Source organism: Argopecten irradians, unplaced genomic scaffold (assembly GCF_041381155.1).
Source record: "Argopecten irradians isolate NY unplaced genomic scaffold, Ai_NY scaffold_0054, whole genome shotgun sequence".
Taxonomy (NCBI): Eukaryota; Metazoa; Mollusca; class Bivalvia; order Pectinida; family Pectinidae; genus Argopecten; species Argopecten irradians.
In genome coordinates this window covers 31,879-93,306 of record NW_027187521.1, presented here as the reverse complement: position 1 = coordinate 93,306, position 61,428 = coordinate 31,879, and the positions used below count along the sequence as shown (strand labels likewise).

The following is a 61,428-nucleotide window of genomic DNA, read 5'->3' as shown; positions in this document are numbered from 1 at the left end:
CTGATCTTTACTTCTGCCCAGGCTTAGAAAGTACGCTAAATTTATCAACCAATCGGACACTTGTCTATAGTCTAATTTTTGTCGACACCACCGGCTTTAGTCGCAATTTTGTTGTACGACATTAAAGACAAAAGATAACATAGAACCAATTGCAAGACAAATGTTAGTTATTACCATGAATAAGATATTTATATAATAACAAGGTAACCAGAAAAATTATTACATATATATTGATGCCTAAAGATAACTACGCTTCATATCCTGACACTGGTAAATATCTCAGGATTTAAAACAGCAATCTGATCAATTTGACAACTCTCGAATTTTAAAGTTACTCATCTACGGTTTAATTGTAACAAGCAAATGTCTCAAAAATTGAAAAAAACTAGACCATCATGAATAGTAAACCGATTATGAGTCCTGGACAATAGTAACTTGTTCACTACCTATATGCCTACTACATGGGATCTTTGTACAAAAAACCACTGCTCAAAAATTCTCATTTATTCTTTTTAAATTATAACAACTTCTGTAACCATTCCGCTTTCGATGAAGAAGGTTTTTGCACAATAACAATAGGATCAAACTTTCTGTTACAAAGGGTATTTGAACAAAAGAAAAAAAAATGCACAAAAACTGACATACAATGTTATGGTAAGGGTTTTCCATACCTTAACTAACTATCCACATTTTCTGATATTAGAGTTTTTGTCCAGTTAACATAAGGTCTCTTTAACATAACACTTCCTTTAACATGACAGTTTTATCTTTTTTGAGATCAATAAACTGAGAGTAATTGCATCTATTTACCATATTAAAAAAAGAATAATTATCAACCTGCCATTTTATTGATTATTTATTTTTTTCTCATAGAACAAGTTCCTTGTTTTTCATACTAGTATATGGTATCCACACACATAAAATCCAGTAAATAATATGGTGTGACACAAAACTGATTCACCAATGATGACCAAACCACTATGAAAATTACAGCTTGCTCAGCCATCCCTATAAACAATGCAGTTTAAATCAATTAAGTAAACCCCGGTATAAATAACAAAGTCTTACATTCACCGCATTATTTTCATATAGTAATACCTTCTGACTACTCTATATAGATACATTAATTATCATCCTAGCATGAATAACTACCACAACAACCACCCTTAAAGCCAGGATAGTAACTTCAAACCCCCCAGAACATGCCATTAGAACTGCATCTTATCCAAAGAGTGGCACAGTCAGTCCTTTAACAATATTCATTAAACCCAAAAATCAAACTATCATATCTCAACAATTGAAAAGGAGAGTGTGACCGGTACAATCACAGGAGGTATCAAAACCTTTGGAATGATGATTTGAAACACCCCACATACCATTAACAGTAATAACATAGTCAATGTCCGCCTTATAGTAATAGCGAATTCCAGAGCATCTCAGAACTTAACTGGATTATTAGTGATTTATAGATAAACAAAACCCAGAAAAATCGAGTAACCATGGCTATATGACCCAGCCATAATTAAGTGCTGTGTTTGACGACAATGACCATCAGATTAAGTACAAGTAACACAGAATTATCGGCGTTAGAAATAAATCTAGGATAAGCTGCGAAGGATTCAATACCGTTGTATAACGAAAACAACCCCAAACAAAACTTGTTCACCTTTATGCAAATTTTGTCCCAACTTATAGGCCCACTACCTTTCAAAAAAGGCTTTTAATATATATAAAATAGTTCCCAAGGGGATCATGGCGCCCACCAAAGAATGATTTGATTTCTGACAATGGAAAAGGGTGAATCCTTGTCTATCATGTTTATTCAAACTATTTCAAATAACATACTAAAAAATAAATATAAGAGACAAATCACTTCCAGTACCTTTCTGAGAAATAGCATTGTAGTAGCTTATGGTTTCAAGGAAGACACCAATGCTGTTTGTCGGGTTCACTTCATTTATTCATTAAAATAATACCCTGTAACATGAATTACAATCATATTGACCAATTTAATATACAGTTATTCTATAGAACATACAATTATACGGCTATACTGCATAAAGTATCAATATTACTTTTAGCATGTTCTAACGGGATAGTTAACCAGCTTCGTTATCAGAACATATATAATAGCAATTAACAACATCTATATGTATAGATGGCAACTATATACATAAACTATAGCATATATAAAAATACCCACCTTCTTCAGGTGTGAAGAGGGTTTCACCGGACCGTCGTCCGACGAGCTCAACCACTCGTTTTATACTTGTTGAAATAATAAAACAATACAATTAATTAAACACTATAGCGAATACCATCGAAAATCCACTCTTCGTCGTGAATAAATAATGGCCCGATATTAAAATATTATCGAAATTCCCAAAAAAAGATAAGTTACATTTAAAATAAACGATTACCAAAATCAAATATATTAAATAGAGATATTATATTATATTATGATAAAAATATTTAAACTACATACAGGTACTTACAATTATGTATTGGGCTAATTTACCTATGAGTCTGCAATCAGATTCATCTACTAGAGATCGATGTTGCCCGTCATGGTCATCCAAACCACCAAGTCACCAAAACCCCAGATAAAACTACCCAACATTCACTCGACGTAGACAATAGACTAATACCAAATAAGGACCACAAAATAAGAGATTGACATACACATTACTGTCACATTCACATAACTCATCGCCTCACTTACAACGTGCCTTTTTCCTCGCGCGCGCGCCAAACGATCTTTGTCGCATTGCGTATCCGCGACCCGCGACTATCCCCCGGCTACACTCAACACGGACCATACGCGAACGCGCACTAAAATATAACGGTATAACAAAATATAAAAGTAGTAAAATAACACTACTACATTCTCCCCCTCCTTCGATGGAAGACTGTCCCCATCTATATAGTCAAAGGACAAACTAAAACAAAATAAATGAAATTAACAATACGATAAAAAAAAGATACAACAAAAATCCTTAATTTCAGTCCACAAAATTTCAGCCTCCTTAGATGTGGTATTTAATTTTCAAAATTTAAAAACATCATCCCGTACTTTTTTATATTTTGTACCCCTCGCTCGTAAAGAAGATGCCCCTCATCTTCCGCAAGGGGTATCCAAAATAAACATTACAACATGGTTACAAGTAATCCAATGACCAAAAGCTAAAAAAAAACTAAAGATGCTTAAAATTTTTAGCATATGCCTGTTTGAAGCAGTGCTCCGAAGGCATAATCCCGAAAGGACGCTGAAGATACCATGACCACCAGAAATAAGCCTTCATTTTCCAGTCCGGCACCGTATCAACAGGATTTCTGTGAAACATACAAACTCGCCAGAAGGTCATCCAATTAGGCGGTTCGTCCGTGTATTCCTTGACGAATCTTTCCCCCCCCCTTGGCACTAGAATCTCCGTGTCAGGCAAATTAACATTTCCCCCCCTGTACTGCAATCATTCGCAGCTGCATTCATCCGGTTCAGATTCCGAAGCGTTTCCAACATCAACGAAACCCATTAGCGGAGGGTGTCCAGTGAATATGTACCGGTGTCATTGCTCGACCGGATACTATCGCTGCGTGGTGGCGCCGGCTGAACATCGAATTAATATCCATAGCCCACAACATCCTCAACGGAACTGTCGCTACTATCGTTCCCGGGACAGTGGTTCGACGAGTTCCGCCACAGATTCCTTTCGAAGTGGTTCACGTTCCAGGCCTCGACCTCCTTATACGTGGAACTGGTCGAGGTGAAGTTCAGGAAGTGGTTCCTTATCTATTTCTCACAGGTATCGCTCCAATGGGGAAGTAGATGGTTTCCGAGTTGAGGGTTTTTTGATTTCCCTTCCCGTCTTCCTCTGTATTGATTATACAGGAATGTCTCCGATTGGGCTTGACTCTTTACGATGGTAACACAGTCAGGTTCCTTCCCATCGATCCGCTAGCTTATGTCGTCTCCCTCAAAGGCCAGTACTTTTGACAAGAACTCGAGGTCTCCCGGTTCCAAAACGGCTTCCCTACTACGAAGATCGAAGTCTGCCTTCTGTCGACTCTGCGATTCCGCGAGCCTTCTTACTTGCCAAGCTAAACGAATGAGACATCGTCTGTTCCTTTAAATTTCTTAATATAATCCGGTAAGAACGTGAAGTAGGTTCCTCAACAAATCCACACAAAAGAGTCAACTGGTAAACGCGTTGTCGTCCGCACATTAGATGGAATGGCGAATATCCAGTACTGCTTGTGCCTTGTGCAGTTATAATCTAACGTCTAGAGATCCCTACGTAGCTTTTTCCAAATCCTTTTTTGATGAGGCTCCAGTGTTCCCAACAGTGTCAATAAGGGTCCGATTAAATCGCTCACGCTCCACATCCATTCCGCGACTATTGGAGGTTTATGGCGTCGTCCTTGAGTTTGGTCGATTGTGTAGTGGTGTCCACATAAGGGCTCTCGATTACCTTTTCCCCTCAAAGTTAGCGCCTTGGGTCCGAATGGTAAACTCTCCCGTGGAATTTCCGTAATGCTCAGATAAATCCTTGAAGCGCACTCAGCAGTCGCTTTAGCAGACTGCTACAGCGGTAGGTATCGCTTTAGCGTACCGCGTGAAGTGATCAGTAATTACCCAACACATCCTGGAACCCGCCTTATATGGAAACTTCAAATTTCAAGAAATCCATACACACCAAGTCCATGGGCTGGGTGGTGACAATGCTTACCAACGGTGGTAAAATTTTGTGACAATTTTAATTGCTTACCAACGTGCCTTGACATCAACTCTTTAGACTTCCTGAAGAGACATCTTTGACATTCCCTTTAGCCACTTCTCCACGTCTTTGGTCATGCCAGGGCCAAAAAAATCTATCCCGCAGCAATGATAACGTTCTATCGCGTACCAGGGTGGTGGCCCGTATCATTATGTAACGACGTCAACACTTGCTCGCGCATGGACAGCCGGCAGTAACAAGGTTGTCTACTTCCGCCCTCAACGTCCTTGGAGGACCCTTCATGCAGACATGTGTCTATACACAGCACACCACCCGTTTCAATTTCCAGCTATCCCAGCATCTCTTAAGGTGGCGCTCTCTGGAATAGCGGATAACCTCTTTCTGACGGCTTCATGGTTCTGCCTATATGACTGGGCAACCATTCCCCCAATGACATCATCATCTGCCTGTAACTTCTTTCTCCATTCACGTGCTGTCAACGTGCTGGAAACCTGATGTTCGTCTTCAACTTCAAATGTATCCAATGCCTTCTGCTGACAAACTCAAACATTCTACCCAAGGGTCCACTACAGGTAACCTGCTCCCTTACACACTGCATTGCACAGACTCTGCCGAAATGCTAACATCCCGGAAGTCGTGACAAAGCATCCGCATCGGCATTGTTCCTTCTCTGGTCGATAACTTTATCTCGAAGTTAGTATGCTGATAAAGCGGACAGCCATCTATGCCCCGTCGCGATCAAGCCTTAGCCTTAGATAAGACGTAGGTCAAAGGGTTGTTGTCCGTTAAAACTGTAAATTTCTGTCCATATAAATGATCATGAAACTTCTCCGTAATAGCCCATTTCAACACCAATGAACACCAATTTTAATGAGCTGGGTAATTCCTTTCCGATTTACCTAATCCACGGCTGGCGTAGCAATAGGTCTCAAATGTCCATCCTGCTCTTGATAAAGACAGCTCCTAGTCCCTGGTACTCGCATCCGTGTGCAGCTCAAACGCCGGCTGTAATTAGCATAACCAAAGGACAGGTGGGTTGCACAGTGCATCCTTCAGACTCTGAAATGCAGTAGCCTGTTCAGAACGTCCACATCCATTTAAACGGTACCCACATCGGACTTCACTCTACCCCTTTTTCTTCTTATCTCTTGTTGGTGGCAATAAAGTTGGTTAAAGGCCGCGCAAATCTTTTGCAAAATCCTTTACGCAACTTTCTGTAATATCCCGCGAACCCTAAAACTGACGTAATTCCTCAGGATTAGTTGGTGTCGGCCAATCTCGTACCTTCTCAATCTTCTTTGGGTCAGCCTCAATTCCATCAGGTGTAACAAATATGTCCCACGTAGGCAACTCTGTTCATGAAGTAACTGACATTTCTTAGATGCAAGTTTCAAATCCGTTGTCTCGTAATCTCTGAAAAACCTTTCCTAACCTCTCCAAATGCTCATCATAGGTCCTTGAGAAGATAATTAAATCATCAAGATATATCAAACAAATGGCAAGGTGTAGGTCTCCCCATACATCGTATTCCATTAAGCGCTGAAACGTCGCAGGAGCATTTGTAAGTCCAAATGGCATCCTTGATAAAACTCGTAAAATCCTAATGGGACCAACAAAAACGCAGTACGCTCCTTGTGTTCATCCTCAAGCTCGATCTGATGATAACCCGATTTAAATCCAACACGGTAAAGTAATGCGATCCCTAGCTAAACAATTCCAGAATAAACCTCCACTCGTGGTAAAGCATATGAATCGCCGTATGGTTCTCTGATTCAAACTGACGGAAATCTACACACATTCTCAATGATCCGTCTTTCTTTCTTACCAAAACAACGTTCGAAGACCAAGGACTGTGTGATGGCTTAATGACTCCTGCAGATAGCAATTGTTGAAGATGAGTCTTGACTTCATCGTACAAAGAAGGCGGTATCCTCCTGTGACGTTGTTTAAAAAGCAACTGCATCCGTCAAATCGATTCGATGTTTCACGAGACCAGTACATCCAAGATCAGTGTCCCCATGTGAGAATATATCCTCGTAGTCCTTAATGAGTTTCTTTCCAATACGCAATTCATCTTCGGTAACAGCTGAATTTGAAAAGTCTATCTTGTCCATAAACGACTGAAGTAGTTTCCCATCTCGTCATCAGATTTAGGCAACTCTTGTACAACCACCGGCTGTATTTCACACAAAACGGCCCATTAGGAGGAAATTACAAATGTCCTTGTGGTTAAATTGGAAAGCTGGATATCTAGCGGTTGTGTGTTATCACAATCGTAGGAGAATACAGTAGGCGTAACGTCTATATCCTTCGACAGTTTAGAACGTTCCGTAGGCTGAATGATAGCGCAAGTAGTCGGATAAGCACTTCGCTGATCTATGTATCCCTTTAGAGTAACCGTAGAATTGGGCTTCAAAATACAATCCATGTTTCCTGCATTCTTAACAAGACCAATGCTGTTACGATTCCTCGCTAAATCCCGGTCCCTCAACGTCATACAATGAAACGCTAAAAACCATGGCGTATCCAACCCCTTCTGTAGATACTTCGGTCCTTTCTTCCTTCGACAATCTCCTAATAATACATCCAAAACATTTGTCCCGAACAAAACTGGTTACCTTCGAGTTATAATTGCTGTTAGGAATCAACCAACAATAAACAGCTCTGCTCAGCTGATCCAGGTAATCCTTCAAACTTGACATTCGTCTCAATCAATCCCGAATACGGCAACTGTTGTCCATCTGCACACTCAATAGCAAGTAGTTCACCAACAGACTGTAATTCCAGATGACTCAAATGGCTTTCATAAAATCGTTGACTCACCGTAGAGACACCGTCGCGCCTGTATCCAGTAAAGCTCTGGTTCCAGTGCCATCTACTGTGACATCTACCTCATTAGCATTGCCAATCATCCGTGCACCAGTAGTCCTCTTCCGTCCGTCCGGACCTTGTATTCGGAAATCTATGAGCGGTCCGTCTTCATAGACTCCTTCCCTTTTACCGAACTCCGCGAGTGATCCAATATTACTCGGCATCGCGCTCTAATATGTCCCGGCTGCCTGCATCTCCAGCAGATAACATCAGGTTTCTTTCCTAATGACTCATCATCATCCCCATCAGACTTATCCTGAGATGGCCTAGAATGGTAAACAGATCCTTTTCCATAATTGTTTGAATTCCCTCTATTCCGGTTACGATGATCTCGGCTGTTCTTCCAAGATACCGCGCCTCCGTCAGACATCTGTTTCTCTAACCTCTGAATAGCGGCAGACAACTGGTTTACCATAGATTTCAAGTCATCCTTCTCATCCTTCGTCTCTCCTTCAACCACAGAATGAACATAGCTGTCGCCATCGCAGATTTACCACCATCTCTTGACCTCTCCATAGACCTGACTGCAATGCACAATTCCTCAAAGTCAGAAATAGAATCATGTTTGTGGCCGGTTATGTCTCTCAACTCCTGTCTCAATCCTGACCAGAACTTGTTGTGTAACCTCTTATTACGCTCTGCGGGTCCTATAGCAGCATCAGCCCTCAGCAACAAGTCCTCAAGCCTACAAGCCCACTCTGTCACGGTCTCTTTAGGTTGTTGATGCGCTGCATAGAAGTTCTCCAGCAAAGTCTCCTGATCATCAACAATACCATACAAGCTTCTCAATTTGGCGATCAGCTGGGCTGGCGTCGCATGAGCTCCAAGTCTCATAGCTACCCTTAGCTGCAGTTCCCTTCAATGACCTCTCCCCTGAATCGACTGTCCAATGATATCCTGAGACTTACCCGTATCGATGAGACATTGTACCTCATACTTCCATAAATCAAACGAAGCCTCGCCTTTCCCATCATCTCCGGAGAATATAGGTATCTTATAGAACCTCGTGTCCAAAGTAGAAGAGCTAGTACTTTGAGTATTACTTACCCCCACCATGACCACGTAACGATGGGTCCGCAGTATCCACTCCTCCAGTATTGCTGAAGAAAATCCATCATCTGACTCCTCAAAAGTAAGTAAACTTTCACCCTTGGGCCTAGCACCAAGCTGAGAAAATAACTTCGTCGCCTCCGCAACAGGATCGCTATCCTCGGGTGGAGGTATCGCTTCCGCCTGAGCGAGTTTCTCTTTTGAATCCGACATAACAAAGCAAGGGTTACAACATAAACAAAATAATAAAAAATGCTAAAGCAAACAAACACCAAGTAATCATCTACGTGTCCTTACCAACACGGAACAAGTATTCTACTCTTGTCCTCATAGATGTAAACACTTACTGAATATATCCAGCCAAGTCAGCAACATCCAAAGCAACTAAAAAAAAACATATATACACGATCGCGCGCAGTCAATATATATGCAACACGCGTACGAGACCGAAGCGTCAATCCAAAATAGCAAAAAATAGCACCTAACGCACACTCATATACTCAACATAAAAGCAGAAAGATTCACTCCGTACATATAACATAGAACACACCAACATTGACCCAGTAAGTTCCCACAAAAGAAAAAAAAAAATTATAATATTCACTGAAAAAAAAAACAACAACAAACTATCCTACATGCTAACTCCTAAGTGTAAAAAACAAGAGATCCCAGAGGGATCTTGGCGCCCACCAAAGATTGATCTATGTCTGACAAATGAAAGAGGGATCTTTTCTCTGCTTTTCAAACTTTAAACTATCAAAATCCAAGATGGTGGTCGCAAAATGCAATAGGCAGAACTAGGGTCCTAGAGGAACCTACATATGATATTTGAGAACAATCCCTTCAATACTTTCTGAGAAATAGCGGTAACAAACTTTAACTATCAAAAATCCAAGATGGCCGACCGGTCGGCCATCTTGTTGACCGATCAGTCCCAAAATGCAATATGCACAACTGGGGTCCTAGGGGAACCTACATATGAAATTTGAGAAAGATCCCTTTAGTGCTTTTTGAGAAATAGCGGTAACAAACTTTAACTATCAAAATCCAAGATGGCTACCTGGCGGCCATCTTGTTGACTGATCAGTCCCAAAATGCAATATGCACTACTAGGGTCCTAGGGGAACCTACATATGAAATTTGAGAACAATCCCTTCAATACTTTCTGAGAAATAGCCGTAACAAACTTTAACTATCAAAATCCAAGATGGCTGCTTGTCGGCCATCTTGTTGACCGATCAGTCCCAAAATGTAATATGCAGAACTAGGGTCCAAGAGGAATCTACATATGAAATTTGAGAACAATCCCTTCAATACTTTCTGAGAAATAGCCGTAACAAACTTTAACTATCAAAATCCAAGATGGCCACCGGTCGGCCATCTTGTTGACCGATCAGTCCAAAAATGCAATATGCACAACTGGGGTCCTAGGGGAAACCTACATATGAAATTTGAGAAAGATCCCTTCAGTACTTTCTGAGAATTAGCCGTAACAAACTTTAACTATCAAAATCCAAGATGGCGGCTGGTCGGCCATCTTGTTGACCGATCAGTCCCAAAATGCAATATGCACAACTAGGGTCCTACGGGAACCTACATATGAAATTTGAGAAAGATCCCTTCAATACTTTATGAGAAATAGCGGTAACAAACTTTAACTATCAAAATCCAAGATGGCTGCCTGGTGGCCATCTTGTTGACCGATCAGTCCCAAAATGAAATATGCACAACTAGGGTCCTAGGGGAACCTACATATGAAATTTGAGAAAGATCCCTTCAGTGGTTTTCTGAGAAATAGCGGTAACAAACTTTAACTATCAAAATCAAAGATGGCTACCTGGCGGCCATCTTGTTGACCGATCAGTCCCAAAATGCAATATGCACTACTAGGGTCCTAGGGGAACCTACATATGAAATTTGAGAAAGATCCCTTCAGTACTTTCTGAGAATTAGCCGTAACAAACTTTAACTATCAAAATCCAAGATGGCGGCTGGTCGGCCATCTTGTTAACCGATCACTCCCAAAATGCAATATGCACAACTAGGGTCCTACGGGAACCTACATATGAAATTTGAGAAAGATCCCTTCAGTGCTTTCTGAGAAATAGCGGTAACAAACTTTAACTATCAAAATCCAAGATGGCTACCTGGCGGCCATCTTCTTGACCGATCAGTCCCAAAAATGCAATATGCACTACTAGGGTCCTAGGGGAACCTACATATGAAATTTGAGAAAGATCCCTTCAGTACTTTCTGAGAATTAGCCGTAACAAACTTTAACTATCAAAATCCAAGATGGCTGCTTGTCGGCCATCTTGTTGACCGATCAGTCCCAAAATGCAATATGCACAACTAGGGTCCTAGGGGAACCTACATATGAAATTTGAGAAAGATCCCTTCAGTACTTTCTGAGAAATAGCGGTAACAAACTTTAACTATCAAAATCCAAGATGGCTGCCTGGTGGCCATCTTGTTGACCGATCAGTCCCAAAATACATTATGCACAACTAGGGTCCTAGGGGAACCTACATATGAAATTTGAGAAAGATCCCTTCAGTACTTTTAGAGAAATAGCGGTAACAAGAATTGTTAACGGACGGACGGACGGACGGACGGAAGGACGGACGGACGGACGGACGGAAGGACGGACGGACGACGGACCACGGACGAAAGGCGATTTGAATAGCCCACCATCTGATGATGGTGGGCTAAAAATAAACTAGCGAAAAGCGGCAGAGAAAAAAAACAAGTACACCTATGGCACAAATGGTCCGAAAAGATTAAAATAAAAAAAACTAAGTTTAGAAGCAAACAATCCTAACAAATGTTAAAGTAAAAAAATGCGGCAAAAGAAAAAAAAAAACAAATATCAGAGACGAGTGATTTTTTAGCAAAGTACACAGCGACAACCAAAATATAAATGTACCAACAAAACAAAAGTATCCAAACTTCAATGCAAAAAAAAATAATTAATTCGCTCGCAAACAAAACCAAGTAATTGTAGCAAACAAAAATCTAAATTAAATAAGTATCCAATAAACTCGTGTAACAGCAAAAAAAAATAATCAATTACTCCATACTAATATACTATCGTGAAAATAAACAAGATTCTGAAAGCAAGTATTTTTTATATCTAAAAAAAATGTCAAAAAGTTACCGGAACTAATATGCCACAAGTACAGAATAACCGGAAGTACATAAACAGGAAGTTCACAACCGGAAATACAAATTTAGAAAATACGCATCTTATGATAACGAACGAAAATAATAAAAATACTGAATCGGTAGTTGAAATCAAGTAAATATTCACAAATTTTAGAACAACGTTATCAAGAGAAAAAAAAAAAACTTTTGTGAAATACAGAATGTCAATTTACACTTTTTAACTGAAGATCACAGAAGAAGCACAAGATTTATAGCAAGATATATGAAAAGTCAGTGGTACACAAATGTCATTTACCGTGTACGGTCTCCTCCGGATATTCCTCGTCCAGTTCTTATCCATTCACTTTCAGCTTAGAATTCACTATAGATACGCACATATAGGAAACGTGCCGTACACGCGCACTCGCTGGTCAAGGTCATCTGTAGGTCGTTCAAACGTAGACGCGTGTCTTTCCGATACACAAACATACACAATGGAAATCCATTCATTCATTCACCAGGTGAATCGTCGATAGGTATACACAGGTGACTTTACCTGTCGGGCCTTCAAGGTCGCTATTCTACTTGGTAGGAATCACAACGTATCCCGTCATGCGTGTCGACTGGCAGTACACAAAGGTCATCAATCCAACGATACATGGGCGCCAATGTTGTAGCTCATGGTTAAGGAAGAAACCTACAAATGCTGTTGTCGGGTTCATTACATTAATATCATTAAATAAATAATATTACCATGCATATTATGATTAATCAGTGTGAAGAGGGTTTCACCGGACCGTACGTCCGACGAGCTCAAACCACTAGTTTTATAAATTATGTATTGGGCTAATTTCCTATGAGTCTGCAATCAGTTCATCTACTAGAGATCGATGTTGCCTCTTGGTCATCCAAACCCCAAGTGACCAATACCCCAGATAAACTACCCAACATTCACTCGACGTAGACAATAGACTAATACCATATAAGGACACAAATATGATTGACATACACATTACGTCACATTCACATAACTCATCGCTCTCACTTACACGTGCCTTTTCCGCGCGCGCGCCAACGATCTTGTCGCATTGCGTATCCGCGACCCGCGACTATCGCTACACGGACCATACGCGAACGCGCACTAAAATATAACGTATACAAAATAAAAGTAGTAAAATAAGTGGTATGTATCTGGTACAGAACAAGGACAGTCTTTTTAGTACTAGATGATCTATCAGCTATAACAAACTTGTACAGTCAGTACAGTAGTGGTATGTATCTGGTACAGTACAAGGACAGTCTTTAGTACTAGATGATCTATCAGCTATAACAAACTTGTACAGTAGTACAGTAGTGGTATGTATCTGGTACAGTACAAGCACAGTCTTTAGTACAAGATGATCTATCAACTATAACAAACTTCTTTGAACCAACAGAATTAATTGATAATACAAATGGCTAATACAGTAGGAACCCTGATGGAGATGGACATTAATACAAATGACTAATACAGTGAATAGGAACCCTAATGGAGAAGGACATTAATACAAATGACTAATACAGTAGGAACCCTGATGGAGAAGGTCATTAATACAAATGACTAATACAGTAGGTAACATTTATGGTAAAATACAGTAACAAATGATAGGTAATGTGGTTTAATACAAATAGACTAGGTACAGTAGGTCTACAGAATAAATACATAAATGTACAGTCATTTGATACATTAATCAAATGACTAATACAGTAGGAACAAAGAAGGTCATTAGATACAAATGACTAGTACAGTGCGGCATTATACAAATTTGGTGACTAATACCAGGTGTGACAGTAATACAGTATCTGTGGACGAAAAACCAAAATACAGTGACGATGTTTTGGCATAATACAAATGGACTATTACAGTAGGAACCCGTGATTCACATGTGAAGTCGTAAGTTTTATAAATGTTATACATCGAACAAACACTGTTAAAGTGTTTACAAAGACTAATAAACCCTATGCAATGAAATTATCATTAAACGATGAAAATGATTACATAATGTACAGTAATCAGATGCATATTCGTAAAATTGTTTAATTCATGAGAAAATCCCCCCTGTACTGTAATACAGTGAAACGTAGAAAGGACATTTACAAATGTTTATAGCGCAACACAATACGGTTAATAGTAGTTAAAGTTATACATACGAAAATATCACTGTAAAAGTGTTGTAGAAGTTTTAAAGACGAAATATATATGAAAACATAATACAAAATATACATAAAGATAAAAATAATAACGTACAGATACATGTCATTTCAATCTAAATTTTTTAAGTATGGAACGGCCGACTGAAGCGTGGTTGTTTACAGTCACAACACAAATGGGCGGACTATTACGCTAGTCGATTTGCTGCAAATGGATACGTTACAAAAAATAACTAGTGGTAACGTCAAAAACAAAATCAAATGATCAAACAATACAAAGTTAAAATATATTATTTACAAATGATATTATTTGAGTGACTTTAATACAAAGAAATGCCCGCAGACAGGACATTAAACAAAAAAAAACATCAGACCTAAACTTTTACAGTAGGAACCCATTAATAAAATGACCATACAGTGTTACACGTGTGTATGTAGAACGGTCAACATGTTAAACGTCAAATGGACCCCATTTGGTACAGTAGGAACCCTTTGGAAGGTACAAAAAGGGTTTAATACAAATGACCCTCTAAAACCTAGTTACTGTGTTATTTCAAATGGACTAATGTCAAATACCTGTCGCTATGACTTCAATGACAATAATCGGACAGTCAAGTTTATAGTGATGAATTACATGTAATATAGAACATGATATAGTGATGTTAAAAGCACCATTAAACAGTACGTATAAAACATCATTTAATCGATCTCTGCAGCGGCAAACACCACGAAATCATATCCGAGAAGTTTACAAAAATAAGGCTTCGGTGAATTGCATCATGGGATGGCAAGATGAGAGAGAAACACATCTAATACAAATTTTAGGTTAATGATAGTACTTGATAATAAAGTAATCCTATACACATCAATATAATTAATGCGAAGTATATCAAACATAGATATAAAAGAAAATCAGTATGCATATTGAGGAAAGACAAATTTTAACCGGCATGTTGAAATATGAGAGATAGTAAGCGTGAATACGTACGGAACCCCATGTTTGTTTACACACAAGAAGTCTTACGTAATGGCAGAGTAAACAAAACGAACAGAAACATGACCAAATCAATTTTTCTAAAGATATTTACATCATGTGAGTTTTATTTGTTATATACATTTACAGAACAAGTTTACAGACAGACATTTTTCGACTAATACAGTAGGAACCCTGATCGATAAGCATTAATACCGTGACTTCATTAGAGATAGTATACACATGGAGAGGGACATTTATGCGTGGGTGCATGGGCCTAAGTGGTTGGAAGAAGGACATTATACAAATGTAATACAGTAGGAACCCTACATATGATGTACAAAACCTGAAAGGACAAATTAATACAAAGGACTAATACAGGTAGGACTGATGGAGAAGGACATTAATACAAATGGAAAATACGGTAATACAGTAGGAACACTCATGGAGAAGGACATTAATACAAATGACTAATACAGTAGGAACCCTGATGGAGAAGGACATTAATACAAATGACTAATACAGTAGGAACCCTGATGGAGAAGGACATTAATACAAATGACTAATACAGTAGGAACCCTGATGGAGAAGGACATTAATACAAATGACTAATACAGTAGGAACCCTGATGGAGAAGGACATTAATACAAATGACTAATACAGTAGGAACCCTGATGGAGAAGGACATTAATACAAATGACTAATACAGTAGGAACCCTGATGGAGAAGGACATTAATACAAATGGCTAATACAGTAGGAACCCTGATGGAGAAGGACATTAATACAAATGACGTAATACAGTAGGAACCCTCATGTGAGGATGGACATTAATACCTAATGAAGTATATACAGTAGGGGAACCCTGATGTAGAAGGACATTAATACAAGATGACTAATACAGTAGGAAACCCTTGATGGTGATGGACATTAATTACCAAATCGACTAATACAGTAGGAAACCCTCATGGAGATGGACATTATTTAAAATGACTATATACAGTAGGAACTCCTGATGTAGAAGGACATTTAATACAAATGACTAATACAGTTAGGAACCCTGATGTAGAAGGTCATTAATACAAATGACTAATACAGTAGGAACCCTGATGGTGATGGACATTAATACAATTGGTAATAACGTAGGAACCTGATGTAGAAGGTCTATTTATACAAATGACTAATACAGTAGGAACCGCTGATGAGAGAAGAGGACAATTATACACAATTGACTAATACAGTAGGAACCCTGAATGTAGAAGGTTACATTAATACAAAATGACTAATACAGTAGGAACCCTGATGTCAGAATGGTTATTAATACAAATGGACTACATACAGTAGGAAACCCTGATGGAGAGAATGGACATTAATACAAATGGTGAATACAGAGTAGGAACCCTGATGGAGAAGGACATTAATACAAACTGACTAATACAGTAGGAACCCTGATGCGGAGAAGGTCCATTAATATAACAAATGGCTTATTACAGTAGGATCACTGATGGAGAAGGTTCATTAATACAAATGACTAATACAGTAGGAACCCTGATGGAGAAGGACATTAATACAAATGACTAATACAGTAGGAACCCTGATGGAGATAGGACATACAGAATACAATGACTACATATAATACAGTAGGAACCTGATGGAGAAGGACATTAATAACAAATGACTAATACAGTAGGAACCCTGATGGAGATGGACATTAATACAAATGACTAATTACAGTAGGTAACCATGATGGAGAGATGGACATTAATACAAATGACTAATACAGTAGGAACCCTGATGGAGATGGACATTAATACAAATGACTAATACAGTGAGGAACCCTGATGGAGAAGGACATTAATACAAATGACTAATACAGTAGGAACCCTGATGGAGAAGGACATTAATACAAATGACTAATACAGTAGGAACCCTGATGGAGAAGGACATTAATACAAATGACTAATACAGTAGGAACCCTGATGGAGAAGGACATTAATACAAATGACTAATACAGTAGGAACCCTGATGGAGAAGGACATTAATACAAATGACTAATACAGTAGGAACCCTGATGGAGAAGGACATTAATACAAATGAACTAATACAGTAGGGAACCCTGATGGTCGAAGGTCATTATTACAAATGACTAATACAGTAGGAACCGCTCATGGAGATGGACATTAATACAAATGGCTAATACAAGTAGGAACCCTGATGGAGAAGGACATTAATACAAATGACTAATACAGTAGGAACCCTGATGTAGAAGGTTATTAATACAAATGGCTAATACAGTAGGAACCCTCATGGAGAAGGTCATTAATACAAATGACTAATACAGTAGGAACCCTCATGGAGATGGGACATTTAATACAGTAGAGGAACACTCATGGAGATGCACATTAATTACAAATGACATAATTCAGTAGGAACATCCGATGAGATGGACATTAATACAAATGGACTAATACAGTAGGAACCCTGATGGAGAAGGACATTTAAATACAATTGACTAAATACAGTAGGAACCCTGATGGAGAAGGTCATTAATACAAATGACTAAATACAGTAGGAACCCTGATGGAGAAGGACATTAATACAAATGACTAATACAGGTAGGAACCCCTGATGGAGAAGGACATTAATACAAAATGACTAATACAGTAGGAACCCTGATTGTAGAAGGTTATTAATACAAATGAACTAATACAAGTGTGAACCCTGATGGAGAAGGACATTAATACAAATGGCTAATACAGTAGGAACCCTGATTGGAGAAGGACATTAATACAAATGACTAATACAGTAGGAAACCTGATGGAGATGGACATTTATACAAATGGCTAGTAGGAACTCTTATGGAGAAGGACATTAATACAAATGGACTTAATACAGTAGGAACCCTGATGGAGAAGGACATTAATACAAATGACTAATACAGTAGGAACAACTGATGGAGAAGGACATTAATACAAATGTTAATACAGTAGGAACTACTCATGGAGATGGACATTAAAATACGAGTAATACAGGGAACCATGATGGAGATGGACATTAATACAAATGACTTAGAAGGTTATTAATACAAATACAGACTAGGAAACCACTGATGGAGAAGGTTATTAATACAAACGGATGACTAATACAGTAGGAACCCTGATGTAGAAGGTCATTAATACAAATGACTAATACAGTAGGAACCCTGATGTAGAAGGACATTAATACAAATGAACTAATACAGTAGGAACCCTGATGGAGATGGACATTTAATACAAATGACTATACTACAGTAGGAACCCTGATGGAGATGGACATTAATACTAATGACTAATACAGTAGGAACCCTGGATGGAGATGGACATTAATACAAATGACTAATACAGTAGGAACCCTGATAGGAGAAGGACATTAATACAAATGGCTAATACAGTAGGAACCCTGATGGAGAAGGACATTAAATACAAATGACTAATACTTGTAGTAGGAACCCTGAATGGAGGAAGGACATTTATACAAATGACTAATACAGTAGGAACCCTCATGGAGAAGGTCATAAGTACAGCATGGACTTAATTCAGTTAGGAACCAAGATGGATAATTAGAAGCTGAAACCATTTATTGTATTAAATCGAAGGTGGTTACGCAATTTCTAAAGTATATTTAGTATGTAATCATAAGGAGAGCTGTTTAATTGCGTCTGCCAAGTAATAAATTGTTCAGCATTATTTTATTAATTTTTCGATAAGGTTCGCATATAAAGTTACAATTTTGTGAGAGAGTAATTTGACTTAGTTTGTCTCCTGCATAATATTTTAAAAATTTTGTGGAGAAGATATGATATAGCGTATATTTTAATGTATCATTTGCCTTAGTTTTTACTCAGAATCAGAAACATGAGACTTTGAAAGTAACATAAAATTCTGGGGGGGGATCCAGCCTATAGATTTTCGAGAGGTATTGGTAGGTGTGGGTTATGCATGACATCAGATTTTCCGTTTTTTGTAGTTTGGGGAGCATGACATCCTTACTGAAGTTTGTCCCTCAGCTACTCATCCCAAATCATCACAAACCTTAGTCTGGACAACCTCCAATCAAGGAAACCACTTGTAATACAGACGGTAAGTTCAGTCTTCTATACATTATAACATTCTTCTTCCAATTACAGAAGTGACGTCGTGTGTACACCCAGACGTCACATCAAACCTCCATTTCCTGTACATTATTCAACATCACTTCCTCCTATACAGAAGTGACGTCGTGTGTACACCCCAGACGTCACATCAAACCTCCACTTCCTGTACATTATAACATCCTTCCTTCCTATACAGAAGTGAACGTATTCGTGTGTACACCTAGATGTCACATTCAAACCTCCAAGACTACCTCCATTCCTGTACATTATAACATCCTTCCTCTCCTATACAGAAGTGACGTCGTGTGTACACCCAGACCGTCACATCAAACCTCACTTCCTGTACATTATAACATCCTTCCTCCTATACAGAAGTGACGTCGTGTGTACACCCAGACGTCACATCAAACCTCCACACTTCCTGTACATTATAACATCCTTCCTCCTATACAGAAGTGACGTTGTGTGTACACCCAGACGTCACATCAAACCTCCACTTCCTGTACATTATAACATCCTTCCTCCTATACAGAAGTGATACGTCGTGTGTACACCAGACGTCACATCAAACCCTCCACTTCCTGTACATTATAACATCCTTCCTCCTATACAGAAGTGACGTCGTGTGTACACCCAGACGTCACATCAAACCTCCACTTCCTGTACATTATAACATCCTTCCTCCTATACAGAAGTGACGTCGTGTGTACACCCAGACGTCACATCAAACCTCCACTTCCTGTACATTATAACATCCTTCCTCCTATACAGAAGTGACGTCGTGTGTACACCCAGACGTCACATCAAACCTCCACTTCCTGTACATTATAACATCCTTCCTCCTATACAGAAGTGACGTCGTGTGTACACCCAGACGTCACATCAAACCTCCACTTCCTGTACATTATAACATCCTTCCTCCTATACAGAAGTGACGTTGTGTGTACACCCAGACGTCACATCAAACCTCCACTTCCTGTACATTATAACATCCTTCCTCCTATACAGAAGTGACGTTGTGTGTGAACACCCAGACGTCACATCAAACCTCCACTTCCTGAACATTATAACATCCTTCCTCCTATACAGAAGTGACGTTGTGTGTACACCCAGACGTCACATCAAACCTCCACTTCCTGTACATTATAACATCCTTCCTCCTATACAGAAGTGACGTCGTGTGTACACCCCAGACGTCACATCAAACCTCCACTTCCTGTACATTATAACATCCTTCCTCCTATACAGAAGTGACGTCGTGTGTGTACACCCAGACGTCACATCAAACCTCCACTTCCTGTACATTATAACATCCTTCCTCCTATACAGAAGTGACGTCGTGTGTACACCCAGACGTCACATCAAACCTCCACTTCCTGTACATTATAACATCCTTCCTCCTATACAGAAGTGACGTCGTGTGTACACCCAGACGTCACATCAAACCTCCATTTCCTGTACATTATAACATCCTTCCTCCTATACAGAAGTGACGTCGTGTGTGTACACCCAGACGTCACATCAAACCTCCACTTTCCTGTACATTATAACATCCTTCCTCCTATACAGAAGTGACGTCGTGTGTACACCCAGACGTCACATCAAACCTCCACTTCCTGTACATTATAACATCCTTCCCTCCTATACAGAAGTGACGTCGTGTGTACACCCAGACGTCACATCAAACCTCCACTTCCTGTACATTATAACATCCTTCCTCCTATACAGAAGTGACGTCGTGTGTACACCCAGACGTCACATCAAACCTCCACTTCCTGTACATTATAACATCCTTCCTCCTATACAGAAGTGACGTCGTGTGTACACCCAGACGTCACATCAAACCTCCACTTCCTGTACATTATAACATCCTTCCTCCTATACAGAAGTGACGTCGTGTGTACACCCAGACGTCACATCAAACCTCCACTTCCTGTACATTATAACATCCTTCCTCCTATACAGAAGTGACGTCGTGTGTACACCCAGACGTCACATCAAACCTCCACTTCCTGTACATTATAACATCCTTCCTCCTATACAGAAGTGACGTCGTGTGTGTACACCCAGACGTCACATCAAACCTCCACTTCCTGTACATTATAACATCCTTCCTCCTATACAGAAGTGACGTTGTGTGTACACCCAGACGTCACATCAAACCTCCACTTCCTGTACATTATAACATCCTTCCTCCTATACAGAAGTGACGTCGTGTGTACACCCAGACGTCACATCAAACCTCCACTTCCTGTACATTATAAACATCCTTCCTCCTATACAGAAGTGACGTCGTGTGTACACCCAGACATCACATCAAACCTCCACTTCCTGTACATTATAACATCCTTCCTCCTATACAGAAGTGACGTCGTGTGTACACCCAGACGTCACATCAAACCTCCACTTCCTGTACATTATAACATCCTTCCTCCTATACAGAAGTGACGTCGTGTGTACACCCAGACGTCACATCAAACCTCCACTTCCTGTACATTATAACATCCTTCCTCCTATACAGAAGTGACGTCGTGTGTACACCCAGACGTCACATCAAACCTCCACTTCCTGTACATTATAACATCCTTCCTCCTATACAGAAGTGACGTCGTGTGTACACCCAGACGTCACATCAAACCTCCACTTCCTGTACATTATAACATCCTTCCTCCTATACAGAAGTGACGTCGTGTGTACACCCAGACGTCACACTCAAACCTCCACTTCCTGTACATTATAACATCCTTCCTCCTATACAGAAGTGACGTCGTGTGTACACCCAGACGTCACATCAAACCTCCACTTCCTGTACATTATAACATCCTTCCTCCTATACAGAAGTGACGTTGTGTGTACACCCAGACGTCACATCAAACCTCCACTTCCTGTACATTATAACATCCTTCCTCCTATACAGAAGTGACGTCGTGTGTACACCCAGACGTCACATCAAACCTCCACTTCCTGTACATTATAACATCCTTCCTCCTATACAGAAGTGACGTAGTGTGTACACCCAGACGTCACATCAAACCTCCACTTCCTGTACATTATAACATCCTTCCTCCTATACAGAAGTGACGTCGTGTGTACACCCAGACGTCACATCAAACCTCCACTTCCTGTACATTATAACATCCTTCCTCCTATACAGAAGTGACGTCGTGTGTACACCCAGACGTCACATCAAACCTCCACTTCCTGTACATTATAACATCCTTCCTCCTATACAGAAGTGACGTTGTGTGTACACCCAGACGTCACATCAAACCTCCACTTCCTGTACATTATAACATCCTTCCTCCTATACAGAAGTGACGTCGTGTGTACTCCCAGACGTCACACATCAAACCTCCACTTCCTGTACATTATAACATCCTTCCTCCTATACAGAAGTGACGTCGTGTGTACACCCAGACGTCACATCAAACCTCCACTTCCTGTACATTATAACATCCTTCCTCCTATACAGAAGTGACGTTGTGTGTACACCCAGACGTCACATCAAACCTCCACTTCCTGTACATTATAACATCCTTCCTCCTATACAGAAGTGACGTAGTGTGTACACCCAGACGTCACATCAAACCTCCACTTCCTGTACATTATAACATCCTTCCTCCTATACAGAAGTGACGTAGTGTGTACACCCAGACGTCACATCAAACCTCCACTTCCTGTACATTATAACATCCTTCCTCCTATACAGAAGTGACGTTGTGTGTACACCCAGACGTCACATCAAACCTCCACTTCCTGTACATTATAACATCCTTCCTCCTATACAGAAGTGACGTCGTGTGTACACCCAGACGTCACATCAAACCTCCACTTCCTGTACATTATAACATCCTTCCTCCTATACAGAAGTGACGTAGTTTGTACACCCAGACAACACATCAAACCTCCACTTCCTGTACATTATAACATCCTTCCTCCTATACAGAAGTGACGTAGTGTGTACACCCAGACGTCACATCAAACCTCCACTTCCTGTACATTATAACATCCTTCCTCCTATACAGAAGTGACGTAGTGTGTACACCCAGACGTCACATCAAACCTCCACTTCCTGTACATTATAACATCCTTCCTCCTATACAGAAGTGACGTCGTGTGTACACCCAGACGTCACATCAAACCTCCACTTCCTGTACATTATAACATCCTTCCTCCTATACAGAAGTGACGTAGGTGTGTACACCCAGACGTCACATCAAACCTCCACTTCCTGTACATTATAACATCCTTCCTCCTATACAGAAGTGATGTCGTGTGTACACCCAGACGTCACATCAAACCTCCACTTCCTGTACATTATAACATCCTTCCTCCTATACAGAAGTGACGTCATGTGTACACCCAGACGTCACATCAAACCTCCATTTCCTGTACATTATAACATCCTTCCTCCTATACAGAAGTGACGTCGTGTGTACACCCAGACGTCACATCAAACCTCCATTTCCTGTACATTATAACATCCTTCCTCCTATACAGAAGTGACGTCGTGTGTACACCCAGACGTCACATCAAACCTCCACTTCCTGTACATTATAACATCCTTCCTCCTATACAGAAGTGACGTGTGTGTACACCCAGACGTCACATCAAACCTCCACTTCCTGTACATTATAACATCCTTCCTCCTATACAGAAGTGACGTCGTGTGTACACCCAGAGGACACATCAAACCTCCATTTCCTGTACATTATAACATCTTTCTCCTATATAGAAGTGACAGCGTGTGTACACCCAGGCCACACATCAAACCTCCATTTCCTGTACATTATAACATCCTTCCTCCTATACAGAAGTGACGTAGTGTGTACACCCAGACGTCACATCAAACCTCCATTTCCTGTACATTATAACATCCTTCCTCCTATACAGAAGTGACGTAGTGTGTACACCCAGACGTCACATCAAACCTCCACTTCCTGTACATTATAACATCCTTCCTCCTATACAGAAGTGACGTGTGTGTACACCCAGACGTCACATCAAACCTCCACTTCCTGTACATTATAACATCCTTCCTCCTATACAGAAGTGACGTTGTGTGTACACCCAGACGTCACATCAAACCTCCACTTCCTGTACATTATAACATCCTTCCTCCTATACAGAAGTGACGTCGTGTGTACACCCAGACGTCACATCAAACCTCCACTTCCTGTACATTATAACATCCTTCCTCCTATACAGAAGTGACGTCGTGTGTACACCCAGACAACACATCAAACCTCCACTTCCTGTACATTATAACATCCTTCCTCCTTTACAGAAGTGACGTCGTGTGTCTGCCCAGGCCACACATCAAACCTCCACTTCCTGTACATTATAACATCCTTCCTCCTATACAGAAGTGACGTCGTGTGTACACCCAGACGTCACATCAAACCTCCACTTCCTGTACATTATAACATCCTTCCTCCTATACAGAAGTGACGTCGTGTGTACACCCAGACGTCACATCAAACCTCCACTTCCTGTACATTATAACATCCTTCCTCCTATACAGAAGTGACGTTGTGTGTACACCCAGACGTCACATCAAAACCTCCACTTCCTGTACATTATAACATCCTTCCTCCTATACAGAAGTGACGTCGTGTGTACACCCAGACGTCACATCAAACCTCCACTTCCTGTACATTATAACATCCTTCCTCCTATACAGAAGTGACGTCGTGTGTACACCCAGACGTCACATCAAACCTCCACTTCCTGTACATTATAACATCCTTCCTCCTATACAGAAGTGACGTCGTGTGTACACCCAGACACACATCAAACCTCCACTTCCTGTACATTATAACATCCTTCCTCCTATACAGAAGTGACGTCGTGTGTACACCCAGACGTCACATCAAACCTCCACTTCCTGTACATTATAACATCCTTCCTCCTATACAGAAGTGACGTCGTGTGTACACCCAGACGTCACATCAAACCTCCACTTCCTGTACATTATAACATCCTTCCTCCTATACAGAAGTGACGTTGTGTGTACACCCAGACGTCACATCAAACCTCCACTTCCTGTACATTATAACATCCTTCCTCCTTTACAGAAGTGACGTCGTGTGTCTGCCCAGGCCACACATCAAACCTCCACTTCCTGTACATTATAACATCCTTCCTCCTATACAGAAGTGACGTCGTGTGTACACCCAGACGTCACATCAAACCTCCACTTCCTGTACATTATAACATCCTTCCTCCTATACAGAAGTGACGTCGTGTGTACACCCAGACGTCACATCAAACCTCCACTTCCTGTACATTATAACATCCTTCCTCCTATACAGAAGTGACGTCGTGTGTACACCCAGACGTCACATCAAACCTCCACTTCCTGTACATTATAACATCCTTCCTCCTATACAGAAGTGACGTTGTGTGTACACCCAGACGTCACATCAAACCTCCACTTCCTGTACATTATAACATCCTTCCTCCTATACAGAAGTGACGTCGTGTGTGTACACCCAGACGTCACATCAAACCTCCACTTCCTGTACATTATAACATCCTTCCTCCTATACAGAAGTGACGTCGTGTGTACACCCAGACGTCACATCAAACCTCCACTTCCTGTACATTATAACATCCTTCCTCCTATACAGAAGTGACGTCGTGTGTCTGCCCAGGCCACACATCAAACCTCCACTTCCTGTACATTATAACATCCTTCCTCCTATACAGAAGTGACGTCGTGTGTACACCCAGACGTCACATCAAACCTCCACTTCCTGTACATTATAACATCCTTCCTCCTATACAGAAGTGACGTCGTGTGTACACCCAGACCACACATCAAACCTCCACTTACTGTACATTATAACATCCTTCCTCCTATACAGAAGTGACGTCGTGTGTACACCCAGACGTCACATCAAACCTCCACTTCCTGTACATTATAACATCCTTCCTCCTATACAGAAGTGACGTCGTGTGTACACCCAGACGTCACATCAAACCTCCACTTCCTGTACATTATAACATCCTTCCTCCTATACAGAAGTGACGTAGTGTGTACACCCAGACGTCACATCAAACCTCCACTTCCTGTACATTATAACATCCTTCCTCCTATACAGAAGTGACGTCGTGTGTACACCCAGACGTCACATCAAACCTCCACTTCCTGTACATTATAACATCCTTCCTCCTATACAGAAGTGACGTCGTGTGTACACCCAGACGTCACATCAAACCTCCACTTCCTGTACATTATAACATCCTTCCTCCTATACAGAAGTGACGTCGTGTGTACACCCAGACGTCACATCAAACCTCCACTTCCTGTACATTATAACATCCTTCCTCCTATACAGAAGTGACGTCGTGTGTACACCCAGACGTCACATCAAACCTCCACTTCCTGTACATTATAACATCCTTCCTCCTATACAGAAGTGACGTCGTGTGTACACCCAGACGTCACATCAAACCTCCACTTCCTGTACATTATAACATCCTTCCTCCTATACAGAAGTGACGTCGTGTGTACACCCAGACGTCACATCAAACCTCCACTTCCTGTACATTATAACATCCTTCCTCCTATACAGAAGTGACGTCGTGTGTGTACACCTAGACGTCACATCAAACCTCCACTTCCTGTACATTATAACATCCTTTCTCCTATACAGAAGTGACGTCGTGTGTACACCCAGACGTCACATCAAACCTCCACTTCCTGTACATTATAACATCCTTCCTCCTATACAGAAGTGACGTAGTGTGTACACCCAGACGTCACATCAAACCTCCACTTCCTGTACATTATAACATCCTTCCTCCTATACAGAAGTGACGTCGTGTGTACACCCAGACGTCACATCAAACCTCCACTTCCTGTACATTATAACATCCTTCCTCCTATACAGAAGTGACGTTGTGTGTACACCCAGACGTCACATCAAACCTCCACTTCCTGTACATTATAACATCCTTCCTCCTATACAGAAGTGACGTAGTGTGTACACCCAGATTCACATCAAACCTCCACTTCCTGTACATTATAACATCCTTCCTCCTATACAGAAGTGACGTAGTGTGTACACCCAGACAACACATCAAACCTCCACTTCCTGTACATTATAACATCCTTCCTCCTATACAGAAGTGACGTAGTGTGTACACCCAGACGTCACATCAAACCTCCACTTCCTGTACATTATAACATCCTTCCTCCTATACAGAAGTGACGTCGTGTGTACACCCAGACGTCACATCAAACCTCCACTTCCTGTACATTATAACATCCTTCCTCCTATACAGAAGTGACGTAGTGTGTACACCCAGACGTCACATCAAACCTCCACTTCCTGTACATTATAACATCCTTCCTCCTATACAGAAGTGACGTAGTGTGTACACCCAGACGTCACATCAAACCTCCACTTCCTGTACATTATAAAATCCTTCCTCCTATACAGAAGTGACGTTGTGTGTACACCCAGACGTCACATCAAACCTCCACTTCCTGTACATTATAACATCCTTCCTCCTATACAGAAGTGACGTCGTGTGTACACCCAGACGTCACATCAAACCTCCACTTCCTGTACATTATAACATCCTTCCTCCTATACAGAAGTGACGTCGTGTGTACACCCAGACGTCACATCAAACCTCCACTTCCTGTACATTATAACATCCTTCCTCCTATACAGAAGTGACGTGTGTACACACCCAGACGTCACATCAAACCTCCATTTCCTGTACATTATAACATCCTTCCTCCTATACAGAAGTGACGTCGTGTGTACACCCAGAGGACACATCAAACCTCCATTTCCTGTACATTATAACATCTTTCTCCTATATAGAAGTGACAGCGTGTGTACACCCAGACCACACATCAAACCTCCATTTCCTGTACATTATAACATCCTTCCTCCTATACAGAAGTGACGTAGTGTGTACACCCAGACGTCACATCAAACCTCCATTTCCTGTACATTATAACATCCTTCCTCCTATACAGAAGTGACGTAGTGTGTACACCCAGACGTCACATCAAACCTCCACTTCCTGTACATTTTAACATCCTTCCTCCTATACATAAGTATGTGTTTACACCCAGACGTCACATCAAACCTCCTCTTCAATTCCTGTACATTATAATTTCCTTCCTCCTATACAGAAGTGACGTTGTGTGTACACCCAGACGTCACATCAAACCTCCACTTCCTGTACATTATAACATCCTTCCTCCTATATAGAAGTGACGTCGTGTGTACACCCAGACGTCACATCAAACCTCCACTTCCTGTACATTATAACATCCTTCCTCTTATACAGAAGTGACGTCGTGTGTACACCCAGACAACACATCAAACCTCCACTTCCTGTACATTATAACATCCTTCCTCCTATACAGAAGTAACGTCGTGTGTACACCCAGACAACACATCAAACCTCCACTTCCTGTACATTATAACATCCTTCCTCTTATACAGAAGTGACGTCGTGTGTACACTCAAATGTCACATCAAACCTCCACTTCCTGTACATTATAACATCCTTCCTCCTATACACAAGTGACGTAGTGTGTACACCCAGACGTCACATCAAACCTCCACTTCCTGTACATTATAACATCCTTCCTCCTATACAGAAGTGACGTTGTGTGTACACCCAGACGTCACATCAAACCTCCATTTCCTGTACATTATAACATCCTTCCTCCTATACAGAAGTGACGTCGTGTGTACACCCAGACGTCACATCAAACCTCCACTTCCTGTACATTATAACATCCTTCCTCCTATACAGAAGTGACGTCGTGTGTACACCCAGACGTCACATCAAACCTCCACTTCCTGTACATTATAACATCCTTCCTCCTATACAGAAGTGACGTCGTGTGTACACCCAGACCACACATCAAACCTCCACTTCCTGTACATTATAACATCCTTCCTCCTATACAGAAGTGACGTCGTGTGTACACCCAGACGTCACATCAAACCTCCACTTCCTGTACATTATAACATCCTTCCTCCTATACAGAAGTGACGTCGTGTGTACACCCAGACGTCACATCAAACCTCCACTTCCTGTACATTATAACATCCTTCCTCCTATACAGAAGTGACGTAGTGTGTACACCCAGACCACACATCAAACCTCCACTTCCTGTACATTATAACATCCTTCCTCCTATACAGAAGTGACGTCGTGTGTACACCCAGACGTCACATCAAACCTCCACTTCCTGTACATTATAACATCCTTCCTCCTATACAGAAGTGACGTCGTGTGTACACCCAGACGTCACATCAAACCTCCACTTCCTGTACATTATAACATCCTTCCTCCTATACAGAAGTGACGTCGTGTGTACACCCAGACGTCACATCAAACCTCCACTTCCTGTACATTATAACATCCTTCCTCCTATACAGAAGTGACGTCGTGTGTACACCCAGACGTCACATCAAACCTCCACTTCCTGTACATTATAACATCCTTCCTCCTATACAGAAGTGACGTTGTGTGTACACCCAGACGTCACATCAAACCTCCACTTCCTGTACATTATAACATCCTTCCTCCTATACAGAAGTGACGTCGTGTGTACACCCAGGCCACACATCAAACCTCCACTTCCTGTACATTATAACATCCTTCCTCCTATACAGAAGTGACGTCGTGTGTACACCCAGACATCACATCAAACCTCCACTTCCTGTACATTATAACATCCTTCCTCCTATACAGAAGTGACGTGGTGTGTACACCCAGACGTCACATCAAACCTCCACTTCCTGTACATTATAACATCCTTCCTCCTATACAGAAGTGACGTTGTGTGTACACCCAGACGTCACATCAAACCTCCACTTCCTGTACATTATAACATCCTTCCTCCTATACAGAAGTGACGTTGTGTGTACACCCAGACGTCACATCAAACCTCCACTTCCTGTACATTATAACATCCTTCCTCCTATACAGAAGTGACGTCGTGTGTCTGCCCAGGCCACACATCAAACCTCCACTTCCTGTACATTATAACATCCTTCCTCCTATACAGAAGTGACGTCGTGTGTACACCCAGACGTCACATCAAACCTCCACTTCCTGTACATTATAACATCCTTCCTCCTATACAGAAGTGACGTTGTGTGTACACCCAGACGTCACATCAAACCTCCACTTCCTGTACATTATAACATCCTTCCTCCTATACAGAAGTGACGTCGTGTGTACACCCAGACGTCACATCAAACCTCCACTTCCTGTACATTATAACATCCTTCCTCCTATACAGAAGTGACGTCGTGTGTGTACACCCAGACGTCACATCAAACCTCCACTTCCTGTACATTATAACATCCTTCCTCCTATACAGAAGTGACGTCGTGTGTACACCCAGACGACACATCAAACCTCCACTTCCTGTACATTATAACATCCTTCCTCCTATACAGAAGTGACGTCGTGTGTACACCCAGACGTCACATCAAACCTCCACTTCCTGTACATTATAACATCCTTCCTCCTATACAGAAGTGACGTCGTGTGTACACCCAGACGTCACATCAAACCTCCACTTCCTGTACATTATAACATCCTTCCTCCTATACAGAAGTGACGTAGTGTGTACACCCAGACGTCACATCAAACCTCCACTTCCTGTACATTATAACATCCTTCCTCCTATACAGAAGTGACGTAGTGTGTACACCCAGACGTCACATCAAACCTCCACTTCCTGTACATTATAACATCCTTCCTCCTATACAGAAGTGACGTTGTGTGTACACCCAGACGTCACATCAAACCTCTACTTCCTGTACATTATAACATCCTTCCTCCTATACAGAAGTGACGTAGTGTGTACACCCAGACGTCACATCAAACCTCCACTTCCTGTACATTATAACATCCTTCCTTCTATACAGAAGTGACGTCGTGTGTACACCCAGACGTCACATCAAACCTCCACTTCCTGTACATTATAACATCCTTCCTCCTATACAGAAGTGACGTCGTGTGTCTGCCCAGGCCACACATCAAACCTCCACTTCCTGTACATTATAACATCCTTCCTCCTATACAGAAGTGACGTCGTGTGTACACCCAGACGTCACATCAAACCTCCACTTCCTGTACATTATAACATCCTTCCTCCTATACAGAAGTGACGTCGTGTGTACACCCAGACGTCACATCAAACCTCCACTTCCTGTACATTATAACATCCTTCCTCCTATACAGAAGTGACGTCGTGTGTCTGCCCAGGCCACACATCAAACCTCCACTTCCTGTACATTATAACATCCTTCCTCCTATACAGAAGTGACGTCGTGTGTACACCCAGACGTCACATCAAACCTCCACTTCCTGTACATTATAACATCCTTCCTCCTATACAGAAGTGACGTCGTGTGTACACCCAGACGTCACATCAAACCTCCACTTCCTGTACATTATAACATCCTTCCTCCTATACAGAAGTGACGTCGTGTGTACACCCAGACGTCACATCAAACCTCCACTTCCTGTACATTATAACATCCTTCCTCCTATACAGAAGTGACGTCGTGTGTACACCCAGACGTCACATCAAACCTCCATTTCCTGTACATTATAACATCCTTCCTCCTATACAGAAGTGACGTCGTGTGTACACCCAGACGTCACATCAAACCTCCACTTCCTGTACATTATAACATCCTTCCTCCTATACAGAAGTGACGTGTGTGTACACCCAGACGTCACATCAAACCTCCATTTCCTGTACATTATAACATCCTTCCTCCTATACAGAAGTGACGTCGTGTGTACACCCAGACCACACATCAAACCTCCACTTCCTGTACATTATAACATCCTTCCTCCTATACAGAAGTGACGTAGTGTGTACACCCAGACGTCACATCAAACCTCCACTTCCTGTACATTATAACATCCTTCCTCCTATACAGAAGTGACGTCGTGTGTACACCCAGACGTCACATCAAACCTCCACTTCCTGTACATTATAACATCCTTCCTCCTATACAGAAGTGACGTTGTGTGTACACCCAGACGTCACATCAAACCTCCACTTCCTGTACATTATAACATCCTTCCTCCTATACAGAAGTGACGTCGTGTGTACACCCAGATGTCACATCAAACCTCCACTTCCTGTACATTATAACATCCTTCCTCCTATACAGAAGTGACGTAGTGTGTACACCCAGACAACACATCAAACCTCCACTTCCTGTACATTATAACATCCTTCCTCCTATACAGAAGTGACGTAGTGTGTACACCCAGACAACACATCAAACCTCCACTTCCTGTACATTATAACATCCTTCCTCCTATACAGAAGTGACGTCGTGTGTACACCCAGACGTCACATCAAACCTCCACTTCCTGTACATTATAACATCCTTCCTCCTATACAGAAGTGACGTGTGTGTACACCCAGACGTCACATCAAACCTCCATTTCCTGTACATTATAACATCCTTCCTCCTATACAGAAGTGACGTCGTGTGTCTGCCCAGGCCACACATCAAACCTCCACTTTCTGTACATTTTAACATCCTTCCTCCTATACAGAAGTATGTGTTTACACCCAGACGTCACATCAAACCTCCACTTCCTGTACATTATAACATCCTTCCTCCTATACAGAAGTGACGTAGTGTGTACACCCAGACGTCACATCAAACCTCCATTTCCTGTACATTATAACATCCTTCCTCCTATACAGAAGTGACGTCGTGTGTACACCCAGACGTCACATCAAACCTCCACTTCCTGTACATTATAACATCCTTCCTCCTATACAGAAGTGACGTCGTGTGTACACCCAGACGTCACATCAAACCTCCATTTCCTGTACATTATAACATCCTTCCTCCTATACAGAAGTGACGTCGTGTGTACACCCAGACGTCACATCAAACCTCCATTTCCTGTACATTATAACATCCTTCCTCCTATACAGAAGTGACGTGTGTGTACACCCAGACGTCACATCAAACCTCCATTTCCTGTACATTATAACATCCTTCCTCCTATACAGAAGTGACGTCGTGTGTACACCCAGAGGACACATCAAACCTCCATTTCCTGTACATTATAACATCCTTCCTCCTATACAGAAGTGACGTAGTGTGTACACCCAGACGTCACATCAAACCTCCACTTTCTGTACATTTTAACATCCTTCCTCCTATACAGAAGTATGTGTTTACACCCAGACGTCACATCAAACCTGCTCTTCAATTCCTGTACATTATAATTTCCTTCCTCCTATACAGAAGTGACGTTGTGTGTACACCCAGACGTCACATCAAACCTCCACTTCCTGTACATTATAACATCCTTCCTCCTATATAGAAGTGACGTCGTGTGTACACCCAGATGTCACATCAAACCTCCACTTCCTGTACATTATAACATCCTTCCTCTTATACAGAAGTGACGTCGTGTGTACACCCAGACAACACATCAAACCTCCACTTCCTGTACATTATAACATCCTTCCTCCTATACAGAAGTAACGTCGTGTGTACACCCAGACAACACATCAAACCTCCACTTCCTGTACATTATAACATCCTTCCTCCTATACAGAAGTGACGTAGTGTGTACACCCAGACGTCACATCAAACCTCCACTTCCTGTACATTATAACATCCTTCCTCCTATACAGAAGTGACGTTGTGTGTACACCCAGACGTCACATCAAACCTCCACTTCCTGTACATTATAACATCCTTCCTCCTTTACAGAAGTGACGTCGTGTGTCTGCCCAGGCCACACATCAAACCTTCAGTTCCTCAGTCTGAGTAGTTCCAAAATCACTGACAACTTCCTCTCATCACTGGCTGAAGCCGTCAAGGGCAGACAACTACCGGTGATTGACCTTGACCTAGGAGGAAATGATGATCTGAGTTCAGTATGTCTGACATCGGTAGCGGAAATGACCTCCCGTAAGTGATGTAGTGTTGACCATAGTCTGAATAATTCTTCAATATGTGTGTCATCTTGTGCAGGTTATTTAAGGATTGATTTTTTTATTTTTTGTTGTTTACTGGTGTGTAGACTGCATCTGTTGGACATTTACTTTAATTGGCGCCATGTTGAAATATCTAATCAACAAATGCAGTTTACACACCAGTAAACAACAAAAAATAAAAATCAATATTTATATTTACTTTTCAAATGACTGTTTCTTTTAAATTTACTGTTAGGATAAAATAAAACTTCGTATTTTAAACATTATATGATTGATGTAACAGCCAGTCAATTGATGGAATCCCGGAAGAGCTGCCTCCAATTTGGTGGGAAAAGTTGTTAAGTTCAGAAAATACACAAAATATAGTTCCACAATAACATTATCTTTTTTCATTCCATTGATGCTATATTTTTTTTTCTAAATATATATCTGAAGATTTTCAATGCATTAAATTTATTTATATTGATGAATTAAAAAATACAGAAACAATTGATAGGCCATAGAATACACAGTACAGAAAGAGTTAAAGAGATAATTTAGTATGAAAATGCATTTAAATGTGTGTTTATATTAGTGAATAATAAAAGACGTGACGTATATTTTTATATTAGTTAAAAATAAAGAAGTTATAATTAAGTTTTTATATTAGTTAAAAATAAAGAAGTTATAATTAAGTTTTTATATTAGTTAAAAATAAAGAAGTTATAATTAAGTTTTTATATTAGTTAAAAATAAAGAAGTTATAATTAAGTTTTTATATTAGTTAAAAATAAAGAAGTTATAATTAAGTTTTTATATTAGTTAAAAATAAAGAAGTTATAATTAAGTGTTCATATTAGTTAAAAATAAAGAAGTTATAATTAAGTTTTTATATTAGTTAAAAATAAAGAAGTTATAATTAAGTTTTTATATTAGTTAAAAATAAAGAAGTTATAATTAAGTTTTTATATTAGTTAAAAATAAAGAAGTTATAATTAAGTGTTCATATTAGTTAAAAATAAAGAAGTTATAATTAAGTGTTCATATAAGTTAATAATAAAAGAAGCTATAATTAAAGATGCTCCACCGCCGACAGAGCATAAATGATAGTCATCATTTGAACAATAATTGGTGTTAAATCGTGTATATATACGTATAATTAACACAAAAAATAATATGAAATAATTTACTTTGCCTTTGGTGCATGTGCAATCAGTACTTCATTCCATATAGGATATAGTGACACGGAATTTTTTCGGGATGCAATTAATTATTTTTTTTATAATTTTAATTTGAAGTAAAATTAGAAGTTCAAACTTTTCAATGGTGGTAATGGTCTAAAGTACGTAACTTAAGTAACTGAAGAAAAATTCTAAATCGTCTGCTCCTGTTTTTAAAAGTGAAAAAAATACCTTTTGTCAGCTGTGGAGCATCTTAAAGTGTTTATATATGTTAATGATAAAAGTAGTTATAATTAAGTTTTTATATTTGTTAATAACAAAAGAAGTTATAATTAAGTTTTTATATTGGTTAATAATAAAAGAAGTTATAATTAAGTGTTTATATTAGTTTATAACAGAAGAAGTTATAATTAAGTTTTTACATTGGTTGATAATAAAAGAAGCTATAATTAAGTGTTTATATTACTTTATAATAAAAGAAGCTATAATTAAGTGTTTATATTAGTTAATAATAAAAGAAGCTATAATTAAGTGTTTATATTAGTTAATAATAAAAGAAGTTATAATTAAGTTTTTATATAAGTTAATAATAAAAGAAGCTATAATTAAGTGTTTATATTATTTAATAACAGAAGAAGTTATAATTAAGTTTTTATATTGGTTGATAATAAAAGAAGTTATAATTAAGTTTTTATATTGGTTGATAATAAAAGAAGCTATAATTAAGTGTTTATATTATTTAATAACAAAAGAAGCTATAATTAAGTGTTTATATTAGTTTATAATAAAAGAAGTTATAATTAAGTTTTTATATTGGTTGATAATAAAAGAAGTTATAATTAAGTTTTTATATTGGTTGATAATAAAAGAAGCTATAATTAAGTGTTTATATTATTTAATAACAAAAGAAGCTATAATTAAGTGTGTATATTAGTTTATAATAAAATAAGTTATAATTAAGTGTTTATATAAGTTTATAATAAAAGAAGTTATAATTAAGTGTTTATATTATTTAATAACAAAAGAAGCTATAATTAAGTGTTTATATTATTTAATAACAAAAGAAGCTATAATTAAGTGTTTATATTATTTAATAACAAAAGAAGCTATAATTAAGTGTTTATATAAGTTTATAATAAAATAAGTTATAATTAAGTGTGTATATTAGTTAATAATAAAAGAAGTTATAATTAAGTGTGTATATTAGTTAATAATAAAAGAAGTTATAATTAAGTGTGTATATTAGTTAATAATAAAAGAAGTTATAATTAAGTGTGTATATTAGTTAATAATAAAAGAAGTTATAATTAAGTGTTTATATTAGTTTATAATAAAATAAGTTATAATTAAGTGTTTATATTAGTTTATAATAAAATAAGTTATAATTAAGTGTTTATATAAGTTAATAATAAAAGAAGTTATAATTAAGTGTTTATATTACTTTATAATAAAAGAAGCTATAATTAAGTGTTTATATTACTTTATAATAAAAGAAGCTATAATTAAGTGTTTATATTACTTTATAATAAAAGAAGCTATAATTAAGTGTTTATATTACTTTATAATAAAAGAAGTTATAATTAAGTGTTTATATTATTTAATAACAAAAGAAGCTATAATTAAGTGTTTATATAAGTTTATAATAAAAGAAGTTATAATTAAGTGTGTATATTAGTTAATAATAAAATAAGTTATAATTAAGTGTTTATATTATTTAATAACAGAAGAAGTTATAATTAAGTGTTTATATAAGTTTATAATAAAAGAAGTTATAATTAAGTGTTTATATTAGTTAATAACAAAAGAAGTTATAATTAAGTGTTTATATTACTTTATGATAAAAGACGCTATAATTAAGTGTTTATATAAGTTAATAATAAAAGAAGTTATAATTAAGTGTTTATATTAGTTAATAACAAAAGAAGTTATAATTAAGTGTAACTGAAGAAAAATACTAAATCGTCTGCTCCTGTTTTTGATACTGAAAAATTACCATTTCTCAGCGGTGGAGCACCATTGATTATGTTTTAAGTGTTTATATTGGTTGATAATAAAAGAAGTTATAATTAAGTGTTTATATTAGTTTATAATAAAAGAAGCTATAATTTAATTAAGTGTTTATATAAGTTAATAATAAAAAAAGCTGTAATTAAGTATTATTGTGATCTGTATGCCAATTTTATGATAATAGTTTTGAGTGTGCGCATAATTTAAATGTTCTTACATCAATACTTATAAATTACCAAATACTTACCTATTTGTACATGTCCCGAAGCAGTAATAGGTTTGAGTGTGAACAGTATGAAGAATAGCTTGATCACTGCAATGACAAATCGATGGTAGTTTCATCAGGTATGTTGAATCTATACTTAACTACCTTGTGTTAGTAAATTACAATTTGTCTGAAGATGACACGCAGTGTCAGATGTAGACTTATTCCTTTTTTGTTATATTCAATACACTGTTTTGGTAGAGACTGTTTTCTCTGTTCTACCTTAGGTGATGGAACATCCAGTGTACTCCGCAAACTCAAGTACAGCTTGATGAGGGACACGACTGGCCTGGCAGAGCAACTGACCAGTGGTCAGTTTGAGAGTCTACATTATCTCAATGTTAGGAAGTCCAAACTTTCTGACGTCCATCTCCTACCATCTTTGTATACAGGGTCAGGTGGACTTGAGACTCTGATCCTAGACGGTCAGAAGATTGCCAACACGGATGTCCTACAGAAACTCATGGGTATAAATAACTACAGAGTGTCCTACAGAAACTCATGGGTATAAATAACTACCAGTGTCCTACAGAAACTCATGGGTATAAATAACTACAAGTGTCCTACAGAAACTCGTGGGTATAAATAACTACCAGTGTCCTACAGAAACTCATGGGTATAAATAACTACCAATGTCCTACACAAACTCATGGGTATAAATAACTACCAGTGTCCTACACAAACTCATGGGTATAAATAACTACCAGTGTCCTACAGAAACTCATGGGTATAAAATAACTACCAGCGTCCTACACAAACTCATGGTAGAAAGAACTACCAGTGTCCCTACACAACACAACTCATGGGTATAAATAACTACCAATGTCCTACACAAACTCATGGGTATAAATAACTACCAGTGTCCTACACAAACTCATGGGTATAAATAACTACCAGTGTCCTACAGAAACTCATGGGTATAAATAACTACCAGTGTCCTACAGAAACTCATGGGTATAAATAACTACCAGCGTCCTACACAAACTCATGGTAGAAAGAACTACCAGTGTCCTACACAAACTCATGGTATAAATAACTACCAGTGTCCTACACAAACTCATGGGTATAAATAACTACCAGTGTCCTACACAAACTCATGGGTATAAATAACTACCAGCGTCCTACACAAACTCATGGGTATAAATAACTACCAGTGTCCTACACAAACTCATGGGTATAAATAACTACAAGTGTCCTACAGAAACTCATGGGTATAAATAACTACCAGTGTCCTACACAAACTCATGGGTATAAATAACTACAAGTGTCCTACAGAAACTCATGGGTATAAATAACTACCAGTGTCCTACACAAACTCATGGGTATAAATAACTACCAGTGTCCTACACAAACTCATGGGTATAAATAACTACCAATGTCCTACAGAAACTCATGGGTATAAATAACTACCAGTGTCCTACAGAAACTCATGGGTATAAATAACTACCAGTGTCCTACAGAAACTCATGGGTATAAATAACTACCAGTGTCCTACAGAAACTCATGGGTATAAATAACTACCAGTGTCCTACAGAAACTCATGGGTATAAATAACTACCAGCGTCCTACACAAACTCATGGGTATAAATAACTACCAGTGTCCTACAGAAACTCATGGGTATAAATAACTACAAGTGTCCTACACAAACTCATGGGTATAAATAACTACAAGTGTCCTACAGAAACTCATGGGTATAAATAACTACCAGTGTCCTACACAAACTCATGGGTATAAATAACTACCAGTGTCCTACACAAACTCATGGGTATAAATAACTACCAGTGTCCTACACAAACTCATGGGTATAAATAACTACAAGTGTCCTACACAAACTCATGGGTATAAATAACTACCAGCGTCCTACACAAACTCATGGGTATAAATAACTACCAGTGTCCTACACAAACTCATGGGTATAAATAACTACCAGTGTCCTACACAAACTCATGGGTATAAATAACTACCAGTGTCCTACACAAACTCATGGGTATAAATAACTACCAGTGTCCTACAGAAACTCATGGGTATAAATAACTACCAGTGTCCTACAGAAACTCATGGGTATAAATAACTACCAGTGTCCTACAGAAACTCATGGGTATAAATAACTACCAGTGTCCTACACAAACTCATGGGTATAAATAACTACCAGTGTCCTACACAAACTCATGGGTATAAATAACTACCAGTGTCCTACACAAACTCATGGGTATAAATAACTACAGAGTGTCCTACACAAACTCATGGGTATAAATAACTACCAGTGTCCTACACAAACTCATGGGTATAAATAACTACCAGTGTCCTACACAAACTCATGGGTATAAATAACTACCAGCGTCCTACACAAACTCATGGGTATAAATAACTACCAGTGTCCTACACAAACTCATGGTAGAAAGAACTACCAGTGTCCTACACAAACTCATGGGTATAAATAACTACCAGCGTCCTACACAAACTCATGGGTATAAATAACTACAAGTGTCCTACACAAACTCATGGGTATAAATAACTACAAGTGTCCTACACAAACTCATGGGTATAAATAACTACCAGCGTCCTACACAAACTCATGGGTATAAATAACTACAAGTGTCCTACACAAACTCATGGGTATAAATAACTACAAGTGTCCTACACAAACTCATGGGTATAAATAACTACCAGCGTCCTACACAAACTCATGGGTATAAATAACTACCAGCGTCCTACACAAACTCATGGGTATAAATAACTACAAGTGTCCTACACAAACTCATGGGTATAAATAACTACCAGTGTCCTACACAAACTCATGGGTATAAATAACTACCAGTGTCCTACAGAAACTCATGGGTATAAATAACTACAAGTGTCCTACAGAAACTCATGGGTGTAAATAACTACCAGTGTCCTACACAAACTCATGGGTGTAAATAACTACCAGTGTCCTACACAAACTCATGGGTATAAATAACTACCAGTGTCCTACAGAAACTCATGGGTATAAATAACTACCAGTGTCCTACAGAAACTCATGGGTATAAATAACTACCAGTGTCCTACAGAAACTCATGGGTATAAATAACTACCAGTGTCCTACACAAACTCATGGGTATAAATAACTACCAGTGTCCTACAGAAACTCATGGGTATAAATAACTACCAGTGTCCTACACAAACTCATGGGTATAAATAACTACCAGTGTCCTACACAAACTCATGGGTATAAAAATATCTACCAGTGTTAACAAGTCACAAACTCATGGGTATAAATAACTAGTTATATAACAGTGTCCTAACAAACCAACAAGTTTGGGTATAAATAACTACAAGTCCAGTGTCCAACACAAAAGTTCATGGGGTATAAATAACTACCAGTCACAATACAACCACAACTTATAATAAGGCAGTTATATAACAAGTCACAATACAACCACAAGTTTATTTATAATAAGGCAGTTATATAACAAGTCACAATACAACCACAAGTTTATTTATAATAAGGCAGTTATATAACAAGTCACAATACAACCAAAAGTTTATTTATAATAAGGCAGTTATATAACAAGTCACAATACAACCACAAGTTTATTTATAATAAGGCAGTTATATAACAAGTCACAATACAACCAAAAGTTTATTTATAATAAGGCAGTTATATAACAAGTCACAATACAACCACAAGTTTATTTATAATAAGGCAGTTATATAACAAGTCACAATACAACCACAAGTTTATTTATAATAAGGCAGTTATATAACAAGTCACAATACAACCACAAGTTTATTTATAATAAGGCAGTTATATAACAAGTCACAATACAACCACAAGTTTATTTATAATAAGGCAGTTATATAACAAGTCACAATACAACCACAAGTTAATTTATAATAAGGCAGTTATATAACAAGTCACAATACAACCACAAGTTTATTTATAATAAGGCAGTTATATAACAAGTCACAATACAACCACAAGTTTATTTATAATAAGGCAGTTATATAACAAGTCACAATACAACCACAAGTTTATTTATAATAAGGCAGTTATATAACAAGTCACAATACAACCACAAGTTTATTTATAATAAGGCAGTTATATAACAAGTCACAATACAACCACAAGTTTATTTATAATAAGGCAGTTATATAACAAGTCACAATACAACCAAAAGTTTATTTATAATAAGGCAGTTATATAACAAGTCACAATACAACCACAAGTTAATTTATAATAAGGAGGCATCATTTACAATAAGGCAGTATTATTTATAATAAGGCAGTATTATTTATAATAATGTGGTATCATTTATAATAAAGTGGTGCTATTTCTAGTTAAGTGGTGTCATTTATAATAAGGTGGCATAATTTCTCATAAGGTTGTATCATTTATGATAAGGTGGCATAATTATTAAGATGGTATAATTTATGATAAATTGGTTCTATTTCTAATAAGGTTGTACCATTTATAATAAAGGGGTATAATTTATAATAAAATGGTATTATTTATAATAAAGTGGTATCATTTATTATAAAGTGGTATCATTTATAATAAAGTGGCATCATTTATAATAAAGTGGTATCATTTATAATAAAGTGGCATCATTTATAATAAAGTGGCATCATTTATAATAAAGTGGCATCATTTATAATAATGTGGTATCATTTATAATAAAGTGGCATCATTTATAATAAAGTGGCATCATTTATAATAAAGTGGCATCATTTATAATAAAATGGTATTATTTATAATAAAGTGGTATCATTTATAATAAAGTGGCATCATTTATAATAAAGTGGCATCATTTATAATAAAGTGGCATCATTTATAATAAAGTGGTATCATTTATAATAAAGTGGCATCATTTATAATAAAGTGGTATCATTTATAATAAAGTGGCATCATTTATAATAAAGTGGCATCATTTATAATAAAGTGGCATCATTTATAATAAAGTGGTATCATTTATAATAAAGTGGCATCATTTATAATAAAGTGGCATCATTTATAATAAAGTGGCATCATTTATAATAAAATGGTATTATTTATAATAAAGTGGTATCATTAGGGCCCCGCATCGAGATGCGGGTGCCCTATAGTAATCAGGTTGTCCGTCCGTCTGTCTGTCCGTCCGTCCGTCTGTCTGTCCGTCCGTCCGTCTGTCCGTTTTTTTTCCTTTTGCACATTAATGATGGAAGGGAGTGGAGTATTTTCCCCATATTTTACATGATGATTCCCCATCCATCCTAGATCTGCTTGGTAATTTTTCAGGCTGAAATTAAATTAAAAAATCGGCCATCTTGGATTTTAACATTTAAAAAAATCACAATGTTGTTGCTCTTAACTGATAAACATTTTGTTATAACATTATGATGCAAAGTTGTTCAGAATTAAACAAGGAGTTGACTGTCCAAAGGTAAGGTCATGGGCCAAGTTACTAAGTCAAAGGTCAAGGTCAAATTTATTTGAGTTAATTGTATGCTCTTAATGTAATGTTAGCTTGGAATCAGGATTCAAGTTAAATACTTGGAAGACTTTTTCCAAAGAATTATAATAATGTACCATCGTCGGTTTCCCAATTAATGTTGACATTAATTATTTATTAGCAACATATAGCTAACACGGAAGAATTCATTGTCAAAATACTACTTTTCCACTTAAGCACGTCAGACACATAGCGGGGCCCTTTCTGACGTGTCAGTGTTCTAGTTTGTAATAAAGTGGCATCATTTATAATAAAGTGGCATCATTTAAAATAAAGTGGCATCATTTATAATAAAGTGGTATCATTTATAATAAAGTGGCATCATTTATAATAAAGTGGTATCATTTATAATAAAGTGGCATCATTTATAATAAAGTGGCATCATTTATAATAAAGTGGTATCATTTATTATAAAATGGTATCATTTATAATAAAGTGATATCATTTATAATAAAGTGGCATCATTTATAATAAAGTGGCATCATTTATAATAAAGTGGCATCATTTATAATAAAGTGGTATCATTTATTATAAAGTGGTATCATTTATAATAAGACAGTATCATTTATGATAATAAGCCAGTATAATTTAACATGTTCAAATGTGGCTGTTCAATTTTAAAACTTATATACATATTATTCTTTGATATGATAATTATATACAGGGAAATGAAATACTAACTATTATTATCAAAATAAATCATTTAGTTTGCTTAATGCATAATATATTATTTAATGATATTTTGAGATAATACTGTTAACTCTAAATTTATTTCATTTATTTGTTAAATTGTCATTTTAATGAAAACAGAAGTTATGATTATCCTTGTCGGTATCATCTCACCTTGATAAACACTGTTTTTGCTTAATTATTACAGAATCATTTGGTGGAAAGATATCAATTGTGATGTCATTAGGTTGTGTACAAATTAAAATACATTGTTTTCTCTGAAAAAAATAGATACGCTATGATCAATATCACATAATGTCACAATCAATATACATACCGGTGTGAACAGATAACATTTAAAGAGTGTATTAAGAAGCAGAGGTATTTAAGTTAATTTTGCAGGCATTTTCTGGTTTAATAATTTGTCCATGTTTTGATTTTGTAAATCAGAGAATTCTGCAAGAGGATCTCTGACAGCACTAAGTCTTGGAGCGTGCTCTCTGTCCGCCGCAGACATCGCCCCTCTCTGTCAGGCTGTGAGGAAGGCCCTGAAACTGCACATGCTGAAATTATCGTCAAATCGCCTAGAGGATAAGGGTGTGGTTGATTTGGTGGAGGCGCTTCTCAGTAACAAGACACACCCCTTAGCTGTACTGGATGTTTCTGATAATACAGTAAGAGGTCATAGTATCTTGTCTTTCAGTGTCCGTCAGCTTATTTGTCCTGTACATGTATCTGTCTGTCTGTCTGTTTATTTGTCCTGTACAGGTATCTGTCTGTCTGTCTGTTTATTTGTCCTGTACAGGTATCTGTCTGTCTGTCTGTTTATTTGTCCCGTACATGTATCTGTCTGTCTGTCAGTTTATTTGTTCTGTACATATATCTGTCTGTCTGTCAGTTTATTTGTCCTGTACAGGTATCTGTCTGTCTATCTGTTTATTTGTCCTGTACAGGTATCTGTCTGTCTGTTTATTTGTCCTGTACAGGTATCTGTCTGTTTGTCTATTTATTTGTCCTGTACAGGTATCTGTCTGGCTGTCTGTTTATTTGTCCTGTACATGTATATGTCTGTCTGACTGTTTATTTGTCCTGTACAGGTATTTGTCTGTCTGTCTGTTTATTTGTCCTGTACAGGTATCTGTCTGTCTGTCTGTTTATTTGTCCTGTACAGGTATTTGTCTGTCTGTCTGTTTATTTGTCATGTACAGGTATCTGTCTGTCTGTCTGTTTATTTGTCCTGTACAGGTATCTGTCTGTCTGACTGTTTATTTGTCCTGTACATGTATATGTCTGTCTGTTTATTTGTCCTGTACATGTATCTATTTGTCTGTCTGTTTATTTGTTCTGTACATATATCTGTCTGTCTGTCAGTTTATTTGTCCTGTACAGGTATCTGTCTGTCTGTCTGTTTATTTGTTCTGTACATGTATCTGTCTGTCTGTCTGTTTATTTGTTCTGTACATGTATCTGTCTGTCTATCTGTTTATTTGTCCTGTACAGGTATCTGTCTGGCTGTCTGTTTATTTGTCCTGTACATGTATATGTCTGTCTGACTGTTTATTTGTCCTGTACAGGTATTTGTCTGTCTGTCTGTTTATTTGTTCTGTACATATATCTGTCTGTCTGTCAGTTTATTTGTTCCGTACATGTATCTGTCTGTCTATCTGTTTATTTGTCCTGTACATGTATCTATCTGTCAGTTTATTTGTCCTGTACAGGTATCTGTCTGTCTGTCTGTTTATTTGTTCTGTACAGGTATCTGTCTGTCTGTCTATCTGTTTATTTGTCCTGTACAGGTATCTGTCTGTCTGTCTGTCAATTTGTCCCGTACATGTATCTGTCTGTCTGTCAGTTTATTTGTCCTGTACAGGTATCTGTCTGTCTGTCTGTTTATTTGTTCTGTACAGGTATCTGTCTGTCTATCTGTTTATTTGTCCTGTACATGTATCTGTCTGGTTGTCTGTTTATTTGTCCTGTACATGTATCTGTCTGTTTGTCTGTTTATTTGTCCTGTACAGGTATCTGTCTGTTTGTCTGTTTATTTGTCCTGTACATGTATCTGTCTGTCTGTCTGTTTATTTGTCCTGTACATGTATCTGTCTGGCTGTCTGTTCATTTGTCCTGTACATGTATCTGTCTGTCTGTTCACAAACATCCTTGGGTGAAGAGGAACAGAACTTTCATAAATTTTGGCTCTACCCCTTGGGGGCAGGTGGGGCAGGACTCAAGAGGGGAATTAGAGGTAAATCCTATAAATCGCTACTTGCCCTAAAGTTCTGCATGGATTGTAACCAAATTTAGCTACAAACATCCTTAGGGGAAGGGGAACGGAACTTGTATACATTTTGCTCTGACCCTCTGTGTACAGGAGGGGAAGGGCCCAATAAGGGAATCAGAGGTAAATCCTATAAAAACCTACTTGTCCTAGAGTTCTGCATGGATTGTAACCAAATTTGGCCACAAACATCCTTGGGTGAAGGGGAACAGAACTTGTATAAATTTTGGCTCTGACCCCCCGGGGACAGGAGGGGCGAGCCCAATAGGGGAATTGTAGGTAAATCCTATAAATCGCAACTTGTCCTAGAGTTCTGCATGGATTGTGACCAAATTTGGCCACAAACATCCTTGGGGGAAGGGGAACAGAACTTGTATAGATTTTGGCTCTGACGCCCTGGGGGTAGGAGGGATGGGGCCCAATAGGGGAATTAGAGGTAAATATTCAAATTCTTTCAGAAAAGAAACAATGATCCTGTATTCAGAACATTACTTTGCATTATTAAGCAGGTGAGTGATACAGGCCCTCTGGGCCTCTTGTTTGTTGTGGTAAATTGTTGTAACATATAGACTATAATTGTCACTAATTTGAATTTGACACATCGTACATGTAACTGATACCGTTGAACCACACCAGAGGAGCAACTGGTTGTCATGTCCTTGTATAAGGGATTAATTTTAATTTGTTAGTGTACAAATTTTAATCTGGATTCTTTTATCTATTTTGGTTGTGTGTGTGAATTATGTCAGTCAATTCACATCCGTTAACTGGAATTATTTTGTCAATCATTTCATATCCCTTAACTGGAATTATTTTGTCAATCAATTCACATCCGTTAACTGTAATTATTTTGTCAATCAATTCACATCCGTTAACTGGAATTATTTTGTCAATCAAATCACATCCCTTTAACTGGAATTATTTTTTCAGTCAATTTACATCCTTTAACTTGAATTATTTTGTCAGTCAATTCACATCCCTTAACTGGAATTATTTTGTCAGTCAATTTACATCCTTTAACTTGAATTATTTTGTCAGTCAATTCACATCCCTTGACATGAGTTATTTTGTCAATCAATTCACATTCCTTTACATGAGTTATTTTGTCAATCAATTCACATTCCTTTACGGGAATTCTTTTGTCAGTCAATTCACATCCCTTTACAGGAATTATTTTGTCAGTCAATTCACATCCTTTAACTTGAATTATTTTGTCAGTCAATTCACATCCCTTGACATGAGTTATTTTGTCAATCAATTCACATTCTTTTACATGAGTTATTTTGTCAATCAATTCACATTCCTTTACATGAGTTATTTTGTCAATCAATTCACATCCCTTTACAGGAATTATTTTGTCAGTCAATTCACATTCCTTTACATGAGTTATTTTGTCAGTCAATTCACACTCATTCACAGGAATTATTTTGTTATAATTGATTCTCTTTATCTCAAAATTGTGTGTCTTCAACAGCGTTTATTAGGAAATGCGAGTGTGCAGATTATTTGAAGATATTATATATATTGCTATAGATGACAGATGAAGGTGCTGTTACTCTGGCCAAACTTTTCAACACAAAGAGCCATACATCAAAATTACACAGCCTAAATGTTAGCTCTAATGACCTAGGTAAGTGATATACATACTTAGCAACCCTTGTTAGCTCCCCTTGCCCTGTCATAGTGACCTAGTTAGCTCCCCTTGCCCTGCCATGGTGACCTAGTTAGCCCCCTTACCCTGTCATGGTGACCTAGTTAGCTCCCCTTGCCCTGTCATAGTGACCTAGTTAGCTCCCCTTGCCCTGCCATGGTGACCTAGTTAGCCCCCTTACCCTGTCATGGTGACCTAGTTAGCTCCCCTGGCCCTGCAATTGTGACCTAGTTATTTCTCCTTGCCCTGTCATGGTGACCTAGTTAGCTCCCCTTACCCTGTCATGGTGACCTAGTTAGCCCCCTTACCCTGTCATGGTGACCTAGTTAGCCCCCTTACCCTGTCATGGTGACCTAGTTAGCCCCCTTACCCTGTCATGGTGACCTAGTTAGCCCCCTTACCCTGTCATAGTGACCTAGTTAGCTCCCCTTGCCCTGCCATGGTGACCTAGTTAGCTCCCCTTGCCCTGTCATGGTGACCTAGTTAGCTCCCCTTGCCCTGCAATTGTGACCTAGTTATTTCCCCTTGCCCTGTCATGGTAAAGCATCAGCCGTCTGTCGTCAACATTTTCTATCAATCACTACTAGTCAAAGTGTTCTTCATGTAATGTAACCAATTTTGGCAAGAAATTCCTTTGAGGGAAGTAGAACAGAGTTTGAAGAAATCTTGGCTCAGAACTCCTGGGACAGGAGGGGTGGGGCCCAACAGGAAATTGTAAGTGAATCTGAGGAAATAATCCCGAAATTGGCTCAACAAACCAGGAGAGCAATACAGGCCCTCTGGGTCTCATGTTTTAGCAAAATGGTTGGATTTGGGAGGAAAAAAGATCAACTGTACATTCATTTTAGTATGAATGTGATTCTGATGTGTAAGAATGCACTAGATTTGAGTAAATCAAAAACAGATATTCAAATGTTTTTTTTGAAGAAATGAAAAGATCAGGGCCAAAATAAAATTGCAAAAGTTTATCTAAAAAAAGGAAAACATGAAGACTTTTTGATGATGCCTTTAACATCCATTATATTATTTATAATAAGTTATTATGAGGATTTTGTATTGAAGGTAAGGCGGGTTTGGTGAGTCTGGTAGCAGTGATTGGAGGGAAGTCAGCACTAAGGACGTTATATCTACACAACCAAAAACGAGGCGTGGATGAAGGACATATGGACGAGGTTTTCAAAACACTTGCAAAATCTTTGGGTAGGTTTATTTGGCTCCATTCATAGGCTACTTGTCTATGTTATCAATAGCAAAATCTTTGGGTAGGTTTATTTGGCTCCATTCATAGGCTACTTGTCTATGTTATCAATAGCAAAATCTTTGGGTAGGTTTATTTGGCTCCATTCATAGGCTACTTGTCTATGTTATCATAGCAAAATCTTTGGTAGGTTTATTGGCTCCATCATGGCTACTTGTCTATGTTATCAATAGCAAAATCTTTGGGTAGGTTTATTTGGCTCCATTCATCGGCTACTTGTCTATGTTATCAATAGCAAAATCTTTGGGTAGGTTTATTTGGCTCCATTCATAGGCTACTTGTCTATGTTATCAATAGCAAAATCTTTGGGTAGGTTTATTTGGCTCCATTCATAGGCTACTTGTCTATGTTATCAATAGCAAAATCTTTGGGTAGGTTTTAATTGGCTCCATTCATAGGCTACTTGTCTATGTTATCAATAGCAAAATCTTTGGGTAGGTTTTAATTGGCTCCATTCATAGGCTACTTGTCTATGTTATCAATAGCAAAATCTTTGGGTAGGTTTTAATTGGCTCCATTCATAGGCTACTTGTCTATGTTATCAATAGCAAAATCTTTGGGTAGGTTATATTTGTATTGCTCCATTCATCATAGCTAAATCTTTGGGTAGTTTGTCCATTCATGTTTGTCTAATCATAGCAAAATCTTTGGGTAGGTTTATTTGGCTCCATTCATAGGCTACTTGTCTATGTTATCAATAGCAAAATCTTTGGGTAGGTTTATTTGGCTCCATTCATCGGCTACTTGTCTATGTTATCAATAGCAAAATCTTTGGGTAGGTTTATTTGGCTCCATTCATAGGCTACTTGTCTATGTTATCAATAGCAAAATCTTTGGGTAGGTTTATTTGGCTCCATTCATAGGCTACTTGTCTATGTTATAATAGCAAAATCTTTGGGTAGGTTATTTGGCTCCATTCATAGGCTACTTGTCTATGTTATCAATAGCAAAATCTTTGGGTAGGTTTATTTGGCTCCATTCATAGGCTACTTGTCTATGTTATCAATAGCAAAATCTTTGGGTAGGTTTTATTTGGCTCCATTCATAGGCTACTTGTCTATGTTATCAATAGCAAAATCTTTGGGTAGGTTTATTTGGCTCCATTCATAGGCTACTTGTCTATGTTATCAATAGCAAAATCTTTGGGTAGGTTTATTTGGCTCCATTCATCGGCTACTTGTCTATGTTATCAATAGCAAAATCTTTGGGTAGGTTTATTTGGCTCCATTCATCGGCTACTTGTCTATGTTATAATCATAGCAAAATCTTTGGGTAGGTTTATTTGGCTCCATTCATAGGCTACTTGTCTATGTTATCATTGCAAAATCTTTGGGTCTCCATTCATGGCTTTGTCTATGTTATCAATAGCAAAATCTTTGGGTAGGTTTTATTTGGCTCCATTCATCGGCTACTTGTCTATGTTATCAATAGCAAAATCTTTGGGTAGGTTTATTTGGCTCCATTCATAGGCTACTTGTCTATGTTATCAATAGCAAAATCTTTGGGTAGGTTTATTTGGCTCCATTCATAGGCTACTTGTCTATGTTATCAATAGCAAAATCTTTGGGTAGGTTTATTTGGCTCCATTCATAGGCTACTTGTCTATGTTATCAATAGCAAAATCTTTGGGTAGGTTTTATTTGGCTCCATTCATAGGCTACTTGTCTATGTTATCAATAGCAAAATCTTTGGGTAGGTTTTATTTGGCTCCATTCATAGGCTACTTGTCTATGTTATCAATAGCAAAATCTTTGGGTAGGTTTATTTGGCTCCATTCATAGGCTACTTGTCTATGTTATCAATAGCAAAATCTTTGGGTAGGTTTAATTTGGCTCCATTCATAGGCTACTTGTCTATGTTATCAATAGCAAAATCTTTGGGTAGGTTTATTTGGCTCCATTCATAGGCTACTTGTCTATGTTATAAATAGCAAAATCTTTGGGTAGGTTTATTTGGCTCCATTCATAGGCTACTTGTCTATGTTATCAATAGCAAAATCTTTGGGTAGGTTTATTTTGGCTCCATTCATAGGCTACTTGTCTATGTTATCAATAGCAAAATCTTTGGGTAGGTTTTATTTGGCTCCATTCATAGGCTACTTGTCTATGTTATCAATAGCAAAATCTTTGGGTAGGTTTTAATTGGCTCCATTCATAGGCTACTTGTCTATGTTATCAATAGCAAAATCTTTGGGTAGGTTTTAATTGGCTCCATTCATAGGCTACTTGTCTATGTTATCAATAGCAAAATCTTTGGGTAGGTTTATTTGGCTCCATTCATCGGCTACTTGTCTATGTTATCAATAGCAAAATCTTTGGGTAGGTTTATTTGGCTCCATTCATAGGCTACTTGTCTATGTTATCAATAGCAAAATCTTTGGGTAGGTTTATTTGGCTCCATTCATAGGCTACTTGTCTATGTTATCAATAGCAAAATCTTTGGGTAGGTTTATTTGGCTCCATTCATAGGCTACTTGTCTATGTTATCAATAGCAAAATCTTTGGGTAGGTTTTAATTGGCTCCATTCATAGGCTACTTGTCTATGTTATAAATAGCAAAATCTTTGGGTAGGTTTATTTGGCTCCATTCATCGGCTACTTGTCTATGTTATCAATAGCAAAATCTTTGGGTAGGTTTATTTGGCTCCATTCATCGGCTACTTGTCTATGTTATAAATAGCAAAATCTTTGGGTAGGTTTTAATTGGCTCCATTCATAGGCTACTTGTCTATGTTATCAATAGCAAAATCTTTGGGTAGGTTTATTGGCTCCATGGCTCCATTCATAGCAAATTCTTTGGGTTAAGGTTTTTCAGGGAAATTAATCAAGGCTTCTTGTCTAGACCGTCCCCGATTCAAACTCAAAGTATACTGTCAGCTAAACTACCCTGTCCTGGACCCCTTTCCCAGATATCAGACTGATTTGTTGTTTATATGAAAGGTAAAACTTGACCCAGTCTAAACAATACCAGATAGGATTATTCTACAGTTTATCTCCCTTTGAAAATAACCCAGGTAAGACTGTTCCCCAGACATGTACTGAGTTCTGTTGTAAGCTGACAGGTGAACTAGTTCTCAGGTACTTGACAATCCCCCAGATACACGACCTGATTCTGTTGTTTATACTGGACATTCCTCCTAGAACTCCATACTAGACAGTCCCCTAGATACAGACTGATTCTGTTTGTTTATACTGTCAGGTTAAACATAACTCCAGTTTCTAGAGCATTCCCCAGATACAGACTGATTATGTTGATTTATTACTGGTCAGGTTAAACAAGAACTCACAGTCTAGACCATAATCCCCTGATATAGTCATGATCTGTTCTGACTAGTTGTTTATACTGACAGTTGTTTAGGTAAACTAGACTCCAGACTAGACATTCCCCAGATACAAACTGATTATGTTGTTTATACTGACAGGTTTAAACTATGACTCCAGTCTAGAGACAGTCCACAGATACAGACTGATTCTGTTGTTTATATGACTGACAGGTAAACTAGATACAGACTCCAGTCTAGACAGTCCCCCCAGATACAAGACTGATTCTGTTGTTATTTATACTGACAGTTAGTAACTAGACCCCAGTCTAGGAGACAGTCCAAGATACAGACTGATTCTGTTTGTTTATACTGACAGGTAAACTAAACTCCTGACTAGACATTCCACCATATACAGACTGATTCTGTTGTTTATATACTGACAGGTAAACAAAGACTCCAGTCTAGAACAGACCCCAGATACATACTGATTCTGTTGTTTATACTGACAGGTAAAAAACTAGACCCCAGTCCTAGACATTCCCAGATTACAGACTATTGTGTTGTTTATACTGACTAGGTAAACTAGACCCAGGTCTAGACAAGGTACCCAATACATACTGATTCTGTTGTTTAATACTGAACAGGTAAACTAGACTCCCAGACTAGACGACATATCCCCAGATACAGACTGATTCTGTTGTTTATACTGACAGTGTAAACTAGACACTCCAGTCTAAGAACATTTCCCCCAGATACAAACTGATTCTGTTGTTTATACTGACAGGTAAAATCTAGACCCCCAGTCCTAGACAATCCCCCCAGATACAGACTGATTCAGTGTTTGTTTATACTGACAGGTAAATAACTAGACGCCCAGTCTAGACAGGTCCCCCAGATACAGACTGATTCTGTGTTGTTTATACTGACAGGTAAACATAGACTCCAGTCTAGACCAAATCCCGCCCAGATACAGTACTGATTCTGTTGTTTATACTGACAGGTAAACTAGGACACCTAGTCTAGACAGTTCCCCAGATACAGACTATTCTTTTGTTTATACTCAGGTAAACTATACCCCAGTCAATACAGTCCCCAGGGAGATACAGACTGATTCTGTTGTTTATACTGACAGGACCCCAAAGTCTAGACAGTCCCCAGATACAGACTGATTCTGATGTTTATAACTAGACAGGTAAACTAGACTCCAGACTAGACATTACCCAGATACAAACTGATTTCCTGTTGTTTATATACCAATACTAAACGCCCAGACTAGACATTCCCCCATATTCCAGACTGATTCTGTTGTTTATACTGACAGGTAAACAAGACCCCAGGACTAGACAGTCCCCCAATACAGACTGATTCTGTTGTTTATACTCCTGACAGGTAAACTAGACTCCAGTCTAGACAGTCCCCAGATACAGACTGATTCTGTTGTTTATACTGACAGGTAAACTAGACTCCAGTCTAGACATTCCCCAGATACAGACTGATTCTGTTGTTTATACTGACAGGTAAACTAGACCCCAGTCTAGACAGTCCCCAGATACAGACTGATTTTCTGTTGTTTATACTGACAGGTAAACTAGACTCCAGTCTAGACAGTCCCCCAGATACAAACTGATTCTGATACTGACAGGGTAAAGTAGACCCAGGATACAGACTGATTACTGTTTTTATACTTGACAGGTAAACAAGACTCCAGACCTGAGACATATAGACAGTCCCCAGATACAAACTGATTCTGTTGTTTATATACTGACACAGTAAACTAGACCCCCAGTCTAGACAGTCCCCTAGATACAGGACTGATTTCTGTTGTTTATACTGACAGGTAAACTAGACTCCAGTCTAGACAGTCCCCAGATACTAGACTGATTCTGTTGTTTATACTGACAGGTAAACTAGACCCCAGACTATACTGACCATTACCCCAGATACAGACTGATTCTGTTGTTTATACTGACAGGGTAAAACTAGACTTTTGTCAGTCAAGACAGTCCCCAGATTCAGACTGATTATGTTGTTTATACTGACAGGTAAACTAGACGCTCCAGTCTAGACAGTCCCCAGATACAACTTGATTCTGTTGTTTATACTGACAGGTAAACTAGACTCCAGTCTAGACATTCCCAGATACAGACTGATTCTGTTGGTTTTTTATACTGACAGGTAAACTAGACCCCAGTCTAGACATTCCCCAGATACAGACTGATTCTGTTGTTTATACTGACAGGTAAACTAGACCCCAGTCTAGACAGTCCCCAGATACAGACTGATTCTGTTGTTTATACTGACAGGTAAACTAGACCCCAGTCTAGACATTCCCCAGATACAGACTGATTCTGTTGTTTATACTGACAGGTAAACTAGACCCCAGTCTAGACAGTCCCCAGATACAGACTGATTCTGTTGTTTATACTGACAGGTAAACTAGACTCCAGTCTAGACAGTCCCCACGATACAGACTGATTCTGTTGTTTATACTGACAGGTAAACTAGACCTCCAGTCTAGACATTCCCCAGATACAGACTGATTCTGTTGTTTATACATGACAGGTAAACTAGACATCCAGTCTAGACAGTCCCTCAGATACAGACTGATTTCTGTTCTGTTTATACTGACAGAAACTAGACCCCAGTCCTAGACAGTCCTCCCAGATACAGACTGATTCTGTTGTTTATACTGACAGGTAAACTAGACCCCAGTCTAGACAGTCCCCAGATACAGACTGATTCTGTTGTTTATACTGACAGGTAAACTAGACTCCAAGTCTAGACAGTCCCCAGATACAGAAGACTGATTCTGTTGTTTATACTGACAGGGTAAACTAGACTCAAGTCTAGTCTAGACAGTCCCCAGATACAGACTGATTCTGTTGTTTTATACTGACAGGTAAACTAGACTCACAGTCTATACATCCCCAGATACAGACTGATTCTGTTGTTTATACTGACAGGTAAACTAGACTCCAGTCTAGACATTCCCCAGATACAGACTGATTCTGTTGTTTATACTGACAGGTAAACTAGACCCCAGTCTAGACAGTCCCCAGATACAGACTGATTCTGTTGTTTATACTGACAGGTAAACTAGACTCCAGTCTAGACAGTCCCCAGATACAGACTGATTCTGTTGTTTATACTGACAGGTAAACTAGACCCCAGTCTAGACATTCCCCAGATACAGACTGATTCTGTTGTTTATACTGACAGGTAAACTAGACCCCAGTCTAGACAGTCCCCAGATACAGACTGATTCTGTTGTTTATACTGACAGGTAAACTAGACTCCAGTCTAGACAGTCCCCAGATACAGACTGATTCTGTTGTTTATACTGACAGGTAAACTAGACTCCAGTCTAGACAGTCCCCAGATACAGACTGATTCTGTTGTTTATACTGACAGGTAAACTAGACCCCAGTCTAGACAGTCCCCAGATACAGACTGATTCTGTTGTTTATACTGACAGGTAAACAAGACTCCAGTCTAGACATCCCCAGATACAGACTGATTCTGTTGTTTATACTGACAGGTAAACTAGACACCCAGGTCTGTTCCGACATTCCCCAGATACAAACTGATTTCTGTTGTTTATACAACAGGTAAACTAGACCCCAGTCTAGATGTCCCCAGATACAGTACTGATTCTGATTGTTTTTTAATACTGACAGGTAAACTAGACCGAATCAGTCTATACTAGAGTCCCCCAGGAGATGTAAGTACATACTGATGACTGAAGGTAAACTAGACCCCTGTCTGACAGTGACAGTACTGATTTTGTTGTTTATACTGACAGGTAAACACTAGAAGTCCCCTGATAATGAATGATTTTTGTTGTTTATACTGAGTAGTCTCCAGTTCTAAGACAGTCCCCAGATACAGACTGATTCTGTTGTTTATATGACAGGACAAACAGGTAGCTGAGTCTAAGACAGTCCCCAGATACAACTAGATTCTGTTGTTTTATCAACTGACAGGTAGACAGACCCAGTCAGATACAGCGACTGATTCTGTTGACTGATTCTGAATGATTTAGTATAACAAGAGACTCCAGTTCTGAGACATCCCCCAGATACAGACTGACAGTCTATTGTTTGTTTTGTACTAACGACAGGTAAACTAGACCCAGTCTAGACATTCCCCAGATACAGACTGATTCTGTTGTTGTTTATACTGACAGGTAAACTAGACTCCAGTCTAGACAGTCCCCCAGATACAGACTGATCTGTTGTTTATACTGACAGGTAAACTAGGACTCCCAGTCCTAGACAGTCCCCAGATACAGACTGATTCTGTTGTTTATACTGACAGGTAAACTAGACCCCAGTCTAGACATCCCCAGATACAGACTGATTCTGTTGTTTATACTGACAGGTAAAACTAGAAACCCCAGTCTAGACAAGTCCCCAGATACAAGACTGATTCTGTTGTTTTATACTGACAGGTAAACTAGGACTAGTCCAGGACAGTCCCCAGATACAGACTGATTTCTGTTGTTTATACTGACAGGGTAAACTAGACCCCAGTCTAGACAGTCCCCAGATACAGAAACTGATTCTGTTGTTTATACTGACAGGTAAACTAGACTCCAGTCTAGACAGTCCCCAGATACAGACTGATTCTGTTGTTTATACTGACAGGTAAACTAGACCCCAGTCTAGACATTCCCCAGATACAGACTGATTCTGTTGTTTATACTGACAGGTAAACTAGACTCCAGTCTAGACATTCCCCAGATACAGACTGATTCTGTTGTTTATACTGACAGGTAAACTAGACCCCAGTCTAGAGACAGTCCCCAGATACTACAGACTGATTCTGTTGTTTTTATACTGACAGGTAAACTAGACTCCAGTCTAGACTCGTACAGACTGATTCTGTTTGTTTATACTGACAGGTAAACTAGACTCCAGTCTAGACATTCCCCAGATACAAACTGATTCTGTTGTTTATATACAGGTTACTAGACCCCTGTCTACAGGTCCCAGAGAACCAGTAAGATAGACTGGAGAGGCTTAAACAGTTAGACACAGATACAGACAGGTAATCTGACTGATTCCAGTTGTTTATACTGACAGGTAAACTAGACCCCAGTCTAGACATTCCCCAGATAGAAACTGATTCTGTTGTTTATACTGACAGGTAAACTAGAACCCCAGTCTAGACCAGTTCCCCAGATACAGAACTGATTCTGTTGTTTATACTGACAGGTAAACTAGACCCCAGTCCAGTCCCCAGATACAGACTGATTCCTGTTGTTTATACCAGGTAAAACTAGACCACGTCTAGACAGTCCCCAGATACAGACTGATTCTGTTGTTTATACTGACAGGTAAACTAGACCCCAGTCTAGACAGTCCCCAGATACAGACTGATTCTGTTGTTTATACTGACAGGTAAACTAGACTCCAGTCTAGACAGTCCCCAGATACAGACTGATTCTGTTGTTTATACTGACAGGTAAACTAGACTCCAGTCTAGACAGTCCCCAGATACAAACTGATTCCATTGTTTATACTGACAGGTAAACTAGTCTCCAGTCTAGACAGTCCCCAGATACAGACTGATTCTGTTGTTTATACTGACAGGTAAACTAGACTCCAGTCTAGACAGTCCCCAGATACAGACTGATTCTGTTGTTTATACTGACAGGTAAACTAGACCCCAGTCTAGACAGTCCCCAGATACAGACTGATTCTGTTGTTTATACTGACAGGTAAACAAGACTCCAGTCTAGACAGTCCCCAGATACAGACTGATTCTGTTGTTTATACTGACAGGTAAACTAGACTCCCAGTCTAGAGACAGTTCCCCAGATACAAACTGATTCCATTGTTTATACTGACAGGTAAACTAGACCCTCCAGTTCTAGACAGTCCCCAGATACAGACTGATTCTGTTGTTTATACTGACAGGTAAACTAGACCCCAGTCTAGACATTCCCCAGATACAGACTGATTCTGTTGTTTATACTGACAGGTAAACTAGACTCCAGTCTAGACAGTCCCCAGATACAGACTGATTCTGTTGTTTATACTGACAGGTAAACTAGACTCCAGTCTAGACATTCCCCAGATACAAACTGATTCTGTTGTTTATACTGACAGGTAAACTAGACTCCAGTCTAGACAGTCCCCAGATACAGACTGATTCTGTTGTTTATACTGACAGGTAAACTAGACCCCAGTCTAGACAGTCCCCAGATACAGACTGATTCTGTTGTTTATACTGACAGGTAAACTAGACCCCAGTCTAGACAGTCCCCAGATACAGACTGATTCTGTTGTTTATACTGACAGGTAAAACTAGACTCCAGACTAGACAGTCCCCAGATACAGACTGATTCTGTTGTTTATACTGACAGGGTAAACTAGACCCCAAGTACTAGACATTCCCCCAGATTACAGACTGATTCCTGTTGTTTTTATACTGACAGGTAAACTAGCCTCTAGTCTAGACAGTCCCCAGATACAGACTGATTCTGTTGTTTATACTGACAGGTAAACTAGACCCCAGTCTAGACAGTCCCCAGATACAGACTGATTCTGTTGTTTATACTGACAGGTAAACTAGACTCCAGTCTAGACAGTCCCCAGATACAGACTGATTCTGTTGTTTATACTGACAGGTAAACTAGACCCCAGTCTAGTAAAGTAGACCCCAGATACAGACTGATTCTGTTGTTTATACTGACAGGTAAACTAGACTCCAGTCTAGACAGTCCCCAGATACAGACTGATTCTGTTGTTTATACTGACAGGTAAACTAGACTCCAGTCTAGACATCCCCAGATACAGACTGATTCTGTTGTTTATACTGACAGGTAAACTAGACTCCAGTCTAGACAGTCCCCAGATACAGACTGATTCTGTTGTTTATACTGACAGGTAAACTAGACCCCAGTCTAGACAGTCCCCAGATACAGACTGATTCTGTTGTTTATACTGACAGGTAAACTAGACCCCAGTCTAGACAGTCCCCAGATACAGACTGATTCTGTTGTTTATACTGACAGGTAAACTAGACTCCAGTCTAGACAGTCCCCAGATACAGACTGATTCTGTTGTTTATACTGACAGGTAAACTAGACTCCAGACTAGACATTCCCCAGATACAGACTGATTCTGTTGTTTATACTGACAGGTAAACTAGACCCCAGTCTAGACAGTCCCCAGATACAGACTGATTCTGTTGTTTATACTGACAGGTAAACAAGACTCCAGTCTAGACAGTCCCCAGATACAGACTGATTCTGTTGTTTATACTGACAGGTAAACTAGACTCCAGTCTAGACAGTCCCCAGATACAAACTGATTCCATTGTTTATACTGACAGGTAAACTAGACTCCAGTCTAGACAGTCCCCAGATACAGACTGATTCCATTGTTTATACTGACAGGTAAACTAGACTTCAGTCTAGACAGTCCCCAGATACAGACTGATTCTGTTGTTTATACTGACAGGTAAACAAGACTCCAGTCTAGACAGTCCCCAGATACAGACTGATTCTGTTGTTTATACTGACAGGTAAACTAGACCCCAGTCTAGACAGTCCCCAGATAACAGACTGATTGTTTGTTGTTTATACTGACAGGTAAACTAGACCCAGTCTAGACATTCCCCGATACAGACTGATTCTGTTGTTTATACTGACAGGTAAACTAGACCCCAGTCTAGACAGTCCCCAGATACAGACTGAATTCTGTTGTTTATACTGACAGGTAAACTAGACTCCAGTCTAGACAGTCCCCAGATACAGACTGATTCTGTTGTTTATACTGACAGGTAAACTAGACCCCCGTCTAGACAGTCCCCAGATACAGACTGATTCTGTTGTTTATACTGACAGGTAAACTAGACCCCAGTCTAGACATTCCCCAGATACAGACTGATTCTGTTGTTTATACTGACAGGTAAACTAGACTCCCAGTCTAGACAGTCCCCAGATACAGACTGATTCTGTTGTTTTATACTGACAGGTAAACTAGACTCCAGTCTAGACAGTCCCCAGATACAGACTGATTCCATTGTTTATACTGACAGGTAAACTAGACTCCAGTCTAGACAGTCCCCAGATACAGACTGGATTCTGTTGTTTATACTGACAGGTAAACTAGTACCCCAGTCTAGACAAGTCCCCAGATACAGACTGATTCTGTTTTTTATACTGACAGGTAAACAGTGACACCAGTCTAGACAGTCACCAGATACAGACTGATTCATTGGTTTATACTGACAGTAAACTAGACCCCAGTCTAGACGAGTCCCCAGATACAGACTGATTCTGTTGTTTATACTGACAGGTAAAACTAGACTCCAGTCTAGACATTCCCCAGATACAGACTGATTCTGTTGTTTATACTGACAGGTAAACTAGACTCCAGTCTAGACAGTCCCCAGATACAGACTGATTCTGTTGTTTTATACTGACAGGTAAACTAGACCCCAGTCTAGGACAGTCCCCAGATACAGACTGATTCTGTTGTTTATACTGACAGGTAAACTAGACTCCAGTCTAGACAGTCCCCAGATACAGACTGATTCTGTTGTTTATACTGACAGGTAAACTAGACTCCAGTCTAGACAGTCCCCAGATACAGACTGATTCTGTTGTTTATACTGACAGGTAAACTAGACTCCAGGTCTAGACAGTCCCCAGATACAGACTGATTCTGTTGTTTTATACTGACAGGTAAACTAGACTCCAGTCTAGACAGTCCCCCAGATACAGACTGATTCTGTTGTTTATACTGACAGGTAAACTAGACCCCAGTCTAGACATTCCCCAGATACAGACTGATTCTGTTGTTTATACTGACAGGTAAACTAGACCCCAGTCTAGACAGTCCCCAGATACAGACTGATTCTGTTGTTTATACTGACAGGTAAACAAGACTCCAGTCTAGACAGTCCCCAGATACAGACTGATTCTGTTGTTTATACTGACAGGTAAACTAGACTCCAGTCTAGACAGTCCCCAGATACAGACTGATTCTGTTGTTTATACTGACAGGTAAACTAGACTCCAGTCTAGACAGTCCCCAGATACAGACTGATTCTGTTGTTTATACTGACAGGTAAAACTAGACCCCAGTCTAGACAGTCCCCAGATACAGACTGATTCTGTTGTTTATACTGACAGGTAAACTAGACCCCAGTCTAGACAGTCCCCAGATACAGACTGATTCTGTTGTTTATATACTGACAGGTAAACTAGACTCCAGTCTAGACAGTCCCCAGATACAGACTGATTCTGTTGTTTATACTGACAGGTAAACTAGGACTCCCAGTCTAGACAGTCCCCAGATACATGACTG

At 38.9% G+C, this 61,428-nt stretch overlaps 1 protein-coding gene across 1 annotated transcript; it reads left to right on the top strand.

Moving 5' to 3' along the window:
- Positions 1 to 19,001: 19,001 nt before the first annotated feature.
- Positions 19,002 to 48,785, top strand: LOC138311584 (uncharacterized; the record flags this gene model as incomplete). Its single annotated transcript, XM_069252880.1, has 6 exons — positions 19,002 to 19,080; positions 33,860 to 34,060; positions 37,746 to 37,985; positions 44,110 to 44,333; positions 47,468 to 47,564; positions 48,648 to 48,785. Coding segments are annotated over exons 2-6 (709 nt in total), but the record flags the coding sequence as incomplete, so codon positions are not given.
- Positions 48,786 to 61,428: the final 12,643 nt, after the last annotated feature.